General features: G+C 39.7%; 2 protein-coding genes across 2 annotated transcripts; one reads left to right on the top strand and one right to left on the bottom strand.

Annotated features, from left to right (window-relative positions):
- Positions 1-3,172: 3,172 nt before the first annotated feature.
- On the bottom strand, positions 3,173-29,323 carry plrg1 (pleiotropic regulator 1). Its single transcript, XM_003221740.3, has 15 exons — positions 29,174-29,323; positions 17,844-17,950; positions 16,957-17,099; positions 15,943-15,996; positions 14,601-14,694; positions 12,981-13,071; positions 12,707-12,808; positions 11,578-11,670; positions 10,245-10,394; positions 10,050-10,151; positions 7,745-7,847; positions 7,036-7,144; positions 6,327-6,466; positions 4,558-4,751; positions 3,173-3,749 (listed from the first exon to the last, which is right to left on the bottom strand). Exons 1-15 carry the CDS (start codon positions 29,180-29,182, stop codon positions 3,690-3,692), a joined length of 1,551 nt encoding a protein of 516 aa, XP_003221788.1. The 5' UTR covers positions 29,183-29,323; the 3' UTR covers positions 3,173-3,689.
- Positions 29,324-45,808: 16,485 nt separating this feature from the next.
- fgb (fibrinogen beta chain) lies at positions 45,809-55,757 on the top strand. Its single transcript, XM_003221739.3, has 9 exons — positions 45,809-45,972; positions 46,172-46,192; positions 47,639-47,857; positions 50,047-50,230; positions 50,682-50,909; positions 51,653-51,766; positions 53,776-53,898; positions 54,507-54,792; positions 55,486-55,757. The coding sequence occupies exons 1-9, from the start codon at positions 45,874-45,876 to the stop codon at positions 55,712-55,714; spliced, it is 1,503 nt and encodes a 500-aa protein (XP_003221787.1). The 5' UTR covers positions 45,809-45,873; the 3' UTR covers positions 55,715-55,757.
- Positions 55,758-56,057: the final 300 nt, after the last annotated feature.

Raw genomic sequence — 56,057 nt, forward strand, 5'->3', positions numbered from 1 at the left:
AATGAGATTTGTGCTCCAAACAGAAGAAAATGCTACTTGGAACTAAGCCTTATTGATTACCTTGATGTATACACATTAAGGACGACATCCTTAGGATTAGAACTTATGTCACTGTCTTTTCCAAAGCATTAATCTTTTTTCACTGCAGTGGGACCACATCAGCATGCGTTCTCATGACAGTTCAGCTGTAATTAAGGATTTATTTATATGGAAATTAGGCTGCTAACAACAGGGGTTACAAACCCAATTATTCCACTGGTAGCATTACATTTTATTCTGTAATATATCCTTCTGCTAATATTATATTATAACACGGTAAGATAAAATGTGAAGGATAGCTATTCTTTTCGGGGGTGGGTAGGATTAAAATATATAAAGTCCAGGATACTCCCTTTCTTCCCTTTTGAAATGCTAAAAGTCACAGGGCCCCACAAGAAACAATTCTTTTTTGGATGAAGGGTACTTCAAGTACCTCATTCCTACTGAAAACAGAATCATTTCCCACTTGCACAAAAGGTTGCTTTGTAGCCATTCTACATGTTCTGTTGTGTGTTAGATAAAAAAATATTAGGTGTCTCTGATATCATCACAAAAGTGAGTCTGTCCTGGATTTCAGAATAAATTGTAAAGAGCCACCCAAAGTGCCAAGGTAAAGATAAAGGTTTCCCCTGACATTACATCTAGTCGTGTCCAACTCTGAGGGTTGGTGCTCATCTCCATTTCTAAGCCGAAGAACCGGCATTGTTCAAAGACGCCTCCAAGGTCATGTGGCCAGCATGACTGCATCGAGCGCCATTACCTTCCCATCAAAGCGATATCTACTGATCAAATTACATTTGCATGTTTTTGAACTGCTAGGTTGGCAGAAGCTGGGGCTAACAGTGGGAGCTCACCCCACTCCCCAGATTCGAACTGCTGACTTTTCAGTCAGAAAGTTCAACAGCTCAGTGGTTTAATCCGCTACGCCACTGGGGGTTCCACTCAAAGTGCTAAACCTGCTTTACTTTTTAGGGTTTAGATCAATAGTTCCCAATCTTTTTTTGGCCATGCCCCACTTAAGCAACTCTGAAATCCAGATGCCCCCGTGACATGTAATTCTTATTATTCAAAAAGTGAACTCCTATTTACGTGGAGGAAGCCTTTAAAAACCATTAACTTGTTCTAAACAAGCTTCCATGAAAGAGAAAACAAAGAACGAATTGATTTGGGCAAATTACATCAAATTCAGGGAAACTTCAGGATTCAACAACATTGCCTGTATTTGGTGAGATCATCACCTAACGTTACTAATCTTTATTTAATTTTTTTTCATACAAAAATATTGACTTACCTATGGAAGCAATAATTGTGTTTTGGGTTTTTTTCAAATATTTTTTTGAAAAAGCATCACTACATTCATATGCAGAAAGACATTTCTATATATTTTGTATAGCTTATACAGTAGAGTCTTGCTTATCCAACACAAACAGGCCAACAGAATGTTGGATAAGCAAAAATGTTAGATAATAAGGAGAGATTAAGAAAATGCCTATTAAACGTCAGCTTACTTGATTTTTGAAATTAAGCACCAAAACATCATGTTTTACAACTAATCAACAGAAAAAGCGTTTCAATGCACGGTAACATTATGTAGAAATTACTGTATTTACAAATTCAACACCAAAACATTGCAATGTATTGAAAACATTGATTACAAAAACATTGGCTACTAACAAATTGACTACAAATAATGAACATTGTCGGAAGTTAAATCCATAAAAAGTTCAGTCCTTGCTGCCTACAGAAAGAGCTGTAGATCCGAGCAGGTGGCAGACTGCGTTGGATAATCCAGAATATTGGATAAGCGAAGGTTGGATAAGCAAGACTCTACTGTAATGTCAAAAGCACACTGAGGAGTGGAGTGTTTGGAATGAGCGTTGCCTGACTTTTCTGTGCCCAAGTGCTCTCTATAGTTAACTCTATGCTGTCATCACTGCTCTCTATGAGCGGGCTTTCCCCCTCAATTGTCACCAGCTGACCGCCATGTACATTGTGATTTTAATTTTTAAAATGTCTATGTCACTATATATATTCATATACTATGAGAACCCTAGAACCATAAGAAATGCAATAAATGGACTATTAACCAATGTTCAATCTCCCCACCCCCAGAAATCAACTTGCCCCTCTGTGGGTTGTGTGTCCCAAATTGGGAACCAGGGGTTTAGATTCTTCAAACTAAAATACAAAGAGATTCATACTGACAATGGTGCCATGCGACACCTCTGCTGTTGCTTAAGTTTTCAGGTTTACAAATTGTTAAATGACACTTAAAAAAAAAGCACAGCAGAAAAGGTTTCAAAAGTTTCATTAAAATTGGGAAGTCAGATTTGGCCGTGGTAGTCCACGCTCTGGTTATATCTCAAATAGACTACTATAACACACTCTACATGGGGTTGCCTTTGAAGACTGTTCAGAAGCTCCAAGTGGTCCAATGGGCGGCAGCCAGCTTTCTTGCTGGAGCAGGGAACATACAACCCACCCCCAACCCCCTGCTGCATCAGCTCCATTGGCTGCCTGTCTAATATCAAGCATAATTCAAAGTGCTGGCTTTGGCCTATAAATCCATAAACGGTTCCGGTCCAGCTTACCCTTCCAAACACATCTCCCTCTATGAGCCAGCCAGAGCACTAAGATCGGCTGGGGAGGCCCTGCTCTCGGTCCCACCACCCTCTCAGGTGTGATTGGCATGGATGAGAAACAGGGCCTTCTCGGTGGTGCCCCTCAGCTGTGGAACTCACCAGCGAAATTAGATCAGTCCCCTCCCTCCTGGCATTTAAAAAACAACTCAAAACTTGGCTGTTCAAGCAAGCATTCGGGGAGTGGTTGCAACAATGAAATAGTTAAATGATACCTTTGGGATTGGTGAAATGTTTAAAATGTTTTATGTCTGATCTTTTATGGTTTTATCATTTTAATTCACAGTGGTATGTTATTTTAAGATATGATATATTTTTACATTTATGTGAGGCATTGAATTTTGCCATTCACTACATTGTAAACCACTTTGAGTCCTCTCAGGGGTGAGAAAAGCAATATAGAAATGGAACAAATAAATTATAAAGTTAGTATCCTAAATGAGGATAGGCAAAAGTAAAACCATGACTCTGACACAGAATGAGACACACACAAATTCATTTATCTAATTTAGTAATTAAGTGAAAATGAGATTTATATTTTATTGCATTACAGTGTAACAAAACAGCAATTGTATTAAGGATATACTACAATGACTTTCCATCCTCCTCCTCGATACTTTTGCTATTCTTTGATCTAGGGGATAAAGTACCACAGAGAGGTGTGTGCCTTTGGTTTTCTTTCATTGTTGTCAGCATTTGAAATATTAACTTCTCAATCAAAAGGAGGGAAGGAGAAAGGAAAAGAGCAGACTGTCTCTGCCCACACAGAATGACATGCACACATTTGGTAACTATAATCACCAGCACATTACCATTTCATTAAACAAACTGACTCCTTCAGACGTGTGTAACAGCTGCAGCTGATTTCCTGGGATCAGAGAGGATAAAATCCTAAAGGAAAGCCATATACAATGTGAAAAATGGCAAACTCAACAAAGCAATGACTTTAGCAGAGTTCAGGCTTTGTAGTTAGGGTCAGGATTATGGCACAGCTATGCAGGTGGATTCTCATTAAAATCGTTTCCTCTTGATGATTTCTGGTTTCCAGCTGACAGGGTGAGTTTCTTCAGTCTAGAAATATTTTTAAAAAAACATAAAGATTGAAATGTTGACTTTATAAATCCATACTTACATATTTTAATAACATCATTTGACTGTGAAACTAGAGTTGCAACCCTATACATACTTACTTGGAAGTCATACCACTAAGGTAAATGGGACTTCCTTCTGAATAAATATACACAGGGTGGTGCTCTAACTATCACATATAACATTACCCAACACACATTTTGGTGCCTCAAATGTTAGGCCTGTTTCTGGGTATATTTGACCTGCTGATTACCAAAATGGCACCATTTCCTGTATCCGCTTTAGTTTTTGAGATACAGAACATATGCCATCTACCAGTTGACATCTGCTTACCCATAGAAAATCATGACCATATATAAGAAACTACAGCTGATGCCATCTGCTCAGTGCAATTTTCTGAATCAACACCCCAAATAACCCCAGGAAAAGGCCTAAAACCCAAGACATCAAGTCTTTTTTTGTTGGGCTGTGATCAAAGGATTTTCTGTTTTCAGGATACAATAAGTTATCATCCCCACAGATCATTTCCTAGCCTTGCAGCACAAATAGTAATACTTTTTTATGCACAGATGCATTCTCAATAATTGCATTATACTTCTGAATTTTAAGGATTTTAAACATGGCTATTGAATTTCAGAAACGTTTTGGAGCATTGGTAAATATTTTAGTTCCATCCAATTATGGGACAGTTACAACAAAGGAAGTTAACGGGAAATAAGAAAAATGCTTTCATAATATCTGTCCTAAGTGAAATGCATAAATATGGATTGTTAGAAATATGCTTCCATACCGCAGCATCATCTTCTCTGTAGACTTTTATAGTTTTATCAGCTTCAGCAGTGAGAAGTCTGCTTTCTGACTGATCAAATGCACACGAAAATATTCCAGATTCACTGTCCAATGATCCAGGCTGTACAGCTGCATGAACCCTCTGGAAGTTGTAGCCAGTTCTCCAGTCCCAAAGATGCATTGTACCATTGTCAGCTAAAAGATAAAGTTTGCTCCATTAATTCAGAATTATAGCTCAACAATATTCAGGTACTATGCCAAATTCAGAACTCTCACATTCAGTACTACATCAGCTGCAGTTAAGACTCACTCCCTGCTACACAACAGACTCTAAATAATTCCCTTTGCAAAAGACTAGCACCACAATTCCCTGCAGCCCTACACAAAAGTAATCCCTGCTGAGTTCGGTACAACTTACATTCAGATACATTTATATAGGATTGCAGCATGATTTATTTACATCTGTGTAAAGATACAAATCTTTACACAAGAACCCCGGTGGCGAAGTGCATTAACCCCGGGAGCGGCGTGAGGGGCCGCTGTTAGCTCCAGCTCCTGCCAACCTAGCAGTTCGAAAACATGCCAATGTGAGTAGATCAATAGGTACCGCTCTGGCGGGAAGGTAACGGCGCTCCATGCAGTCATGCCAGCCATATGACCTTGGAGGTGTCTACGGACAACACCAGCTCTTCGGCTTAGAAATGGAGATGAGCACCAACCCCCAGAGTCAGACATGACTGGACTTAACGTCAGGGGAAACCTTTACCTTTAGCTTAAAGATACAAATAATTTTTCACAGAGAGCACTATATCAGAGAAGGCATGACCTATCTAGGAGAAAAAGCAAGAATGTAGGTTGCTGTGAGTTTTCTGGGCTGTATGGCCATGCTCCAGAAGCATTCTCTCCTGATGTTTCGCTCACATCTATGGCAGGCATCCTCAGAGGTTGTGAGGTCTGCTGGAAATTAGGCAAGTGGGGTTATATATCTGTGGAATGCCCAGGGTGGGAGAAGGAACTCTTGCCTGCTTGAGGCAAGTGAGAATGTTGCAATTAGCTAACTTGATTAGAATTGAATGGCCTTGCGACATCAATGCCAGGCTACTTCCTGCCTGGGGGATGTCTTCACAGATTGTGATGGTAACCATTAGTGCTTTTTAAAAATAAGCAAATATATTAGCTTTCCCAACCAAATGTCCTCATAACGTGCTTAACTACATGCTAGTAGGGGACAGTGAGAGTTGTAATCCAACACAATTGAATGTGCTTGGCTGGCAAAGGTTGTTTTATATTATCTTTACAGCACATACTTAGATAATACTTGTAGCGACAAAGCAAATACTTTTATTTTTTCAGACATAATTTTTCCATGTGTTTTACTGACTTGCTGCATGCTTTTCTAAATTTTGTCTTGAGAATATGATCGCAACACCAGTATATTTTGACCGAAACTGTGCTTAAACCAATGACAAAACCCCCAACAGACTTCAGACAACAATGGGGTCTGGAACAAGGCCTTCCCTGAATGTACAATGAAATATTCAGAAGGGAAAAGATCCTCCTCGAAGTTAGTGGAACCTCTGTAAATTAGGGCCACTAAATCCTGCCCAAAATTTTTCAATCCTAGTATTTCTGTTTGTGAGTTACACGCTCTTTTAAATAGACAAACAAGTTCTAGTTACAATTTCCAAATAGTATGTAAGCAGCAGGGGATTACACATATAGAATAGGGGAGTTTTTGTAGTCAAATCTACTGGTAAAATTCTCATTTACCTCCAGAAACCAAAACTCCATCTGAATTCACAGCTAATGTGTTGATAATAGCATTATGACCAGAAAGATTTTGGATGAAGTTTCCATCAGGGAATTTCCACTGTTTAATGTTATCCGGGGATCCAGATGCAAATGTGTATCTGTAATGAAAAGCGTGTTAAGGTATCAGTAACCAAAGCAAGAATGTGGAAGTATTACTTTTATTACAACTGAAATAATATGTAATGCAGAAAATATTTTCGCTAAAAAGTGTAAGTGCTCCATCTCAAGCCTGTAAATGAAGGCTTCTGTTTGATGTTTTGCTTTTTGTCCAATTGCGTTTTTAATTTAATTTTAGTTGTTAAGTCATACTTTGTTTTTATATGTTGGGTTGTCATTTTTTATTATTATGTATTGTTGTGTTCAGGCATTGAATGTTTGCCTTGTATGGAATCCGCCCTCTGGGGAGATAGGGCGGAATATAAATAAAATTTTATTATTATTCGTAGAAGTGTTGCCAAATTCCCCCCCCCCCCCCCCCCCCACACCGTTTTTATAGCGCAAGAGACTAACACTACCACTTCTTTGAATTTACATTTAAATCTTTATGAACAAAAAACATTTCTTCATGAACAGAATTATTTCCAATGTGGTAAACAGAGATACATTATTAGAACATTATTTGAAAAAACAAAAAAACCTCTAAAAGCTTTCAAAAAGAAATTCTTACTGTCTTGGATGCAGCACAACTGCTCTTACTGATTTCTTGTGATTTGTCAAAGTGACACGAGTTTTTCCTGCCACTAAGTCCCAGAGTCGTATAGTGGTATCATGACTTCCTGCAATTGTTAAAAAGATGTGTTTTGGAAAGATACGCATATAGGATAATTATTCAGGCTAAATATTCTGAACGAAATATATCAGAGAATCATAGATCTGTAAACTGGAAGGGACCCAAAAGCTAAACTACCCAACCTCCCTGTCAATCAAGGAAAACAACAGCCAGAGCATCCTCAACAGCTGTTTTGAAAACTACAACTATTTCACTTCCAAGTCTATTTGAACATCACACTTCAGCATCTTTGCAGAGAAGGTTGTCTTACAGATCTGGGTTACCTCATTCCATTTTAATTCTATGGAAGACTTCAATGGCTTCCAGTGACCCTCAATAAATTCCAGAAGGAATTCTGGGCCGGTACAAGTTGCCCTACTTTCCACTTCGTATTTATGCTTATGCCTAGATAGAAACATTATTTTTTAAAATGTTTATGCTTTTTGATCAACATTACAAATGCTTACTGGAGTAGAAAGCAAAAAGCTGAATCAATCATATTTTAGCAGCACAATGGGAATTACATACAACAAGATGCCTATATCAGTAAACAGCTGAATAAGGTGTCTGCATAATGTTCAACTTTTATAAAAAGTACTCATCATACCTGTGATAATTTGTGGCTCTGCTGCTTGGCACTTCACTGTGGCCACAGCATTTGTATGTCCGGACAATGTATGCACACTTGCTTTTGTCCTCACATCCCAAATCTAACAAAATCATAAAACAATTGAACAATTTTAACTATATAAAGTCACCCATTATCAAAGTATATAATCTCCATTAACAAAACAAATCTGGCATACATTTACTCCCATTTGAATCTTTCCCATAAAATTATGTATTGTTGTTACAAAGATGCATTTATCACTCAGGATTCTCCTGGCCTGAAATGTCAAGTTGTTCCAGGACATGTACACTAGTCTTCTACGGGCAACAGTGACGTCCGATTTACCCTCAAGCTCAATTCAATATGCTGACACTCACATGAAAAGATCCAAACACCTTGAGACCAAGATATCTGAAATGTCGTGTCCCATATGAGCGTCCTCAGTACTTAGTACCCTCAACAAAGGTTCTGCTGGGCATCCACCATCACCACTCTGCAACACTAGGCTCATGAATGAGTTTTCAGCAAGTCACTGATACTGTTTTGTTGTGTATGGCCTTTGGTCCTTAAATCCAGTGCTGGATGGTGTTTAAATTTTGAGAGCTTTTATTTTTTTTTAATAAAATGATGTATAGATAGAATTTGACACTAGTGGCTTTCTAAGATGTATAAAGGTAGTTTCAGCAAATGATGGAAAGGTGAGGAAAATGTTGGGGCAGTTAATATGTGGTGGTCATGCAAAAAGGCCCAGGCATATTGGTCTCAAATCTATTTGTTGGTTGAGGAAATTGTTACAGTCAAATTTATGATGAAATCAAGAGTTCTACTTGTTGGGGATGTTAGATGACCAGCTTGATAGAAAACATGGAAAACTAATATTATACATGATTAGAGCAATGAGACATGGAAAGATCTAACGAAAGATTACTGGCTTATGAAGATGTGTGAACTAGTTGAAATGGACTAGCTGATGATGTTGATCAAGAAAAAATCCTTGACAAACTTTAAGAAAGACTGGAACTTATTTACTACCTTTTTACAAAAAATCTTTCACTATTTGTTTTTTTTATTAGAAGAGTGATACTAATAGTTGAAGGGTGACATTCGTGATATATTATGGTACAAAAACAGAAAAGAAGTTAAAACCATCAGACAGAGAGTGTGAGGCTCATAGGTACTGTTGTTGTGTGTAGTATATGATAAGTCATAATGTGGATGATTTTTGCAGAGTATGTTGTATTAGCTGTAGTTACCTTTTATATCAATAAAAACTATTTGTATGGTTTTGCTTTTGTGGGTGGGGAATGGGTCTGTGATTTTAAAAAATGTCTAGTGTTTTATACATTTGGTTGTTTGTAGATTTGTTTGTCTGCTTTTTGTTGAATAACAATTACATTACAATATATTAATATGTGTTTCCAACCTGGATTAAAATACTTCTTTGATTTGTTTTTTAAATACAGGGTATTTTGAAATGATGGACTCAATTTCAAAGCAATGTATTTCATGGTGGCATGTTTCAATTATACAAAAGGTTTATCAAATTTTATGAAGAGTTTTGAAAAAGAAACAAATCTAAACAAATCACTGTGTAAATAGAAGAATATTTCATTAGGCCTTATGCTGAGGGAGTTGCCATCTTGTGAATGACTGCGGTAAGGGGCTGTTTGTGTGCTGGGAAAGGCATCTAGCGGTAATCATTTCAAATGGTGTGCAACACCATTTCAAGCAGTAAGTTTAATTTTTGGATGTTTGTGGGTGCAGAGAAATAGCAATTTCGAATCAAGTGCTTCTTTTTGAAATACAGCTAGTTTCCCCACCTATGCACTGCCTCATGTTTGTGATCCCTTAGTATCTCATCTTTCCATTTTCCTATTTTCACCTAAATGCACCCTAATGTCCCTGAAGAAAATGGATAAACTGGCAAATATTACAAATCAAATGTAAACATTTCAGGAAACTATGGGAAAGCACACGGAAAAAAAAATTTCCTACCCAAACCATACATTTTTCTAGGAAAAAATATAGATCTAACACACATAAAATCTTGTGCTAAAGAAAGAGATGTAAGTAAATTTTTAAAGTTTTAATTTGTATTGCATTTGATTTCACTATAGGTCGCTTTGCATCTCTTTTGTGGAGAGAAAATGGGGCATAAATAAACATAATAAATAAGTTTCATTTTTCACATGATTTTTGAAATTGGAAATCTAAAACTTTGTGACAGAATGCCTTGCTATGTATTATGTTATATATGGACACACAATTTAAATACATCTTAAAGTATTCCTGCTTTACTTACACGTGCTGTTGAATCTCTGCTACATGTTACAAGGACATCAATTGTTGGGTGCAAATCCAAGCCATACACAGCACTTAAGTGACCATGGTAATGCCTAATAACCTGGATATAAAAATATTTCAGTTAAAACTGGATGTTTTATGAACAGACAGACTTTAAATTACTGGCAAATCTTTGCCAAAGTGCTTTGCTTACCTTATTGTATTCAAGGTCCCAGCATTTCACTTGTTTATCTTCTCCACAAGAGAAAAGGTATGGGCTCCTTCCACTCACTATTACACCTCGAACTGTGCTAATATGTCCGGTCAAAGATAGCTTTAATTTGCCACTTGCAAGGTCCCAGATCTGTAGTGAGAAAAGCAAGAGTTTGATGTTTTTGCAAGTGTCAGACACCAAAGTCTGTTAAATTCATTGAAGCTAACAGTGTGAAGAATGAACCAGAATATACAAGTTTGGATTCGTTTGTAGTTTATGTGATAAGAGTTATGCTTCTTTTTCTTTATTCTGTATGCATTTTGTAATTTTGTGTATTTTTGTAGTTTGCAATTTGTTTTGCTATATATTTATTCCATTTTTATTCTTTGAAGAATTTACTTGTGAGCAACTGGATCAAGCTGAATATTATCTCTAGAAGTTTCATCACAGCCCTAATCACTCTGAACTTTCAATAAAAATTATTTTTAAAGCAAAATCTGAAAATCAAATTTCACGGCCATTTTTGAATACTGGCACAACTCAAAAATTATCTGGAAAGGGAATAAGGTCCACTGACATATGTTATCTAGGAAACAATTAACAATTGTCCTCTCACCTCTGCAGGAGTCTACCGTATACCATGCAGCTGTGGCCAAGTCTACATAGGGACCACCAAGCGCAGCGCCCAAACACGAATCAAAGAACATGAAAGGCATTGCAGACTAACTCAAACAGAGAAATCAGCCATAGCAGAGCACCTGATGAACCAACCTGGACACAGTATATTATTTGAGAACACAGAAATGCTTGACCACCCCAACAATTATCATGTCAGACTACACAGAGAAGCCACTGAAGTTCACAAGCATGTGGACAACTTCAACAGAAAGGAGGAAATCATGAAAATGAACAAAATCTGGCTACCAGTATTAAAAAACTCAAAAATCAGAACAGTAAATAAGAAGCAACACTCTGAGACATGGGAACTAGGGCAGCTAACAAAGGATGCCCCCAGGCAGAAAGTAGCAAGTAGATGAAGCCATTCAATGCAAATTAGGGTGATTAACTTTAACATTCACGCTGGCCTCCAACTGACAAGAGTTCTTCCCTCATCCTGGACTTCCCACAGATATATATAAACCTTCCTTGCTGAGTTTCTCCATACCTCACAACCTCTGAGGATGCCTGCCATAGATGTGGGCGAAACGTCAGGAGAGAATACTTCTAGAACATGGCCATACAGCCCGGAAAACATACAATAACCCAAAAATTAACATTACTTGAGATTCATTCAATGGTATGCAGCCATGAGTGCATCTTTGTTGTCTCTTACCTTTATAGTTCTATCAGCAGAGCCAGTAACAAACCACTGATTTCCTGGTTCTACTGCAATGCATCTCACCCAACCCAAGTGCCCACTGATAACCTGAAAATATTGCAAAAACAGATTCTTAGATTAGAGTTGAATAGAAAATGTTGCATCTTAAATTGTTATGCAAGGATATCTAATGAATAACTGCAAAAATGAACTTTTGATTGCATTTCACTTCAAAACTATACACTAGATATGATGAACACAACATTTATTATCATGACATGAAAAAAAATCTAAAATTTTGGTTGAAGTAAGGGAGGAGAAAGGGAGGCCACTGGGTCACATGGGTCCTTGCAGGTCCTTCATCTATTATTTTTTCCCAAATGTATGAAACCTAGAACACTCCTTATACACCACAGGGCACAAAGGAAGGGCATTCTGACATATGCTGAACTCACTCCAGACAAATTTAAGCTAAATAAAATTTTATTTAACAAGAAAATGGAAGCAAAAATTGATGTTTACTTCCTTGTCAAATAAAGTCATCTCCTTGGCACAAAACAATCCAAAATGTGGCTGCCTAAAGAATAAGAAACATTTTGAATACAAACTTGGGAGGGAGAGAGGAGGTTACAAATCTAACTTCGCCTGAGGGGGATTCTAAGGCACATAAAGACTACAGGTCTTTCAGAGGACATTGCAGCCTCCCAACCCTTGGCATTTTACCATATTCAGTTCAGAGAGAGGGGGGGAGACAAACACAGAGAGAGAACATTGCTAAAAAATACACAATCATCTAAAAACATTCTACAAAATACACATTTTAAAACATATTTCGACATGTTCTAGAAACACTAGATAACAGCCTAGTTCAACTCTTGCTAGAAGCCAAAATAATGAAACAGAGCCTATCATCCTTTGGATGTATTATGAGATGACATGACTCACTAAAATTATTATAATATGTAGTGCAATGGGGTATGATAGAAAAAGGAAAAGAAACTCAATCAACGAGGTTAGGTCTGTGAATTTTAGAAAGGTTGGTAGTAACAGGGTATCTTAAAGGTCTTTCATTCACAAGGTTGCCATTAAGTTGAAGTCAACTCGAAGTCTTCTCTTATATAAAACCCAGCAACTAATTACTTACTCTGTACAGCTTCCATGGAGGATGCCATTGTGGTTTTGGCATTGTTGGAGCCTTCTTTGCCATTAATGCAGAATTTTTATTCCCTCCTGCTTCCATCATAGCCTACATATGGAACAGAAATGTTAAATTATAAATAATTTCTTTCCACATCAGACTTTCAACAATCCTCATATTGTCATCCGGTATAACAAAATCCTGACCTTGGTAAACTCACAACAAGGCTAGAACCTAGTTTAGTTAATCTCATGAGAGATTCTGGGTTAAGCAGACATACCATAGTCAAACCTGGAGGCTGCGAACGTTCTGGAATCCCAGCATGTCTGTATATATCACCTACACCAGCAGCAGTTCGACTTGCTTCCATTCTGAAAAGAGTAGAAACAAATGAGAACGAAGCACAGAAAGTAATAGGTGGATTAATGGGCTCCCTAAAGCACAAGCGACTACAGTTCAATTCAGAGATTCAGTACAGAGTTAAAATGAATTTGTGAATGAATTACAGCTGCCCACCATGTACAGAGAGCAATAATCTGAAAAGTAGAGGCTCTCGTAATCCATAATCCCGAAGAATGCATACAGCAATAGCTCTCCTCTTCAAACTTTAACTCTCAATTGAAACAGAACAATAACAAAGGGAGTGGGGCTAGCAAACTCTTGCTCCTTGCCCTTTCAGCAAACATAAAGTCTGCCTTGAATGCTTGAACAAGCATTATATATGCCGAGGAAGCCATTTCCATATGAGTAAAAATTAATATATGGAGCACTATTTTTGCAGATAAACCATAAGGAGAAACATATGATTTTCAAATATATGTACCCTGCTAATAATTGCTAAATCTCTTGACCATGGGGAGAACTCACACAAGAAATTACCTACAGAGGCATAATCTGATACAACTGCCATCTCCCCCCCTTCATCATCAGCCAAAGCTTGCCATTTCAACTACCTGTCTTCAAATAAAACATGAGACCCCTTTCATAAGAAATGTGAGGAGAAAAATACCTTGGAAGATAAGACAATACTCGGGATTTATGAGACACATTTTAAGTTTCATAAAGCAATATTGCTTAAAACAGCCTTGTAAGATGAGTCCACATTAACATCACTTTATGGTAAATAAGCGGCTTTGCTTAAGTGAAGTTGGTTAAGTAAAATGAAACACATCATTACTATACAATCATAATACTTCGTTATACTGCTTATCTTAAGCACATTTATTAGTGAGTATCTGAATTTAGTTTGGATTACTTTCTAGTAGACATGGTTAGAATTTCACTGTTCGTGGTTCAAACAGCATCTGAGGTAGAACAGCCTAAAGATGCATCCACACCGTAGAATTAATGCAGTCTGACACCTTTAATGATTCAATGTCATGGAATCATGGGAGTTGTAGCTTATTTTAGATTTCTTTACCAAAAAGTACTGGTGCTGCACAAGGCAAATCCTCAAATTCCACAGCATCGAACTATTGCAGTTATAGTGGTGCTAAACTGCATTAATCTGACAGTGTAGGTGCAGCCAAAGTCAGAACTCAAATCCTTAGTCATTGTGCAACTCAACTCTCACTAAAAGATCCTTCTAGCCCCTTCTTCAATAGAGAAAAGTTTCTATAGTTTATACTTATTGACTAAGGCTGAAATGTTTAATCTAAATTCCCTTTTGTCCCTAACCCCGTAAGAGGTGATCAATTATACCACAGCTAACAGTAAAGATCAACTGTACAAGGAGAAAGCACCCAACATAATCTATCATTTAAGATGTTATACTTTAAGCTAAAAAGAATGATGAGAATATCATAGTTATATATACAGGATGAATGATAAAAAAAAACCAGGAGTATATTTAAGTCTAAACCAACACTGCACTTTCACTAATACCATCAATTATAATTACTTGGACTGTGAAGGAGGCAATGCCACAGCTAAAGACTGAGCTGCTGATTCACTAGGCATCCTCTGAATTTTAGTGTCTGCAGTCAATGCCACTCCTTGTAAAAAAGAAAAGAAAAAATAACTTAGTTAAGGTAATGTTAACAATGAAGTTATTATAGTTCAATTCTTGCTGGCAAAGACATGAAATCATTACTAGTTGTATCTTCTTAATACTGCATTTGATTTAAGATTTGAAAAGCCCAGTTCTAATTTTGGAAGAGTGTGACACTCTATTCCTTACTGTTCAGATTGAGAAGCTGCTAGAAACATTAAGGCAATGATAGTAAACTTATTATACATTCACAGAGTGCATAAACTAAACTTTTTGTAGAAGTAATCATCTGTAAGGATATACACAGAGCTATCGGACAAGCAAATAGATGATGCAATAAAGAAATAAATATTTCATAGTAAAAAATTAAACTGAGTTTAGAAAGCAAAGTATCCTTTTACCCACACTTAAAATTTCAAGATAGAAAAAATAAAAATATATGGTCTTGCTCAGTTGTCACAACATTCAAGTAGCAGCACAGCAATACCTAAATCTCTTTCCTAAGGGCCCTTCCACAAAACCCTATATCACAGAATATCAAGGCAGAAAATCCCACATTATCTGAGTGTGGACTCAGATAACCCAGTTCAAACATTTTGAAGCACCCCTGCAACTTATTATTTGCATAAACTGAATATACAAACAAACTCTCAGACAATGCAATAATTATCAAATTTTATATAACCTGAATTTAAACTGCTGTGCAAAACATATACAGGCAGTCCCCAAGTTATGAACAAGATAGGTTCCTTGGTTTGTTTTTAAGTTGAATTTGCTTGTAAGTTGGAACAGGTGTAAGTGTAACACCAGCCAAAAACATACACACACACACACACACACACACACACACACATAAGCTTAGTATAGCATAGGGAAGGGCTAACGCCACTGTGGGGTATGTTTTGCTGTCTGTGCCCCTGTTCAGAAGAATTCAACTCACTTTCTGTCCTTGTGATAACTGAACTTTGAAAAATTGGCTTATTGTAAAAACAAGGTTTGGTGATAAAACTTCAGTGGAGACACCTTTTCCTCATGATAACCCTTTCAGGCGTGAATTTCCCTTCCTAGAGGAAGATTTCTCTCACTTCCTGTTATTTCATTTCCACCCTAACTATGAGTCTGATGTTTGTAACTCAGGGGTTTCCTGTACCTAGTATTACATCATGATTAAATAACTTCATTTAAGATTTCATAGTGGAATATAGCACAATTTTACCAAATCCCACGTGTGCTTACCCCAAAACCTACTTACCAGGCCCAGGAGGGTATGGATGTGTTCCTGTTATCAAATATTCATTATCGTCTCCTAAATAGGAACATATTTGTTTATTATTGTTTTAGTAAAATGTTGACTTGGATGCCTAATAACACTTTTCATTAGATCCTTAAACTATATGTTCATTAGAAGTAACACCTATGATCACTTTTGCGCTGTGAACATATGTCACCAGATATGCATACATTTACTAAGAATCCGAGGAATGGACAACTTAAATTACTTTGCAGAATGTGATGTTACTAAATTTCGAATAAAATGCAACAAGAGCGTAATGCTGACCAACTATAGATTCAAAATGTGAAAACTTTCAAGTCAATCAAAATCTTCATCAGTGGGAATTTGACAATTAATGGTTTCAACCTGATTTATAATACATTTGATTAAAACCTTTTGAATGAGAAAATGAAGATTGTGTGATTTGTCATCAATGCTTTTTACTATTTCAGGAATTACCTGAAATAAATGGAAGTCAAATTGGAAATGATTAACTATCATTTATCAAAGTATGGCTCCCTGTTCAATCTAATGGCTTGTACTTTCCATAAACTCTACAATTTCTTAACCCAATAACACTTTCACTCAAAGTCAACTGATGCAGTTAAAACTCATATGAGTAGAAACATTCAATAATTGTTAAAGATGGTCAAGAAATTGCAAGTTGCCATTTACAGAATTTTACAAAAACCGTACAAACTAACAATAAATATGCATATTATACACATAGTACTTGCTTCATTCATTCATATTATGAAATAAAGAATCAAGAAATATATATGTATATACTCTCAGACTATGAGTGAACATTTTAATGGGGCACCTCTTTCCTTTCTTTTATTTGCCCCAAAATATTCAAAAAGATAAGTTAAAGACAAAGATTTTCAGGTGTAGATCACAGCAAATGCTATTATTATTATTATTATTATTATTATTATATTTATACCCAGTTGTACAGTCATATGATAACAACTGCAACAACTGCAATCATACCTGAATTCTGAAGATACTGTTTATGTCCATAGGAATCAATTGCGCCATGAGAACCCTTGTCTCGAGTATTTTCTTTTATTACAGGCATGTGTAGCACTGAACTATACTCCACACGAAGTTTAACTGCCATCTTTATTTTGTGGCTGTATAAAAAAAACTTCATTACACCTTTAATTTTCTTAAACTGTTTGATCATAATTCCATATTCAAAATAAACTGAATTAGAATACAATACAGATGTTTAGATTAAAAGTCTGGTGATTGTATGCAATTACGTTTAAAGGAGATAGTCTGCATTCCAAAAAACAGGAACATTATTCTAATTCAGAATTTTCTGGATTTGACTTGCCTTGCACACACCTCCACTATGAACAAAACATTTTTACTATTAAGCATAAACTCAGAGGAAATTAATTTAACCATGTGCATTGAGGAAAATCATTTTGCCACAGATAAATAAGGGTGAACAACACTGTACTGGTCAATGAATTGCAACACAATTTTGACTTCTTGGTACAGTGTCTATGTGGCTCTAAGTGCAACATACAATTTAGGCTCAAGGCAGCAGATACGTGTATACATGCATGCACACAAACACAATTCTTTCTCCTTGCTGGGAGACAGCTGAGTGAAAATGAGAAGTTAGAGGGGGAATACAGTGGGGAGACAGGGCACTTAGAGAGATCTGCATTTCAAGTTTAAGGGCTTCATGAGCAGCCTCTTTGTTTCAAGTAGTGCACCTTTGATGTAAGTATACACCACTCAATCTTGATGGAAAGAAGCTGCTTCCATGCTTATTTTGATTAACCGCAATTTACTTAATTGTTATTATGCTTATAGGCTGATTTGCACCTTCAGAAACACCAGTGCTTTACTATTTTTCTTACCTTTTCTCATCCAAGGATACAGGTTTTGCATTGTCAGCCACAAACATATCATGCGTCCTCTTCAAAGATCGGAATACAAGGGTATGCACAGAGTGCTTTTGCACTTCCTAAAAGAAGAAAAGTAAATACATGAAAACAAAAATGTAATTAAAGATGGGGTTCCAGGAATGTTGTTTTAGCCTAGTGGACAATTATGGTTCATTGTCACTACTGACCCCGTACTTCCTGAAGTCCCAGCTCATTCCAGGGAATTCAAGCAGAAAGGTTTCATAAACCTTTTGGAAGCCTCTCACTCCTCTTTATTTGTTCCAAAACTCATCAGAAGAGTATACAATTCTCCCTTCTTTCCAGTTAGAAAGAGTTGACGGTGGACAGCTCTAATTTCTTGCTTTCTGGATTTCTTACAACTAGCTCTTTACTACAAAGTTCAAGGTGAAAGAGCCTTCCTCCTTCTCACAGGCAGAAGGCACGGGCAAACATATGGCTAGAGGCCTGATTAAGAAAGAGGCAGAGTCATATAAAATGGATTTTAGCCCATGGGCCAAGTACAGTACAAAAATAGTTATTGCTCGGTCTACACTTCATGCCAATGTATGTATTTACTGAGAGACATGTTGTAGAAGATCAGGACACAGTGGATAGAAGATAAATTTTTATGTTTTTTCTATATTTTTTGCTTTTTATGGCTGTTTTTAACCTTTTGTGCACTGCTACCGCTTTACTGTAATATTGTTACATAAGCTACTTTGGAAAGGTTGTTCTGAAAGTAACATTACTCTCAATTAAAGTTGGAAAATCAGTAATTTAGGTAATTAGTGACAGCAAAGGCCTGTTCATTTCAATAGGGCTACGCTAAAAAGAATAACACTCAATTTAGTCTGTTGTCGCAGTTTAAAATGGTAATTTATTGTAATATTTCTAGTTAAAACTAGTTTTCAGAAAAATACAGCCATTTTATATTGACAAATTTGAGATACTTTGGTTATCCTTAACAGAAGCAACACAGCAAGAATTTGTTATATGTTTAGTACGTGTTTCATAGTATAGGTTTACATTACTGTTTTAGACAAGAGTTCTTTTAGTCGTTGTCTCTCTCTCTCTCAGTCGCGCAGTCGTTTCCGACTCGTCGTGACCTCATGGACCAGTCCACGCCAGAGCTCCGTCGGCCGTCACCGCCCCCAGTTCCTTCAAGGTCAAGCCAGTCACTTCAAGGATACCGTCCATCCATCTCGCCTTTGGTCGGCCTCTCTTCCTTTTTCCTTCCATTTTCCCCAGCATCATGACCTTTTCCAAGCTTTCCTGTCTCCTCATGATGTGGCCAAAATACTTTAACTTTGCCTCTAATATACTTCCCTCCAGTGAGCAGCCAGGCATTATTTCCTGGAGGATGGACTGGTTGGATCGTCTTGCGGTCCAAGGCACTCTTAGGATTTTCCTCCAGCACAAGAGTTCAAAAGCGTCTATCTTCCTTCGCTCAGCCTTCCTTATGGTCCAGCTCTCGCAACCATAGGTTACTATGGGGAATGCCCTTGCTTTGACTATGCGGACCTTCATTGCCAGTCTCTGCTTTTCACTATTTTGTTGAGGTTGGCCATTGCTCTCCTCTCAAGAAGTAAACATCTTCTGATTTCCTGACTTTAGTCTGCATCTACAGTGATCTTCGCACCTAGAAATATGAAGTCTGTCACTGCCTCCACGTTTTCTCCCTCTATTTGCCAGTTGTCAACCGGTCTGGTTGCCATGATCTTGGTTTTCTTGATGTTTAACTGCAGCCCGGCTTTTGCACTTTCTTCTTTCACCTTGGTGATAAGGCTCCTCAGTTCTTCCTCACTTTCAGCCATCAGAGTGGTATCATCTGCATACCTAAGGTTGTTAATGTTTCTTCCAAAAATGTTAACTCCGGCCTTGGAATCGTCAAGCCCCGCACGTCGCATGATGTGTTCTGTATACAAGTTGAATAGGTAGGGTGAAAGTATGCAGCCCTGCTGTCCTCCTTTCCCAATCTTGAACCAGTCCATGATCTGTTCTTACTGAGGCTACTTGGTCGTTATACACATTTCTCAGAAGACAGACATGGTGACTTGGTATCCCCATACCGCCAAGAACATGCCACAGTTTATTATGATCCACACAGTCGAAGGCTTTAGAATAGTCAATAAAGGAGATGTAGATGGTTTTCTGAAACTCCCTGGCTTCCTCCATTATCCAGTGAATATTGGCAATTTGGTCTCTGGTTCCTCTGCCTTTTCTGAACCCAGCTTGGACATCTGGCAACTCTCGCTCCATGTATTGCTGAAGTCTGCCTTGCAGGATCTTGAGCATTACCTTACTGGCCACTTACCTTTAGTGCCACTGTACGGAAGTTTGAGCATTCTTTAGCGTTTCCCTTTTTTGGTATGGGGATATAAATTGATTTTTTCCAATCTGATGGCCAATCTTGTGTTTTCCATATTTGCTCGCATCACCTTCCAATATTTTAAACAGCTCAGCTGGGATCCCGTCGTCTCCTGCTGCCTTGTTATTAGCAATGCTTCTTAAGGCCCATTCAACCTCACTCCTCAGGATGTCTGGTTCTAATTCACTCACCACACCGTCAAAGCTGTCCTCTACATTATAACCCTTCTATACAGATCTTCTGTATATTCTTGCCACCTTTTCTTGATCTCTTCAGCTTCTGCTAGGTCCCTACCATCTTGGTTTTTGATCATGCCCATTTTTGCCTGAAATTTGCCTCCGATGTTTCTGATTTTCTGGAAGAGGTCTCTTGTCCTTCCTATTCTGTTGTCTTCTTCCACTTCCATGCATTGCTTGTTCAAAAATAGTTATTTGTCTCACCTGGCTAGCCTCTGGAATTGTGCATTTAGTTGGGCATATCTCCACCTATCGCTGTTTCCTTTCGCCTTCCTTCTTTCTTGGGCTACTTCCAGTGTCTCAGCAGACAACCATCTTGCCTTCTTGGTTTTCTTTTTCTTTGGGACATATTTTGTTGCTGCATCCTGAACAATGTTGTGGACTTCTGTCCATAGTTCTTCTGGGACTCTATTTATTAAATCTAGTCCCTGAAATCTATTCTTCACCTCCACTGCATGTTCACTAAGAATATTTGTGAGATCATATCTAATTGGTCTGTGTATTTTCCCCATTCTCTTTAGCCTGATTCTAAATTTTGCAATAAGAAGTTCGTGATCTGAACTACTGTCAGCTCCAGGTCTTGTTTTCACCGACTAGATAGATGTCTGCCACCTTTGGCTGCAGAGGATGTAGTCAATCTGATTTCGGTATTGACCATCTGGTGAAGTCCATGTGTAAAGCCGTCTTTTAGGTTGTTGGAAGAGAGTGTTTGTTATGCACAGTGAGTTTTCCTGGCAAAACTCTATCAGCCTACGTCCTGCTTCACTTGGTTGTCCCAAATCATGCTTGCTTGTGATCCCGGTTATCATTTGACTGCCCACCTTAGCATTCCAATCTCCTGTAATGAGAATAATGTCTCTTTTTGGTGTGTTATCCAGGAGGTGCTGCAGATCCTCATAGAACTTATCTAATTCTGCTTCTTCAGCAGCTGTGGTTGGGGCGTATATTTGGATCACTGTGATGTTAAACGGCTTGCCTTGAACTCGAATTGAGATCATTCTATCATTTTTTGGGTTGTATCCAATCACTGCTTTCGCAACTTTATTATTAACTATGAAGGCTACTCCATTTCTTCGGTGTTCTTCTTGTCCGCAGTAGTAGATCTGGTGGTCATCTTTTTGTGAAGTGGCCCATTCTAGTCCATTTCAGTTCACTGACTCCCAGAATGTCTATCTATAATCTTGACATCTCACCAATAACCATGTCCAGTTTGCCCTGGCTCATAGATCTTACATTCCAGGTTCCTATAGTGTGCTGATCTTTAGAACATCTGATTTGTCGTTCACCTACAGTACTGTCGGCTGTTAGCCTTCCTTTCAGCTTTGAGCTAACTGCGTCATCACATCTGGGGCTAGTTGGACTAGTCCTCTGCTCCTCCCCAGTAGCATTTTGACCATCTTCCTACCTGGGAGTCCTATTTTCCGATGGTATACCGACATTTCTCTGGATGTACTGATTCATGTAGTTTTCATGGCAAGAATACTGGGGTGGGTTGCCATTACCTTCCCCAGGGATCGTATTTAGTCTGACCTCTCTGCCATGACTTTCCTGTCTTGAGTGGCCCTGCACAGTATAGCTCATGGCATCATCGAAGCGCCCAAGCCCCAGCACCACGTCAAGGTAACGATCCTTTGCATGGGGTTAGTTGCTGTAGTCTTGTTTAATGTATAAAGGAAAAGTTACTTGTTTTGTTTTGGGGGGAAAGTCTTTTTTTTGTATCTTTCTTGTATCTGTTTGTTTGTATGCTTGTATTTCTGTTCTCTTGAATAAAAAATGTTAAAAATGAAAGTACCACAGCAATGCTGCATATGCGCTTAGCTTTGCCTTTTTCTATTTACAGTAAGTGTATGGTGCTTCTACCCTCACTAAAACGGAGACAGCAAAAAAATGAGAAAAGGAAGCAAACTGAACTCTTGCTCGCACTCTAATAAGTAGATATTTACTTTGCAAGAGAATCTTGTAAGTTCAGCCCTACCTTCTCAATGAACTATTAAGTTAACTTTCTCCCTGTCCAGTGTGTCAAGATCAAGGATATTAGACAGATACTTTGGTCAACAGTTTCTTTTCTATTTTAAGGTACAAATCTTAACATAAAAGGTTCTCAATGACTGTCCTGCAGAACACTTTCATATACATATAGAAGTCAGAGCAGTGCTAAATTTATTATTGCTGTAAAAACTGGACAAGAACAAACAAGGATACTGCTTCATAGAACATTAAACATGATTTCTTACCTGTCCGCCTGCTCAAAATAACACCAGTGTAACTCATTTTTGTATGCTTTGTTTTTTAATTACTCCAGATAAAAGCTCCATTGCTACACACAACTGTCACTGCTCACTCATATGATGCATCAGAAAGTGCCTCAAATAACTTGGTAACACTGACTTTTTACCTTTTTAAACTCATTCTTAGCTCAGAATAATTTTCAAGAAGTGAAAGATAATGGGGACTCAGGTGCACCTTGAGATGTTGGTAACACAGACAGTTATACATATAAGCTCTATAGGTTTATTACAGCCAGTTACCCCTGAGTAAGAACACACAGCAAATACATTCACACCTAAAACTTTCATAGATGCATAGCAGCACACAACTGTTCAAACAGAGCTTGGATTAGGTAACAAAGATTATTTAGTACCATGCATATAATTCCTTTAACAGTAGTTGCCACTGCAATAAACAGTGTAAGAAGAAAAGAGGGATCATTATTTTTGCTCTATGGCAGGCCTGTACAACCTGTAGACCTCCAGTTGTTTTGGACTTCAGTTCACAGACTTCCTGTCCACTGGATATGATGGGTAGGGTTTCTGGGAGTTGGAAGTCCCAATCACCTGGAGGGTCACAGGTGAAGAGAGTTTAGTTTTCACAACTATTAACCTATGGCAGCCATGCCGTAAAACTGAAGAGTGGAAAGGTTTTTCTATCACTGCTGTTGAGAGCCCACCTGTCTTTTGAGTTTGCTCCAACTGTCCCTGAGTGGAGGCTGTTCAGTCAGGTTACAAGAACATCTTTCACCTCAGCGAAAAGGCTACTTCAGGTCTTGTAACTTAAGAAATGGTATCTACCAGGACTTGGCAAACCATCTCTGAGAATTCCTTGCCTTAGAAAACCCTTTAAAATTGATGGAGTTGCTCTAAGTCGACAGGCGACTTGAAGGTACACATACATATCTGAACTAGCTCTTCATCCTACCTTTCCATCTCTTGTCATGAATCATATCTTTCAAGTTATGTGCCTGATCTTACTCCCAATACCTATAGGTGACCCTAAGCTGACTGTAACAACCCTGATCAGGCCCTGAAATCTTCAGGAGAAGCTCTTCTCTCAGTCTCACCTCCATCTCAAGCTTGGTTGGTGGGAACAAGAGAACGGGACTCTCCTGACTCTGAAACTTCCTGCACAGGGAAGCCAGAATGGCCCCCTTCCTACAGTTCTTCCGGTGGCAGACTAAAAGGTTTTTAAGATCATGTCAGGGGCTGCTGTGGTTTTATATGTTTTTATGGATTCAATTTGAATTGTTTTTAATACTAATGACATTTAATACTGTTTTAATATTAGTATATTAAAATTATATTGTAATGCCTTTATTGTTAGCCTCTTTGAGTCTCCTTGTAGGGAGAAAAAGTGGGCTATGGATATAAGAATAAACATTTTAAAAGTTTTAAAAATATGTATATTTTAGCAAATTCACAGGAACCTAAGAACAAAACTAAAATCTTATTTACATGACTTAAACACACACACATCCTAACAGCTGAAAAAAAGGAACTTTTCAAATAGAACCTAAATCCCAGAAATCTAAAACATAGAGATTAATCTAATAATGACTGACAACATCGTTAAAAATGGAGGTTCATAAAAACAGCAAACATATTGACTTCTGTCTTCTTCAACAATATCTGTTGGAATGGTAGAAATATGCAACGTTGAATACATTTATTCTGAATGCCAAAATGTATATGATTTTTGTTTATGTTTGAGATGGCAGTAATTCTAGCTCAAATACAAATGACTTTCAGTTTACAAAATGTAACAATCCTATTATATCTGAGTTAGAGGAATGTCTATTTCCCTTTATTTAAATCTCATATAACATTACTTTGAGCCTAAACAATCAGAGAACAAACAAGTAGTAGTCAGAAGCCTGAGATTCAGATCCTGCTGACAGCATGAAAACATACTGTAAAGATCTATGAATGACTGAGGTTCTTTCAGACAGGGGGGAATCCTTTTGAAAATCCCACCGCTGCCACCAATTTGTAAAGATGTCTTGTTTAAACGCTGTTACCAATATAACGATGTTTATTTTAAAACGCTGCCACCAGATTTTAAAGATGTTTTTATTTAAAAGCTGCCACCAAATTATAGAGGTTTTATAATGCTGCCACCAAATTACAAAGGGGATCATCAATTCTTGCCACCACTATAGGAATACGTAGCCACTAGCTACTTAGAGAGGAGACTTTTATTTTTCTTCTTTCTTCTTGTTTATTCTTGATGTGTGTATGTATGACAGAGACTGAGATGTTTGAAGGAATAATAACACATTTATTTAGGCACAAGCTTGATGGTTACAATAACTTTTCTTCTTGTTTGTGGCACGTTACTGAACAGTTGCAAAGTTATATTGAGGTGTTTCAAACTTTAAAATTCCACTTCAATCACAGAATATCAGTTCCTAGTCAGGAGACAGACTACCTTAAAATAAGTCACCAAACTTATTTTAGACTTGACTCAAAATCCAACCTTTGAGCCACCCTGATTCTCCAACTGAGAATCAGTCTTAACTGCAATTCCTCCAATTACAAAGTGCCTTAAAATAAGTCACCAAACTTATTTTAAAATTGACTCAAAAATCAAACATTTGAGCCACCCTGATCCCTCAACCAGAATCAGTCTCCCGGTACCTCATAAGGGCACCGACTCTAAAAACTAACCTTCCCTATGGTTCTCTGACCACAGACTGACTGACTGACTTTCCCTCCAAATTCTGCTCTCTCTTCAGCTAGCCCAGTTGGCTCCACCCCCTTCTCCATGGCAACCAGCCTCTGAGCGCTGAGTAACTGAAATATTAACCCTTTTTAAAACACAGTTAAACATGGCATCTGTAAATAAAAAATCACACTTCGTTACACATACACAAAGCAATTACCTACAATCAATTCAAGAAGCACAGCAGCAGCAGCCTTTCCACTGCCCCTAGATATAATTCCATAACCTGCTAAATAACCTGTCATTGCAGCACAGAAATTAAGTATTCATACCATATCTGGGAGCCAGCATAGTGTAGTAGTTTGAGCGCTGGACTACAACTATGGAGACCAGGTGTTAAAATACAAGTCACATTCTCTCATCTTCAGAGGAAGGCAACGTAAACCTCTTCTGAACAAATCCATCATAGGTCACAAATGATTTGAAGGCACACAACAAAGCTGGGGAAGAAATGTTGGAAGAAATGTCTAGTCGAAGGGTATATCTAACTTCAAATGCAGTTTGACACCACCTTAACTGCCATGGCTCCATGCTATGAAATTATGAAAGCTATACTTTTACAATTTCTTCAGCTTTTACTGCCAGAGTGGTGGAACCACACCAAACTGCAACTACCAGGATTAAACAGCATTAAGTCATGGAAATTAAAGTGGTGCATTAATAAAATTAAACTGCAATAAGTCTACAGTGTAAATGAACCCCAAGGCCATTTGAAGACAAAGCAGCATCAGAATGGACAGAAGATGTCAGAATTCACCTATCCACAGATAGCACGTGGAGACCCATCACCAGCTTGCTTGAGTGTTTTCTTTCTTTTTTCTCACTACAGTGAAAGTATTGTATTTATGTCGTTACAGTCTTGTTAAAAGCTTAGTATATATAGAGAGAGAGAAGTGCCCAAATTACAAATAAGATAGGTTCTGTAGGTTTGTTCTTACATATATAATTTGTATGTATTTATGTAGGGAAGGGTTAACACCCTGTGGTGTTTGTTTTGCTATGTGTGCCCGTTCAGAATATCTCATCTGATTGTGATAATTTGATTTCGAAAAAATTGCTTGTTATAGAAATAAGGATTGGTGAAAAAGCTTCAGTGGAGACACCTTTCCCCCATGATACCTCTTCCAGGAGTGAATTTCCTTTCCGAGAGGTAGATTTCTCTCACTTCCTGTTGTCTCACCCGTCAACTACGAGTTGTTTGCAAGCTGGATGTATGTAACTCAGGGACTGCCATATATACACACTCCAAGATTATAAATTATTATTATATTATAATAATAAAATAATAGTATATATTACAATTACTACTACGTACTAATATTGCAAAGTAATGGTATAGTGTAATATACTAATATATAATGCTAATATGGTGCTATGCTAATATAATATATTGTTTATACATATAATGTTAATATTATAATGTAATATAATATAACACTAGTGATACAATATTATATAATAACATTGCAATATAGTAATACTAATATATTAAATATAATTACTACTGATAATATAGAATGATATACAATCATAGAGTTGGAAGAGACCTTGTGAGGCATCGAGTCCAAGTCCCTGCCAAGAAGCAAGAAAATCACATTCAAAGCACCCCCAACAGATGGCTATCCAGCCTCTGCTTCAAAGCCTCCAAAGGAGTCTCCACCACACTCCAGGACAGAGTTCCACTGCTGAACAGCTCTCACAATCAGGAAGTTTTTCCTAATATTCAGGTGCAATCTCCATTCCTGTAGTTTGATGCCACTGTTCCGTGTCCAAGCCTCCAGGGCAGCAGAAAACAAGCTTGCTCCCTCCTCCCTATGACTTCCCCTAACATAGTTATACATGGCTATTGTGTCTCCTCTCAGCCTTCTCTTCTGCAGGCTAAACATGCCCAGCTCTTTCAGCCGCTCCTCATAGGGCTTGTTCTCCAGACCCTTGATCATTTTAGTCGCCTTCCTCTGGACACCCTTCAGCTTGTCAACATCTCCCTCCAACTGTGGTGCCCAGAACTGGACACAGTATTCCAGGTGTAGTCTGACCAAGGCAGAATAGAGGGGTAGCACGACTTACCTGGATCTAAACACTATTTATGCAGGCCAAAATCCCATTGGCTTTTTTAGCTGCTGCATCACATTGCTGGTCGATGTTTAACTTGTTGACCACAAGGGCCCCAAGATCTCTTTCACACATACTGCTGTCGAGCCAGGCACCCCCCATTCTGTGTCTTTGCATTTCGTTTTTTTCTACCTAAGTGGAGTATCTTGCGTTTGTCCCTGCTGAAGCTCATTTTGTTAGTTTTTGCTCATCTTTCTAAACCAGTGGATCTCAACCTGGGTCCCCAGATGTTTTTGGCCTTCAACACCCAGAAATCCTAATAGCTGGTAAACTGGCTGGGATTTCTGGAAGTAGTAGGCCAAAAACATCTGGGGATCCCAGGTTGAGAACCACTGTTCTAATCTGTTAAGATCATTTTGAATTCTTCTTCTGTCTTCTGGAGTAATATTAGCTATCCCTCCAAATATACTGTTTTATTATTGTATATTTGAAGCTGTAATGTTTTTGATTGTGAGCCGCTTTGAGTCTCCATATGGGTTTGGGAAACTCAGAAGAGGTGGGCAGGACACACAGGCCAGGGAAGGAAGACATTGCAAACAGGTACAATACTTCTGACAGACTATACAAAAACGTATCAAACCAAATATTAGGAACTGATTGAGTTATAACAAAAGAAATTGTGGTTTTAGTACAAAGAGAGGTAATGGTCATTTACAGGGAAATAAAGGAAGCAATAACTGAATGCACACAAGCAGTGATAGTATTAAGATGGAAAGATAAAGTGGACAGTAAATAAATGGTATCAGTATATGGTGGACCAAATGGAATTTGAAATTATGGATGTAAAATTAAATGATTCAAAAGGTAATGAAAATAAAATGCAAGAAGTTGAAGAAAAATGGAACCTGGTCAAGAATTATATTATGAATAAGTCTAGAGATTGGTCTATAAGAAATAGGATACAAATGTTATACGGTACGTAAATCTAGGATTGTCTCAAACAGGATTAATATGTAAAAGAATATAATCCTCATGGTGGTGGTGGGAATTGCAAATGTTGTGTATGTGTACATCCTAAAATTTAAAAAAACATATATATTTTTAAAAAAATTAACTTTTGTTACCGGCAGAGCGTCTCTTATCCAAAATTCCGAAATCCAAAATACTCTATAGTGGTCTACATCAGTGGCTAAGACAGTATCACATTCAGAAACTATGTTATTTAAAAATACTGTACACACAATCACCTTAGGCCTATGTAGAAGGTCTATACAAAACATAACTGAATTCTTCGTTTAAGCTTGGATCCCATCTGTAAGAGATCTCGCTGTGTATATGAAAGCATGCCTTTTTAAGCCTATGCCAGGCATGCGCAAACTTGGGTCCTCCAGGTGTTTTGGACTTCAACACCCACAATTGGGAGTTGAAGTCCAAAACACCTGGAGGGTCCAAGTTTGCCCATGCCTGGACTTTGCTGTAAATAAAAGTTATTCTGAGTTAAAACACAACCCTGAGGAATAACAGTTAGCAACGAAATAACCCTGAGGTAATAATGAAACTACCACCATCCTCCCCCGCCATCCCTTAAACTCGTCCTCATTCTTTTAACTCCATTTCAATCCCCGGCCGAGAAAGAGTCCCTTTTCCCTCACCTCCACCATCTTGTCGCCTCGTCTCCACAACTCTTCCCGCCACAACGACGGAACTCCTTCAGCAGAACCCTTCCAGATCCAACGCCGGACCTACTTCCGTTAGTAACCACAGAGCACTTCCGGTGCTTAGGGTTTTTTTTTTCCCCCTGTAGGAACTGACGGCACTCTTCCCCGCAACGCATGCGTAAAAGAACAAGGCGGGCTTGAGTGGCGGGGAAAGGAGTGGAGTCGGGGTCGTCTACGTCACCCGCTCAGGAGGCGGGGCTTAGATGAAGCCAGAATGGCAAATACGAGCTGAAGGCGGTAAGATAGATGGTGTCAGACTACACAGAGAATGCATTGAAATCCACAAGCATGTGGACAGTTTCAAAAGAAAGGAGCAGGAATCCATGAAAATGAACAAAATCTGGCTAGCAATATTTTAAAATTCTAAAATCAGGACAGTAAATAAAGAACAACACTCAGAAAACGGGAATTTTAGACAGGAAACAAGCAGGGGCAGCTCACACCTCCCAAAGGATTCCCTCAGGCAGGAATCAGGCAGGCCTTGAATCTGCAAGGTGTTAAAGTGTTAAAGTGATTAATTGCAACATTCAGGCTTGCCTCAAGCAGAGAAAGAGTTCTTTCTCCCACTCTGGATCTTCCACAGATATATAAACCTCACTGGCCTAGTTTCCAGCAGACCTCACAACCTCTGACATAGATGTGGAAAATACGTCAGGAGAGAATGCTTCTGGAACATGGCCATACAGCCTGGAAAACTCACATTAACCCATCCTATTTTTTGCTACCCGGTGATTCCGGCCATGAAAGCCTTCAACAATATGTTAAGAGTGTATTGAATTTTATTTATTTATTTTGGAAATACATTGCAAAAATTTAAATAATTTATGGTCTGTTTTAGGTCTGTTTATGTATAATATGTATATTATATAGAAATACATTTAAATATGTATATTGTGATGTTTTTACAATGTTTGTGTTTTGATTATACTGTAACCTGCCTTGAGCCACAAAGAGAGGAGAATAAGAAATACCACCATGTCAGACTACATAGAGAAGCCATTGAAATCTACAGACATGTGGACAATTTCAACAGAAAATTGTAAGGAAGGAGGAAACCAAAATCTGACTACCAGTATTAAACAATTCTAAAATCAGGACAGTAAATAAATAACACTCAGAAGATGTGGGAATTCCAGACATGAAACAATCAGGACCAGTTAACCCCTCCCAACAAAGGATTCCCCCAGGCAGAAAGAAGCTTCTGGTCATTAAATGGTAAAGATGGCCAATTGACACTTGCCTCAAGCAGACATGAGTTCTTTCTCCCACCCTGGACCTTCCATAGATATATATAAACCCCTCTTGCCTAGTTTGCGACAGACCTCATAACCTCTGAGGAGGCCTGCCATAGATGCGGGTGACACGTCAGGAAAGAATGCTTCTGAAACATGGCCATACAGCCCCGAAAACCCACAGTAACCCAGCGATTCCCGCCATGAAAGCCTTCGACAACACATAAAGAACTCAAATAAGAACGTGAATAAGAACTTGGGTTCTTAAATTTTAGTTATTGCTGGAACCTAAAGTTCTTATGGTCAATGAACAGAGATTATAGAGATTGCAACCCAACATTTGGAAGGTGACTTACGCCCCATCTACACTGCCATATAAGATCCAGATTATCTGCTTTGAACTCGATTATATGGCAGTGTAGTTTCATATACAGTAGAGTCTCACTTATCCAACACTCGCTTATCCAATGTTCTGGATTATCCAACACATTTTTGTAGTCAATGATTTTAGTACATCGTGATATTTTGGTGCTAAATTTGTAAATACAGTAATTACTACATAGCATTACTGCGTATTGAACTACTTTTTATGTCAAATTTGTTTTATAACATGTTTTGGTGCTTAATTTGTAAAATCATAACCTAATTTGATGTTTAATAGACTTTTCCTTAATGCCTCCTTATTATCCAACATATTTGCTTATCCAACATTCTGCCAGCCCGTTTATGTTGGATAAGTGAGACTCTACTGTAATTCAATTTAAAGCAGATCATGTGGATTATCTACTTTGATTATCTGGATTATATGGTAATGTGGATGGGGCCATGGTTGTTATTTCAATTTAAGCAACATTAAGCCAAATGGACCAATGGCTCTACTTGGTAAAAAAAGGTGGCTTCTTATATAGTACTACTTAATAATAGGAAGAACATCTTTCTCCTTTTTTATTTACAACCCACACTGAAAATAAGGATCAGCATGGTATAGAACAGGTGCTTATTTAGTATTTATAACACTGTCATACAACTGAATTACATTAAATGTATCTGATTTATCAGTTGACTTCCTTTTTTGCAGATAGCACTAACTGCAGTGGCAACCTCTGAACAGAAGAGTGCATGAGATAGCTACTAATTTGACAACCTGAGCAAACTATCAGACATCAGATAATCGAGTGGTAAAATTGGCTCTTTTTAAAAAAAGTTGTTTATTCAGTTTTTGCAATTTTAGAATGTCATGTCCTACACACATTTTGGAAAAATGGAGCTTCATCCCAGGTGTATAGGAATGCATCTTCATTGTTTTTGTAGTTGTGATCCTATTCATATTGTGCTGGAAATAACTTGTGTAGTTGAGGGCTCAGGGTGCATCTACACTGTAGAATTAATGCAGCTTGACGCCACTTTAATTGCCATGGCTTAATTGTATGGAATCAGGGGAGATGTAATTTTACAAGTTCTTTTGCCTTCTCTACCAATGAGTGCTGGTACCAAACTACAGTTGCCATGGTTTCAGATCATCAAGTCATGATAGTTAAAATGGCAGTGTAGATGTACCCTCGGTTGATGGATTAATATATATACAGGCAGTCTCCAAGTTACGAACAAGATGGGTTCTGTAGGCTTGTTGTTAAGTTGAATTTGTATGTAAGTCAGAACAGGTACATTTTTTAAGTGTAACTCCAGCTATTTTTTATCCATGTGAGGAGCAACTTGAGAAACTGCAAGTCGCTTCTGGTGTGAGAGAACTGGCCATCTGCAAGGACGTAGCTCAGGGGACGCCCTGATGTTTGATGTTTTACCATCCTGTGGGAGGCTTCTCTCATGTCCCCGCATGGGGAGCTAGAGCTGACACACGGGAGCTCACCCCACTCTCCAGATTCAAACCGACCGACCTTTCGGTCAGCATTTCAGTTGGCACAAGGATTTAATCCAGTGTTTCCCAACCTGGGGTCCCCAGAATGCTTTTGGCCTACAACTCCCAGAAATCCCAGCCAATTTACCAGTTGTTAGGATTTCTTGGAATTGAAGGCCAAAAACATCTGGGGACCCAGGTTGAGAACCACTGGTTTAACCCATTGTGCCAGCTGGGGCTCTTAACTCCAGGCATATATATATATATGTCTGGATAGCATATATGGAGGATAGGGTTTTAAAAAACAATATACAATAGGGAGGATTTTCTCAAATTATCAACATTACAGGGACTTCCATTTCTGCTGCTACCAAATATGTTTTATTTCAGGAGCCTCTTCTATATTATGATGTTTGAGAGGGGGACATGTGACATTTTGTATGAGAAAAAACAAGAAATGGTTGTTTATTTTGTAGTTTGAACAGCAAATATGTGTGATGGTTTCATTAACATTGAACAGTACCGATGCTTAGTGGTTTCATGCCTTCACTTCAAAGGATGTTCTTATAACTTGGTTTCTGTGTATATATGTTCCTTCATCAAGGAAAAACAAATAGGGTAATTTACTTCTAAACTGACTTCTCCGGGATTTAAACAGCAGTGCTCTAGACCCTAGAGCTCCCAAATATAGGTCTAAGCCCTTTGCTTCTTAAGGCTTTCCCTATATTTTCCTCAAAGAGACTTCTTTCTCAGAACACAGTTCCCAACTGACTGAATTCAAAAGATCAACTCCCGTCTGACTAACTTTCAAAAACCAACTGCTCACGCACAGTATTCCAAAGCCCTAACTGAAAGAAGAATGCTCTGGCTTCCAACTGTTACTTTGGCTCTGGCCCATCTCCAGTTTCTAAGCAACTTCTCATTTGCATCCAGCCAATCAGATTGCACATATGGTAATAGGGGCTTGATTTCTTTTCCCCCTTGCTCTGGTGAGCTGTTGAAAGTAAGGCCTACAAAATGGCCGCTCATCAGCCCTGCCTACAAAATGGCCGCACACCAATTGTTCCGTCCCCCAGGACGATGGTTTGCCTTACTTATTGGTCGTTTGTTTGTTTTCCCTCCTTTGCATTTTGTTTCAGCCTCTGGCTGCAAAAGCCCAGGAAAGGTGGCTTGAAGTCTGCAAGAGCTGGCTGCAGTTTTCTTTGCAATGATTGGTCAAAGAGTACAACATCTTAGGACCGCCCTTTTTACCAGGGTCTAGTCTCCATTTTAGAGTTTCATTCTGGCTATAGTCTTCCAACGTGCTGGAGCTGTGCAAGGCTAACTGGGACAAATCATCCTCAAAACCAGGCCAATCTAAGCCTATCCAAATTAGATAAGTATTGAATTATACTGATCTGGAATAGGAAATCTAGTTAGAGGAGCAGGGTTATTCCATCGCTTCTAGAACTAATCTTTGCTGTAAAGATAGGGAAGGAAAGAGTTTCTCCTTCTAACATAGACAGCGTGATTAGGGTATAGTGGTTTTATAATCACCTTTGCCTTCTGGAACCAGGGATAATTCTGCAACTAAAACCTATGGAAATTTGTTTCATTTTCTGCAACTTTAAGATCTGTGCCAGGTTTACAACCTTGTATGAATAAACATCCTTTTTTGAAGTTCTCCAGACTCAGTCGTTCAATATTTTAGGACAGCTTATAGGGATTTGCAGTTCGCCCGGATAAAGGACGGCACGTTTCAGCTTTATAGTTTTTTTTTATTGTCTGGCGGACGGCACAGTTTTGAGGACGATCAGCGGTTTTCCGCTTGAGCTAGCCTGCACGGCCATAGAGACTTTGATTTTGTTGGTCTGTTGCAGTGAAGCTTGCTGCCATTCCTTCAGCCTCTGCAGTATCCTGCTCTTCAGCTGCGGCTGTTTCTGCAATTGCACGGCTGTGCAAAACCCAGCAATCTACCCCGAGCTCCTTCGGTGGCAAGTATCGAGCCGCGGAGCTCCAGCAGCAGTCTTTGGGCTCACACAGAGGTGGTGAGTCCAGAAGCACCAGGCCGGGACCCAGATAAGCCTGGCAACTCCAAAAGAAAGTTCTGGCTGAGTCTTCACAGTGGCTAGGATCTCGGCCGGGACAGTCGCCCGGCGGTGGTGACCTGCCTCATGGTCCGGCGGTGGTGACCTGCCTCATCATCCTGCGGTGGTGACCTGCCTCATTGACCTGCGGCGGTGACCTGTCTCATCATCCTGCGGTGGTGACCTGCCTCATTGACCTGCGGTGGTGACCTGTCTCATCGTCCTGCGGTGGTGACCTCCCTTCACAGCGGGGAGGAGGCGTCTCTTCTCTCCTCCTTTCCAAAGCCAGCCTCGGTGCTCCTTCGGCGGCAGGCCTCGAGCCGCGGAGCACAAGGTGTTTGAAAATTTGGCGAAGTCGCCATTTTGGCAGTTTACGTCACTCGGGCAAGGGAGGTATCAAGTGGCAAGTTGCTGTCAGTTGGCATTTTGCAGCTTGCCTACCAAAGTTTGGCGCCAAAGGTCACAATCTTTGTAAAGTATAGTTACTTAGTGATATATATTGCTATGGTTAAGTGCTGTGAATTGTATTATATATTGAATTTGCTTTTATTGTAAATTTACTTGCAGGTATATTGCATTTGCCTTTGTTGTAAATTTACTTGCTATTAAGAATACATAATGTCTATGCAATTTCAAGATGATGCAGATGGTATACCTCCTTCTGAGGCTGAAAGTAGGAATGAAAGGCCCCAAAGGATAAAGCACCCTTCAGCCAAGATGCTAGCCCATCTAATAGATGAAAAGGAGCTCCTCCATGTGAGGTTAGGTTCGGCATGGGAGCGAATTGTAACATTAATGGACAGAATTGAGAGCTTGGGTATTACAAGGGTGCCATCCATATTACAGACAGACCTTGAAGAGACCTTCGGTATTTGGAGGGGTTTGGTGTCTAAGATAGTCCAGGTCCTCGAGCGCATTAACGCCAAGGATTCAGAGTTAGAAATAGTGAGTGTCTTAGCTGACACTAATGAGAAAGAAAATAAGGTGAGGGCAATTCTAGATGCCTTGGAATTTAGTTCTCCATCTGTTAATCTAAGGTCTGAGCCAAAAGGAAATCAGTCCTCCTTATGCAGCCATGAGACCAATCTTTTAAAATCACCTGCTGTGGCACTTAGTCTTAAGTCCAACCGCTCTAGCCAGGTATCTAAGCTAAGGGAGTGTGCATCATCTAAACATAGCCACTCTAGCAAGTCTTCTGCTGCTGGGAGTGCCATCTCTTCCCTAGCTGCCTTGCACATTAAGGAGGCTGCACGTCTAGAGCTAAAGAGCAAGGTAGCGGGGGCGGAGGCTGATGCTAAGGCAGCTGATCTCACCCTTCCCTTTAAAGAAGAAGAGCAACGACTGCAAATAGAACAGGCCCGTAGACAAAGCGAAATGCAAATGGAACAGGCCCAAAGGCAAGGTGAAATAGAAATGCTTAGAATAAGGATGGATGCTACTGCCAAAAAGGTAAGGGCTGAGACTTTGGCCAAGGCCCTAATTGAGCCACTCACAGAAGAAAATGTAAGTCAGTTGCCGAAGCAGGACCCTTCTTCCAAGGTGCTTGTGCATCTTAATAGCTTAAACAGCCAGTTTTCGGATGAGGAACAGGAAGACTTCTCTCCTTACCCAGAGCAGGGCCCCAAAGTCACTTTTGAGTTTCCTGCAGAGCAGAGCGTCATAGCGGGGAGCTCACCCTTGCCCGAGCTACCTGTGCCTCCTGCTAAATCCCTAGGTCAGTCAATCAGGGCCTCAAGGCCAAGTGCTAGTTGGCCCTTACAGACAGCTGCACAGGGAGCCACCGATTCGTCAGTGGTCGATGTCATCCCTCCAAGAGGCCAAAGGTTGACGCAAGGTGCACGGTGGGAGTCCACTCCACAACAGCAAACTCCTCAATTGTTCCCTTCGACGCCAGAGTCCCAGCTTGTCTCCATCATCAGAAGCCCCAGAAGAGATCTTAAGGACAAGGGTGTCGAAAAGTTTTCGGACAAGCCTGAGGAATTTCTTCTCTGGAAGGCCACCTTCCAGAGAGCAATCAGAGACTTAAAGTTATTGCCTGAGGAAGAACTGACTCTTCTGGCTGCATGGTTGGGCCCAGCCTCATCCTCACAAGTTAAGAAGATCTACGCAGCCCACGTAGCCGATCCCGACAAAGCCCTGGAAAAGGCCTGGGCCAGGTTGCAGCAGAGGTATGGGGCCAGCACAGAGATTGAAGCATCTCTTATGGACAAGCTCCAAAGGTTCCCAGCTTTGAAACTCAAAGACTTCAAACTCTTGTGGGACCTCAGCGATCTCCTTACGGAATTAGAGTCGGCCAAGGAGAATCCAGAACTGCCCGGTTTGAAGTGCCTCGATCAGCACCTGTCCCAGAGGCAGATCTTGACCAAGCTGCCCTTCACTTTGCAAGAACGCTGGGGACAGGAGGTCTTCAACTACAAGGAGGCCCACTCCCAGGCATACCCTCCATTTTCTCATTTGGTCCAGTTCATCACCAGGGCGGCCAGAGAAAGGAATGATCCGCAGACGGGCCTCCCCACCTTATACCAAGGGACCCAGCCAGAGAAGGCACCTAAAGTGGAGAAAAAACCATCCAGAGAGGCCAAAAGACCGGTTAGTGTTAAGGCTGTTGAAACTCAGCACAGGGCCAACGAATCCAAGTCAGAGGTGAAGGAGGTGCTCTGCCCCATTCACCAAAAGCCTCACAGTTTGGCCAACTGCCGGGAATTTGGCAAGAAGCCTTATAAAGAAAGACAACAGATTGTTCAGAAGCTGGGCATATGTTTTAGGTGCTGTGGAGCTACTCCTCACTTTGCATCCAACTGCAAAGAGGACGTCAAATGCGCAAGGTGTAACAGCCTTAAGCATTGCACCGCGATGCACAACTCTGACGCTGTCTCCCGCGCCAAAGGGGACACGTCTTCCAAAGAAGGGTCATCTACTGAAGCCACCAACATGCAGACCGCGTCACGGATGCAGGAGGATGCTCCATCGGTCGCCTGTACTGAACTATGCTCTGACGTGCACCAGTTCAGAGTCTGCCATCCCATCTGCCTAGCAGATGTATATCCAGCCAGAAGACCTTGGCTTAAAAAGAGACTTTACGTGGCTTTGGATTCACAAAGCGACGCCTCCCTGGCGACTCCAGAGTTTTTCCAACTGTTTGACATAAAAACCCAGACGGTCGACTACACCATGTCCACCTGTGTAGGGAAGAAGAAGTTGCAGGGTCGCATAGCATCCGGCTTTGTTGTCTCCTCTTGTGACCAGAAGAGACTGTTCGAGTTACCAGACCTCATTGAGTGTTCCTCTATTCCCCGGAACAAAAGGCAGATTGTCACCAGAGAAGTCGTGGAAGCCCATCCTCACTTACGAAAGCTGAAGAACGCCTTACCTGCTTTCCGTCCAGATGTGGACATTGCCCTTCTGCTTGGTGCGGACTGTCCGAACTTGTTCTATGTGAACGACCAAGTTAAGGGACCTCCAGGGGCGCCCATTGCTCAGCTGCTACCACTAGGCTGGACAGTTACAGGCCCAGTGTGCATAAATAGGATGCACCCTCCATCGTCGGTGGGCACTCGTCAAGCGCACGTGCTTCAAGGCAGTCGCCCCACACTAATGCATAGCTGTTTGAGTCATATCTCGGTCTATTGTCAGGGGATAACACCAGAGTATTCTTCCATCTTTGAAGTCTCCAAAAGGGATGAAACTACAGCGCTTTCCAAAGATGAACAGGGGTTTTTAGAGATCATAAACTCTCAAGTTTCCCGGAGTCCAGAGGGAAATTGGATAGCCCCTCTGCCTTTTAAAGCAGAAAAACCCACTTTGCCAAACAACAGGCATGTGACAGAAAAAAGACTCTGGTCACTGAAGAAGATAGGATGGGATCAAGAGCTGACCCCATCGGTGAAAGCAGCTTGGGCAAATTGGACTTCTCAAGCTGAAGGACTGGAAACCATCACAGTTCCCAGACAATTTGTTCCCTGCAAGGCGATGATAGAACCCACCACAGAACTTCACATCTTCTGTGATGCATCGGAACGAGCCATAGCAGCTGTGGGATACATGCGGCAAAGGGACAAGAATGGCTGCCACGTTGGGTTCATCATGGCAAAAGCCAAAATAGCTCCTATGGGAACTTCAATACCCCGGCTGGAATTGTGTGCAGCAGTTCTTGCTGTCCAGCTCTGGCGCATCATCCAGCAAGAGATAGGAGACTTGTTTCAAGATGTCCATTTCCACACGGACAGTACAGTTGTGCTTGGTTACATCAACAACACAACCAAAAGATTCAAAGTGTACGTAGCAAATAGAATTAACAACATTCTATCTAGCTCCACACCTAGCCAGTGGCATCATGTTGCCACAAATGACAACCCAGCCGACATCGCTTCTAGAGGAGCATCAGCTCAACGAGTTTTAAGATCCAGTTGGTTGATGGGTACCCGATGTTTAGCGGATGTCTACTTCCCGTTGGTCTTTTCACCTTCGGAAAGCATAGAATTACCAGAGTCTGTTCCAGAAATAACAGCCTGCAAGACCACCACTGCAATCAAGACAGGCCAAAGATCTTACCTGGAACTACACCGCTTTGAGCATTTTTCAGAGTGGCGCAGTCTTCAGAGAGCAGTTGCTAGGCTCATACATCACTTAGTCTGCAAAGATAGTCAGCCTTTGCAAGTTCAGGACATGTTGAAGGCTAAGGGAGTAATACTCAGGTCAGTTCAGAGGCATGAGTTTAGTCTAGAAATAGCCAGGTTAGAACAAGGGCTTAACACCCCCAGCCGGAGTTTCTTGCGTGAGCTGAACCCATTTCTGGATAAAGAGGGCATTTTAAGAGTGGGAGGGAGGTTAGCTAAGGCTAAACTCAAAGTGTGTATAAAAAACCCCATCATCATACCCCCTAATAGTCACACTGCATTGCTGCTCGTTCGGCATCACCATGAAAGGATCCATCATCAAGGTAGAACTCTGACTGAGGCGACCCTTAGAAATGAAGGCCTGTGGGTGGTAAATGCTAAAAGTTTGGTCAGCAGTGTTATTTTTAAGTGTGTCAAATGTCGGCGACTCAGACGTAACAGTCAGAGTCAGCTAATAGCAGAACTACCTCAGGTTAGGACTTTGGCAGACCCACCCTTTTCCCATGTGGGAATCGATGTGTTTTGTCCTTGGGAAATTGTTACCAGAAAAACCAGGGGTGGTGTTGTAATTAATAAAAGATGGGCGGTTTTGTTTACTTGTTTGTCAAAACGAACTGTCTATATTGAGGATGTAGAGGGAATGGACACTTCCTCATTCCTAAATGCCTTGAAAAGGTTCATAGCCCTCAGAGGGCCAATTAAGTCAATTTGGTCGGACTGTGGCACCAATTTTGCATGTGCAGACCTTAGCCAACCACTTCTGGAAGAGGTGGAAGGCCGAATACTTAAGCCAGCTTCCAACCAGAAGACTCTGGCAAACCCCAAAGGACAATGTCAAGGTGGGAAACCTTGTGTTGCTAAAGGACAAAGACTTGGCCCGCTATGCCTGGCCTATGGGCATTATACTAAAGACCTTTCCTTGCCCTGACGGTAAGGTTAGAAAAGTTCAGGTAAAGACTCATAGTAAGGACAAAATGTCTGTCCTAGACAGACCAACCAGCAATCTCGTATTGCTTGTCCAAAGTGTGTAAGTTTTATACTGTTTTATTGTTGTGTATACAAAGGTGTTTGTATGTTTTTGAGTGGTAAATTCCCACATCCTGGGAATTTAAGCGGGGAGTGTTCCGTCCCCCAGGACGATGGTTTGCCTTACTTATTGGTCGTTTGTTTGTTTTCCCTCCTTTGCATTTTGTTTCAGCCTCTGGCTGCAAAAGCCCAGGAAAGGTGGCTTGAAGTCTGCAAGAGCTGGCTGCAGTTTTCTTTGCAATGATTGGTCAAAGAGTACAACATCTTAGGACCGCCCTTTTTACCAGGGTCTAGTCTCCATTTTAGAGTTTCATTCTGGCTATAGTCTTCCAACGTGCTGGAGCTGTGCAAGGCTAACTGGGACAAATCATCCTCAAAACCAGGCCAATCTAAGCCTATCCAAATTAGATAAGTATTGAATTATACTGATCTGGAATAGGAAATCTAGTTAGAGGAGCAGGGTTATTCCATCGCTTCTAGAACTAATCTTTGCTGTAAAGATAGGGAAGGAAAGAGTTTCTCCTTCTAACATAGACAGCGTGATTAAGGTATAGTGGTTTTATAATCACCTTTGCCTTCTGGAACCAGGGATAATTCTGCAACTAAAACCTATGGAAATTTGTTTCATTTTCTGCAACTTTAAGATCTGTGCCAGGTTTACAACCTTGTATGAATAAACATCCTTTTTTGAAGTTCTCCAGACTCAGTCGTTCAATATTTTAGGACAGCTTATAGGGATTTGCAGTTCGCCCGGATAAAGGACGGCACGTTTCAGCTTTATAGTTTTTTTTTATTGTCTGGCGGACGGCACACCAATCCTGCGAAATGGGCCACTTACCAACCTTATAACGTAGGCCAGATCCATTACACAAACACACACACAGGGTCTATGTCAGGATAGCATATATATATGGAAAGCATAGGGAACAGTTAACATCTCTGTGGTGTTTGTTTTGCTGCCAGTGCTCCTGTTCAGAAGATTTCACCTCACTTTCTGCCCTTGTGAGAATTAGATTTTTAAAAAATTGTCTTGTTCTGGAAACATGGATTGATGATAAAGCTTCAGTGGAGACTCCTGTTTCCCATGATAACTCTTCCAGGAGTGAATTTCCCTTCGGAGGGACAGATTTCTTTCACTTCCTGTTGTCTCACCCCTGTTTGTAACTATGAGTTGTTTGCAAATCGAAAGTAATAGAAAAAGCCCTTTCGTTGCCTTTTTGTGCTGTAACTGCCAAATCCTCAATAGATGGGTTGTTGTTGTTTTTAAGAGACAGACAAGTCCAAATAGTAATAATTGCCATAAATGTTCAAGTTACAGTGTTTATTTTGTAAGCAAACATTTTCAATCTACCCTTTGATTAAATAAGGTTCACATTTTTGAGAAATTTTGAGGAGTAATTTTTTAAAGGACTTGGATTAATCCTGTGTTACATCCTGCAACTAAGCAACATCAGCTGAAAGCATCCCATGCATACATCTTTAAAATTAGACATATCCCCCCCCCCCCCGAATATTAGTTCTCTTGGACTGTCATTTATGGGAAAACTGTGGTACAAATATTTGTCCCCTTCAGAGTGCAATTTGACAGGATCAGAGAGAGAGGTCCCATGTTTATATTGCTGCTTTGAAAGTCAGACCAGGCTTGCAACACCACTTGTGTAAAAAAAAAAAAAAGAGGACATGTCTAAATCAATAGCTAGCATGGCAGCCTTGCTCATTTTACAAACAAATGGCTTATCTGTGGCTTGGAAGTCTTAGTGTCCTGCACATAAACCTATATTTGATGAGAGAGTCACTAACCAGTGGCCTTGACTTATCTGGCAGATCAGGGCATTCAATCAGTGGACAAACCAACAAAGCAAATAATGCCAGTTAGTGTCTGTTCCCTACTGACTAAACAAAGTCATGCTTATCAACATTTTTTGAAATTTTTAATAAGTTTTCTATATCTTCATGAGCCCCCAAGAAAGAGTCTGTTCTCTGTTTTGGCTTTAGCAGAAGACATTGCAATGAATCAATTGCAGTACGATAATTGTGTAGTGCTAGTATTCCTAGCAAAAGAGACCTTTGACCAAGAATTTACATCATGTATGCACTCTTTGCAGTTCCAAAGAAACATGCTCTTCCCTTGTCAATTTGTTTGCCTAATCTAAAAATCAAGAAGATAAAGAGAAGTATTATTGGTGGCTGTCCTAAAACCTTGCAATTTCCATCCTTGCATAACCAGAGGCTAGGTTAAATCCTTTCCCCAAATTGCTACATGTTTAAAAGCTGAGTTTTATTGGTTTTGTGTAAAGGATACATGTTTTTATATTTGTCTAGCATTATTATTTGTTGTACCAAAAAAAGAAGGTAAGGAAAAATAAAAAAGAGATGTTCAGTGGACATCAAATAAAGTAGACTAGTAGAATCAATCACTTAATTAGATGCGTTGTTCAAAATCACAGTTTTATGGTGCAGTTCACCAAATTTCATGATAGCCATGCTAAACTTTCTGGACATATATGAGAAATGTTGACATTATCTCTTCCAACTGCTTATCCTTGTATTGCATTGGTGGGTTTTGGACAAGTCAAGGGAGGTATGACAGAATGAACGGGAGCCTGAACACTTTGGAATATGAATAGAAATGTCTCCCAAGACATTTTGGATCCAAAATACTTGGGGTGGGTAAAGTCTGGCCCTCTAGAAGTTACTTAACTGCTGCTCCCAGCATTCCTCACCTGATAGGAATTGCAGTTCTCTAACTTCTAAAAGGCTGTACTTTGCCTATCCTTAAATTAAATGAATAATTAAGTAAAAATTAAATAAATGTGCTACTTCATCTAATTCTTCACCTGGCAGCCAATTAACGCCTTCTGTTTGCAATTAAAATTGATTCAGGTCAAAGATTGGCAGTTTTTTCTCACACACATATAATAGTGGGAAAGTAGTGAATTCAAATAAGAATTATCTGCAGGAAAGTAAGAACTGGCAAACCACCTTTGGATTCTCTGACAAATTTATGAGACTGCCATAAATCAACAGACCACCAAAACATGAACATGCAAGAGAAAGAACTTGGGGTGTGCAAAACAGTAGAAATATGTTCTGTTTTTGTTCTGTTTTCATTTTGAATTTCATGTGTGTGTGTGTGTGTGTGTGTGTGTGTGTGTCCCAGTTCTGTTTTTAGGAAGATTCCAGGAGATTGGGGGAATTCCTGAGTTCCATTTCCATTTTGGGAAGAATCTCCCCAAAAACAGAACGGGTGGGGGGAATATCCAAAATTCAAAATGAAAACAGAACCAATTTCTGCTGTTTTGTACACCCCTAGAAAGAACACACACTTGAAGCTCTGTTTGACATAAATTCACAGATGATATCAATGAACCGTGTCAGTAGAAATCAAAACAGCAAGTAGAAGTGTTCACCTACACAATCTCTTTAAAGTCTTCTGGCTAGCCATTCCTAAAACCAGGACATTGGACTAGATAAAATGGAGAGGGAAACTATGGTCCAGAAGATGTTTTGACCTACAGCTCCGACCATCCCTATTAATCTCAGCCAAAAATGGGAGCTGCAGTTCAAGAATATTCTGAAAGACCATGGTTGACCTTGTTCCATTAGTCATGCATAGGAGACACATCATTACTGCCTTGAATAATAAGTTAACAATAAATAAAAAATAAATAAGTTCATAAGAACAAAAAAAACCCAGCACCCCTATCTTGGCTAATAAAAACAAAAATTGACCACAATCTGGCAATCTAACATTTTGTTAGAAAAAAACCCTGAACTCGCCTTTCTGAAAAACAAATACCCATCTTTCTAAATATATTTTTATTATGATCCAGAAAACATGAGAGAAGCAACCCATAGGAAAATTTGCACAAGCTGTTTTCCTTGCCTAAATACTCAAGGCTGTTGCGTGAGGTTAGAGGTGAAGGAAAACATGTAATTAAAATCAGGCACAAAGTGGCTCAGGATGATTAGCATGGGTGCCATTTGAATTTCAAAATGGTAGTGATGCTGTTTGAAAACATCCATCTAATATAGAAGTGGGAATTCTCACTATCCCCGGTGATGGAATCCTGGGATTTGTAGTGTGAGCAAGTAGAATCATAGAATCGGAAGAGACCTCGTGGGGCCATCCAGTCCAACCCTCTGCCAAGAAGCAGGAAAATCACATTCAAAGCACCCCCGACAGATGACCATCCAGCCTCTGTTTAAAAGCCTCTAAAGAAGGAGCCTCCACCACAGTCCGGGGCAGAGAGTTCCACTGCCAAACAGCTCTCACAGTTAGGAAGTTCTTCCTAATGTTCTAGAGAACCACATGATAACATTTGGAGGAATGAGTTCTGCCCTTGTAAAAGTTCAGCCATAGAACTGTAAGGTCACTAAATGCAGAGTAGATCCCGCTCTAGCCTCCCTTGGAAGGAGATTCCATTGCCTGGGAACAGCCATTGAGAAGGTTCTGTTCATTTCAATAGAGAAAAGCTGAGCTAACTTTTGGGACTAATTGTTGTTGTGTGTCTTCAGATTTCCAGTTTGTGATGACCCAAGGTTAGCCTATTATTGAGTTTCCTTGGCAATATTTGTTTAGAAGGAATTTGTCTTTGCCTTCCTCTGAGGCTGAGAGAATGTGACTTGCCCAAGGTCACCTCGTGGGCTTCCATGGCTGAGCAGGGATTTCAGCCCTGGGCTCCAGATTATGCTTAAACCACTATATCATGCTGCATCTTTTGAACTAATATCCTAGGGCTAAATTCATTACAGTTCTACCTTAGACAGCACCATTGAAATGAAAGACATATGTTAGTTGTGAATAACAACAAGGCTCCTCTGCTGTTCAACTGGTCTACTTTAGAAAGGATTAATGTTCGGATTAGCCCTAAGTGTATAGCTAAAAAGAAGAGATACTAATGGGGAAGTAGCAGCCAATAATGAAAGGACCAAGGCATTGACATCTCCGGCCCATCTCCTGCTCAGATATCGGCCAGTATGCCAATGCCTTAAATCAAGAAACAGCTTTCTAAGATCTACAGAGATACTCGCAGGAATACCTCATCAAGCGAGAGTCCAAAAGTGGCAGGTTAAAACTCAGAAACTCAACCAGTGGCTGATGCCAGATGAGAAACTCCCTCCTGAGCACACAGAAGACTGGGCAACTTCGGAGGTGCTGAACAGATTGCACTCTGGTACCATGAAATCCAGAGGCAATCTTAAGAAATGGGACCACAAAGTGGAGTCCACAACATGCAAGTGTGGAGAACATGCAAGTGTGGAGAAGAGCAAACCACATGCCCCTTACTACAATGCAGCCTGAGCCCTGCCACATGCACATTGGAGGACCTTCTCACAGTGACACCAGAGCCACTCCAAGCGGTCAGCTTCTGGTCAAAAGAATCTAGTATAATTTCAAGTTTTCTAACATTATTGTTTTTTAAAAAAAATACATTATAACTGTACTCCCAATTCAGTTCTGACATGATAAATAAATAAATAAACTAATGGGCCAGGGATACAGACTAAAGTGCTAAAGAAAGTCTTTTTTCAGAGCTGTGGTCTGTTGTTTGTTTATCTGAATCCCAATTATAATGTCAATCAAATCCATTAAATTTCCGTAAATGAGTAAAATGATTTTAAACAATTCCCATTTTTGTTCTTCCTGGGGTAGTACATAGCAAATAATATTGCTCAACCGGTGACTTTGTCCAGCCACAAAGTGGACAATAAAGTTAACCATTAACGGTTGGGCTGGTGGATAAACCTATCCTTAACAGGCAAAGACGCTTCGTTGTGATTCATTTATATATGATCACTGGTTTGCTTTCTTGCTCAGCAGAGAAACGTCGCTAAGATGTTTAAGCAAGCCAGTATCGTGAAACTACTGTTGCTTTTTCTCTTAATTTTTGGGATAGTTAAATCTGAGAGTAATTTGGACTATGATGAAGATGAGGTTAGAATATAGCTTCTTGTAAACTGTACGCTTTTTTGTCTTAACCTTCAGAAAATGTGCAAAAACAGATATACTGATGTAGAGGAAATTTTAATTTGTATTCAAAACAAGTTGAAGAAAAGTATTGTGTGTGTGTTTTCATATACATATATAATAATTACTTATTCTTTGTCTCTCTCCCATTCTTTTTTCCATGTAGGACTCTACAGCCACAGCACCGGTAAGACTGATTTTCCTTACAGTTAAACTAAAAAATAATAAACAATTGAAAGGGTACCTATGATAACATATTAATAAATATCTGCTAAAAATATCAAATAAGTATATGCAGGGTGGAAGTACATAAGGAAATGCTTACTTTAAGTGGTGGAAAGTGTTAATATTGGCACTCCTAAGTGAATGTTATAATTCCTTTCTGGGGACAAAAGCTACCTGGTCCAGTTAATATGTCAAACTTATTTATAATAACTTTATAATTTTTTTGATAATTTACAAATAATGTAAATGTTGTCGAAGGCTTTCATGGCCAGAATCACTGGGATGCTGTGAGTTTTCAAGGCAGTATGGCCATGTTCTAGAAGCATTCTCTTCTGACGTTTCACCCACATCTATGGGAGGATGCCTGCCATAGATGTGGGTAAAACGTCTGGAGAGAATAGTTCTAAAACATGGCCATACAGCCCAGAAAACTCACAGCAACCCATTTAAGGTAAGTGTTTAAAATTGGAATCGAGTTAGTGTAAAAGTATTTTTTATTTCTTCATATGGAAGGTCTGTGGGACAGCTCAGTCTATATTTTGGCAATTCTCAATCGTTGTTGCATAGAACAATTTTTCTTAAAGTATCTGCGCCCCAGTGGCACAGTTGGTTAAACTGCTGAGCTGCTGAACTTCCTGACTGAAAGGTTGGCGGTTCAAATATGGGGAGCGGGGTGAGCTCCCACCATTAGCTCCAGCTTCTGCCAACTTCAGAAAAAATAGTGATGGTATTAAAAACTATGTGCCACAACAATAGAATAATTATTTCACAATTACTTGTAGAATTATTATTTGGGTAGCAAGTAAAAACCATGGCAATCTTAATGTTCAAGATCTTTCTTTGGACAGTATGAATTGGGTCCTCTCAGAGCTGGAGTTTAAATTTCACTGTATCTTCTTTCAGATCATGGAAGTTACTTCCATGGGACTCTAGCACCCAGAATTTCCCAGGCATCATATCCAGTACTGGAATGTTCAGAATATATATTTGTTTAGTATTGGTTATTTTTGAGTTATTAAATTAACAGTGGGAGCCCCTGATGGCACAGTGGATTAAACCACTGAGCTGCTGAACATGCTGACCGAAAGGTCAATGGTTCAAATTCAGGGAATGGAGTGAGCTCCCTCTGTTAGCCACAGCTTCTGCCAACCTAGCAGTTCGAAAACATGCAAATGTAAGTAGATCAATAGATACTGCTCTGGCAGGAAGGTAATGGCTCTCCATGCAGTCATGCCAGCGACATGACCTTGGAGGTGTCTATGGACAACGCTGGCTCTTTGGCTTAGAAATGGAGATGTGCACCAACCCCCAGAGTCGGAAACGACGAGACTTAATGTCAGGGGAAAACCTTTATCTTTACTTAAAGTAACAATAAGAGTGTTTTCTTTCACTTGATGTTTTTGTACAGGTTGAAGGTGAAGGGGAAGGTGAGCACCTCGATGCCCGAGGTCACAGGCCAGTGAAGAAAAAGCAGGAGCCCTTTCCATCTCTCAGACCAGTCGCTCCTCCTCCCAGTGGTGGCATTAGATACCGAGCTCGCCCAACAAAACCACCGGTTGCAGGACAAAAGAAAGAGCCAGTAGTTTTCCCTGATAGCGGAGGCTGCAAGCATGCATCAGAAGAACTGGTAAGTATTTATTTTTGTAAGATATAGAATTCTGTTTCAGAAACATTCATTCCTACAAAATTTGCTTCAGAGCTATTTTGCAACTGGAGCATTCTGAAAACTATGGGTTGTTGTAGTTATTTCCTTTTAAAACAAGATTTATACGATTTTAGAACAGTTAAAAAATTTCCAGTTTATCCTTTATGACACAGACATACTCTGTTTCCTCCCATCTTTCGCTATCCCATGATTATGATGAAACCAGATAAAAAAGATGTACTAAACTAGTTCAGTGATTTGTTTGACTTTTTAAATATGCACACATAAGAACTGCATTATTTCATGTGGTGAGATTCCACATCACTCAAGAACATATCTGAATCAAATTATGCTATATACTCTTGTATAGGTCTGCACATTTTAGTCAAAAAAACCAACGCAAAATATCTGAGCTGGCTTGTCCACAGATCAGTGTGATTTTAATGTACCTTAACAACAACAACATCAACAACAACAACAACATAATCATCAACAACCAAGGAACTATTCCCATCTCTGAGTACAGTGGTGAAAGGCAAGAGCTCAGTCCTTCTTGGGAGAACCTAAAATAAGCACTGGCGCACTCTACTTTCATGGTGTCACTTTGGGCCTGTTTGAATGCCCAGGTGGGATAATGGTAGTAACCAAGGTAGATGCCCTATGAGTTGGCATTATCGCCAATCCTGGTTTACACAACAAGCCAAATGTTTCAAAATCCAGTTATCACAGGAAAGAAAATTGTGGTGAAATCTTCTGAACAGGGGCACAGGCAGCAAAACAAACACCACAGGGATGTTAACCCTTCCCTATGCTATCCATCCGAAAGGGTTAACACCCTTAAACACCACTAAACTATCCAAAAAAGGAGTCCCCAGTGGCGCAGTGGCTTTAATTGCTAAGCTGCTGAACTTATTATTTATTTATTTATTTACAGCATTTATATTCCGCCCTTCTCACCCCGAAGGGGACTCAGGGCGGATCACATTACACATATAGGCAAACATTCAATGCCTTTTCAACATAGGACAAAGACAAACAACATAGCTCCGAGCGGGCCTCGAACTCATGACCTCCTGGTCAGAGTGATTGATTGCAGTTAATTGCAGCTGGTTTGCTCTCCTGTCTGCGCCACAGCCCCGGGAACTTCCTGACCGAAAGGTGAGCTGTTCAAATCCGGGAAGCGGGGTGAGCTATCAGCCCCAGCTTCTGCCAACCTAGCAGAAGCATGTGGGAAACATGCAAATGTGAGTAGATCAATAGGTACCACTCTGGTGGGGAGGTAACGGTGCTCCATGCAGTCATGCCGGCCACATGACCTTGGAGACGTCTAAGGACAACACCAGTTCTTTGGCTTAGAAATGGAGATGAGCACCCATCCCCAGAGTTGGACAGGACTAGACTTAATGTCAGGGGAAAACCTTTACCTTTACTCTGCTATCTAAAGCTTTATTTTTTTTTCTGAATGGAGTTACACTTTAAAAATGTACCTGCTCCAACTTACATACAAATTCAACTTTAGTACAAACCTACAAAACCTATCTTGTTCGCAACTTGGGGACTACCTGTATACAGTATTTGATGATGAGGGCCAATAATCCAACTCTTCCCCATTCTATTTTTAACCATCCACACAACCATTTGTGTGAGATTGCACTGCAGAGAATTAACTATAATTTTGTGAATAGGTCCCACTGGAATCCACGGGGCACAGAGTCCAAACTAGATAGGGAATGAACTGTGTAAACACAAGTTAGTATAAGCATTTTTCAAAGAACTTGAAAAGATCACCAATCTGTTTCCTAATAGCAACCACAAATGGGAGGCAAATAGACTGTTGGGTGATTTGGGGAGTTTGACCATTCCTGACACCACCATTCTGCTTCCATGAAAAATGGCTACCACACAGATTGTTCAGCTGTATGGTTAGGGAGCCAATGAGGGATTGCCTTCTATTCCAAAGCACAACTTCAGAGGAAAGATTTGAATCAGACACACATAAAAAAGAGTTAAACTCTTTTTTCCTACCTGCTGCAATTCTAGTAATTTTCAGAAACTGGAGTATAATTATTTCTTTGTAAAAAGAAATGTACAAGGAAAACATGTTTAATTCCATGTCTGCTTTGGCACTAAGACAAAGGATTCATAACAAGATCGTTGCTGTTGATTTTAAGGGAGTACTATGTCCAACTGGATGTGAGCTGAGAACTGAGCTGCTGAAACAGGAGAAGACAGTGAAGCCAACTATTCAAGATCTAACAGACAAAGTGAAGAAGCTAGAACAGTCCTCTACAACTATCTATGCCTTCAGCAATATTCTGGATGAGCGTTTAGCAAAAAGGCAAAAACAAATAAGAGGTAAACCCTACTATGCTGTTGTTTATAGCACAAACAAAAACCAGCATGGTATAATGAATTGCGGGTTGGCTCCTTCTACACTAGTATGTCCATTATTATGATATATCATCTGAGATCACACCATCACTATATAGCAGTGACTTTGTTCCTGGGTGATATTGGGAGGGTGGGGCTTGTATGTATTGGAGGGGCTAAGAAGGGGAGCCAGGCATTGCATGATGCCCACTAGGAGCACTTTTCTCCACTCTTGATGCATTTAGCTATTTGCATACATGAAATGTTCCAATGACTGAGTGTACAGGACCTCACCCATTCCCAACATGGGGACCAGAGAGGCAATAGAGAGGTAGGATTGTGAGATTGCCACACTATTAGGGTGTTTACATACACATGTGCACACACACAAACCCTGCTAACGTCTTACATGACTTTGTTGTTTTTTTCTTTCCAGATAATCAGAATGTAATTTCTGAATATAACAGGGAGGTCGAAGAACATTACAGTTTCATCAAAGAGAATTTGGATAACAACATCCCTAGTAACCTAAAAGTACTTCGTGGAATCGTGGATATTTTGCATCAGAAATTGGTAAAACTAGATAATGCCATCACAAGCCAGCTGGGAGAATGCCGCACGCCTTGTACTGTTTCGTGCAATATACCAGTGGTGTCAGGCAAAGGTAATTACTCATTCACGCTCTTTTTTGACTTCAAGGTTGGTACACAGACCATTGTCTTTCAACTTCTACAACCACCAAGTTTTGCACCCACTGTCAAAGCTAAAGCATCCAAGTTCATATTGAAAAATAGCCTTATTTTTCATTACCTCCCTGTCAGTGATTTGAGATAAAAGTTTGAGGAGTTTTTTAGGATCAAGGATTGGATTCCTTGGGAGTTAATTTGTTGGATTCTGCATGCTGCATGTGGGTTGCTACAGAACCAGGACTGGCTAGTGTCAGTGAGGCCACCTTTTCTTTATGCAATCCCTTTTGTTTCTCATCCCCCCTGCATGACATCATTTTATTATATGTCCAAAATGAAATAGTCTTGGTTTGGTTATTTTGACTCCCAGTGACAGTTAAGGCTTAATTTGTTTTGGGGCCCTTTTGGAAACTTTCCTTCAGCACCACATTCCAAACTTGTTGGTTGTTTTGTTTTGTTTTTGTTTCTGGCAACCTTTTTCACTGTCCAACTTTCACAACTACACATAGGACATGTTATGTATGCAGCAAAATAAAAGAAAAAGCAATATGAATTGTGGATTTTAACTGGCTCAATAAAGATATCTCTGGGTTTTGTTGTACATAGAACATGGAAATACTATGGCACAAATGATTCTGACTTCTGTATTTAATTATATATTTCTTCTGTTGATATATATTTATGTTTACCCAATAATGTGTGCAATTATTTCTGATTGCAGAGTGTGAAGACATAATAAGGAAAGGAGGTGAAACTTCAGAGATGTACCTTGTCCAGCCTGATCCTTTTGTCAAACCATACAAAGTTTACTGTGACATGACCACAGAGAATGGAGGTAAATGTTAAGCAAGAGCCAGTATCATTATTTGGGATCTTTGGGCACATGTTGAAACACACACACCTCCTCCTGTCTCACTCCTTCTCTATTCTTCCTGCAAAAGTAACACCAATATTTAATTGCCTTGCCCTCTTTTTGAATAAGTAGTGAGGACTGGGCTCAAAAAGAAATAGCAAGTTAATGTATCCAGCTTTCAAAAGTTATTTGAGGAAGAGGCTACAGCTTGCAAAATTACCAGCCCAGCATAGCAGTTGGCTTTATTGGCTGAAGGATAAGGGAGCTTTAGATCCAAAAAGGAACTTTTTAATGCTCCAAACTGGATCCATGACAAGAACCACTTATGCATGAACTTATCCAAGCCATGATATGTGTTAAAGAGAATTAAAATAATGTCATTGTTTTCTTAACCTTTTTTCCACATAAATCTCACAATTTAAATTTAAATTAAGGATATATTAATGTTGATCTAGGAGCCTTGGTGCTGCAATGGGTTAAACCCTTGTGCTGGCTGGACTGCTGACCTAAAGGTTGGCGGTTTGAATCTGCAAGAGAGGGTGAGCTCCCGTCTGTCAGTTCTAGCTTGCGGGGACATGAGAGAAGCCTCCCAGCAGGATAGTAACACATCCTGGCATTCCCTGAGCAATATCTTTGTAGACAGCCAATTCTCTCACACCAGAAGCAACTTGCAGTATGTTCTCAAGTCGCTTCTGACATGCTAAAAATGTTAATCTATTTTATGCTAATTGATCTTGCTAGGATTTCACCCTTATTATTTCATGTGCTATAGACCTTAACTCGTCAAATATTTGCACTCAATTTCCATTGATTTCAATGGAAAATATTTGAATTAGTGATTTAAAAATATTTCATTGTGACCAGACCTTGCTCTATTTTGGTGGGAGAAAGGAGTAATTTGATATATTACTATTACATGTGATGTCGGTCATTGACAGAAATCCTTGGAATCTGACAAGAGAAAGATGCAATTCATAGGTTCAAATTGTAGTAGAAACTGTGAGTCCAAAATGGTTATATGAGTCATAGTCTTGCTGAAGTCCAGCTGCTAGTCCCAACTACAATATACTCAATGTAACTATAGAAATGTCAGACTACACAGAGAAACCATTGAGTTTCACAAGCATGTGGACAACTTCAACAGAAAGGAAGAAACCATGAAAATGAACAAAATCTGGCTGCCAGTATTAAAAAACTCAAAACTCAGAACATTAAATAAGAAGCAACACTTTGAAAACAGAAGTTCCAGACATGGGAACCAAGGGCAGCTAATGACTCTGAAAAAAGGATGCCCCCAGGCAGGAAAAGCCAGTAGATGAAGCTTTTCAATGTTAATTAAGGTGATTAACTACAACATTCACACTGGCCTCCAACTGACAAAGAGTTCTTCTCTCACCCTGGACTTTCCACAGATATATATAAACCTCCTTGCTTAGTTTCTCCATACCTCACAACCTCTAAGGATGCCTGCCATAGATGTGGGCGAAACGTCAGGAGAGAATACTTCTGGTACATGGCCATACAGCCCGGAAAACATACAACAACCCTGTAATCCCGGCTATGAAAGCCTTCGATAACATATAGAAATTTAGTAGGCCAACACATAGGTAACCTCAGTTCATTTGGTGAGTCCATTTGAGACTCAATGGGACTGACAAATTGATTTAGGCCATTATTAAATCTTTTATACACACACACACACACACACACACACACACACACATATATATTGGGTATGTCTACTAACATGTTTTATTAAAACAAAAGAAGAAAACCTTCTAGTGGATTGTGTGCTTCTGGACATGAACTTTTGAATTTTACTCAGAACTCCCATATGCTGGTATAATCAAACATAATGTATTACAAGGAATTGAAGATATGCTGATGATGGCTCTAGAAATTATATACGACAAGATATTTCATTATAAAGCATGATGTTATATTTGTTAATAACAATTATCATTATTCTTAATGACTCCTACATTTCACAGGTTGGCTTCTTATTCAGAACCGCCAAGATGGCAGCGTTGGCTTTGGAAGAACATGGGACTCATATAAAAAGGGTTTTGGAAACATTGCATCCAGTGGTGGAAAGAATTATTGTGACACTCCTGGTAAGAATTTTATTCTGAACAGTATTTCCCTAAAAGCAGTCATTAACTGGAAACTTCCTCCCTTGTCACTAGTTGCAGTTTAAGGATGGGACTTTTTGTTTAGCATTTCATCCTTCTTCATGGTTTGGATGCATGGAGGACAGAGCCTCCTTTAAGTCTTACTATTTTGTCAATAAGAAAGACAATTTGGCAGCAACCCCTTCAATGTACCATGTAGTCAGGTGATCATTTTTGCATGCCTTGAGACCATTTGTTTGCGGACTGTTATTGGCTTATTGAGTGAGAAAGGGGAAGGAGATACAAAGCTGCAAGTGCTTTGTATGGTTTTGATATCTTGCAGTAGTCATCAACTTGATATATCCTGCAACCTGCCAGAAATGCATCTGGGAGTTGACCATTAGTCACTTAGATTTTGGTAAATGAGGTTTAATCAATTTACCTCCATCATGCCACAAAAGGGTGTCATTTCACTCTCATACAATCGATTATTATATAGGTCTTGAGGAATGTCAGAGGGCTAGAAATTGCTATATAGTGCAAACAATAAGCCTCCTTTTCAGCTCATTTCGAACATAGTTTCAAGCTATTCACTTTTCATTGTGTCACAGGTGAATATTGGCTTGGAAATGACAAAATCAACCAGCTTACCAAGCTGGGACCGACAGAACTTTTAATCGAGCTGGAAGACTGGGATGGAGCCAAGGTCAAAGCACAATATGGAGGATTCAGCATTCAGGGTGAAGCGAACAAATATCAGCTCTCAGTTAGTAACTATCGAGGCACAGCTGGAAATGCCTTCCTAGAAGGAGCTTCACAGCTGCAAGGCGAGAACAGAACCATGACAATCCACAATAGCATGTTCTTCAGCACTTTCGACAGAGATAATGATGGATGGTATGTATATACCTTTGCTCTAGGTATGCAATTCTGCCTCATACATTTGAGGCACCCGAGTTTGTATGCATACTTAGATTGCGTGTTCTTTACTTTTGAGTATTGTAGTCTAGTAAGTATGCATAAATGTCACTGAAATAAATGGCTGGGGTCCAGTGGAGTGTTTCCATCAGTTGAGCTCCTTCTACAAGCAGAACCTCCTATTGCTTTCTCTTCTCATTCAAAATCTACTTCAGAGGGCAGAAAAACCAGCCTGACACTCCTTATTTTTCGCCATATGGTGGGCTGTGGAAGGGAGGTGAAAAAAATGCCAGAATTTGAGCCAATTTATCCTAACAGCAAATGGGTTTATGGCTACACCAGCAGAACCTTTCGGTCATTCTAGCTTTACTTGCCCAAAGTTCAATTGAAGTCAATAGGATTTACTGTTGAGTAGACATTATAGAATTATACTGTCTGCCTGGTTCAGGTTATGAGGAATGTATCATTGTTGATTATTTAGAGAACTTAATGTGATCTCAAGCTGGTCAATAGGAGTAGCTTTGTCCAAGTAAGGAATCCAGTTTTTTAAAAGTACTGTAATCATACCTTCATATTTGAAGAAGAAATGAATTTGTACCTCTGGCAATATACAGATATAACTGTGTCATGTATACCTGCAGATTTATAGTCTTTCTATATTTTTCCACATAGGATAAACCCAGATCCCAAAAAGCAGTGTTCGAAAGAAGATGGTGGAGGCTGGTGGTACAATCGCTGTCATTCAGCCAATCCAAATGGAAGATATTACTGGGGTGGTTATTATACCCCAGAGATGGCAAAACATGGAACAGACGATGGGATTGTATGGATGAATTGGAAGGGGTCTTGGCATTCACTAAAGAAAATAAGCATGAAGATTCGACCAGTTTCCCAATCATGATGATTATTATTTAAATAAAAAGTGGCAGGATTTTGTGTTCTTACTTGTTTTGTGACAAATGAGCTTTACTTTAAAGGAAAACAACAACAGCAACCTCTGCCACGTTTATATGCATAAGATGCACTGTGATTAAAAGTAAAATAGATATGAATTTGCCAACTCAATTAAAACAACTTGCAAATATAATTTGTGATATCTAGAAGGACTTGCACTCTAACTTTTTGATTCCAAATGTACATTCATTTCATACTACAGTAGAGTCTCACTTATCCAAGCTAAATGGGCTGGCAGAAGCTTGGATAAGTGAATATCTTGGATAATAAGGAGGGATTAAGGAAAAGCC

The sequence above is a fragment of the Anolis carolinensis genome, chromosome 5 (genome assembly GCF_035594765.1).
Source record: "Anolis carolinensis isolate JA03-04 chromosome 5, rAnoCar3.1.pri, whole genome shotgun sequence".
Lineage (NCBI taxonomy): Eukaryota > Metazoa > Chordata > Lepidosauria > Squamata > Dactyloidae > Anolis > Anolis carolinensis.

What these genes read in the sequence shown, in the direction of transcription:
- fgb (XM_003221739.3), top strand. Translation starts at nt 45,874, where the DNA reads ATGTTTAAGCAAGCCAGTATCGTGAAACTACTGTTGCTTTTTCTCTTA. An exon ending in AAGGCAAAAACAAATAAGAG is followed by an intron (nt 50,231 to 50,681) that starts GTAAACCCTACT and finishes TTTTCTTTCCAG; the next exon opens with ATAATCAGAATGTAATTTCT. An exon ending in GAATTATTGTGACACTCCTG is followed by an intron (nt 53,899 to 54,506) that starts GTAAGAATTTTA and finishes ATTGTGTCACAG; the next exon opens with GTGAATATTGGCTTGGAAAT.
- plrg1 (XM_003221740.3), bottom strand. An exon ending in GCAGAGATTCAACAGCACGT is followed by an intron (nt 7,848 to 10,049) that starts GTAAGTAAAGCA and finishes TGATTTTGTTAG; the next exon opens with ATTTGGGATGTGAGGACAAA. An exon ending in TGGAGTTTTGGTTTCTGGAG is followed by an intron (nt 4,752 to 6,326) that starts GTAAATGAGAAT and finishes TTTATCTTTTAG; the next exon opens with CTGACAATGGTACAATGCAT.